We start from the raw sequence: 72,089 nt of genomic DNA, 5'->3' as shown, positions 1-72,089 counted from the left end.
TACATGGAAATCGCCAGCTGACAAAGACAACAAAATCGTCAGAAATCAAATTGACTACATCCTAATAAAGCACAGATATCGAAACTCAATTCAGGCAGTAAAGGCATATCCAGGAGCAGACGTATCTTCTGATCACAGTCTTCTTATTGCCAGGTTTCAACTTCAACTAAAAAAGACGCAAAAAAGCCACAACAACAATAAACTTAACATACAGAAACTTAAGTCAGAAGAAACAAAAGAAAATTTGAAACATGAAATCAACACAAATCTAGATAGAAACCCAGGAAATAATTGCAACGTAGAACAGCAGTGGCAATTCTTCAAAACCTCGATATTAGAGCCAAGTAAGAAAGTACTTACAACAACCAAATGTAAGAAAGAAGAATGGATGACGGAGGAAATTCTAGAGTTGATGAATGAAAGAAGAAAAAACAAAACAAATAAGACCCGCTATAAACAGCTTCAAAACCAAATAAGAAGAAAAATTAGGGAGGCTAAAGAAACCTACTTCTCTGAAAAATGTAAAGAAATAGAAGAACTTCAAAACAGATATGACAACTTCAACCTACATAAAAAAGTCAAAGAACTAGCCGGAATAGGAAATAGAAGAACCTCAAATATATTGCTCGACAAAAACGGAAATATTATAATGGAGACAGAACGAAAACTACGACGATGGATAGAGTACATCGAGGAACTATTTCATGACCAGAGAGAAGCTAGTACATCCGTAGATAGCCAAACCGGAGACGTAGGCCCAGAGATAACCAAATCAGAGGTTAGTCAGGCAATAAACTCTATAAAAACTAATAAATCTGCTGGTCCAGATGAATTACCTAGCGAGCTGATAAAGTTGGTCAACGAGAAAAACTTGGACATAATAGTAGAACTGTTCAACGCTATCTATACTACGGGAATCATCCCTAGAGAGATGTTGACATCAGCATTTGTGTGTTTGCCAAAAAAAGTTAATGCCAAAGAATGCAGTGACTACCGAACCATAAGCTTAATGTCACATACCTTGAAAATTCTGCTGAAAATTATCCACGCCAGAATACACTCTAAACTGGAGCTGGATATTAGCGACACTCAATATGGCTTCCGCAATGGTATGGGCACCAGAGAGGCATTATTCTCCTTCAACGTGCTGACACAGAGATGTTTGGATGTTAACCGTTCTCTTTACATCTGTTTTATAGACTACAATAAAGCGTTTGATAAAGTAAAACATGACCGACTCATGGAAATTCTAAAAACTAAAAACCTAGATGAAAGAGATTTAAGACTAATAACACATCTCTATTACAATCAGCGAGCAATAGTAAGAATAGAAAAAGAAACATCTGAAGAAATGGAAATAAAGAGAGGAGTCAGGCAAGGCTGCATACTATCACCTCTATTATTAAACGCCTATTCTGAAGAAGTAATGCGAGAAACTCTGGAAAATGAAACAGTCGGCATAAGAGTAAATGGAGTCTTAGTTAATAACATCAGATATGCAGATGATACAGTAATAATAGCCGATAGTTTACAAGACCTGCAAATACTCATGAGTAAAATAGTAAGGTGTAGTAGGGAGTACGGACTCTCTCTCTCAATATCAAAAAGACGAAGTTTATGAAAATTAGTAAAAACAACCATAATACTAACGAAATCTTGATAGTAGAGGGCCAGCAGATCGAAAGAGTAAAAAAGTACACTTACCTAGGAACACTTATAACCGAAAATAATGACTACTCTGCAGAAATCAAAGTCAGAATCGAGAAAGCACGTTCTAATTTTATGAAAATGAAAAAGGTCCTATGTAGCAAAGATTTAACATTAGCTCTTAAAGTACGCCTAACAAAATGTTACGTATATAGTGTACTATACTATGGACTGGAATCATGGACGTTAAATGTAGAGACAATGAGACGACTTAACGCCTTTGAAATGTGGACCTATAGAAGAATTATGAGGGTTTCCTGGATAGATAGAGTTACGAACAATGAAGTACTGAGAAGAATAGGTAAAGAGAAGGAAGTTGAACTTACAATTAAAGAAAGAAAACTACAGTATCTCGGACATGTGATGCGGGGCGAGAAGTATGGCATCCTGCGACTCATAATGCAGGGAAAGATAGATGGCAGAAGAAGCATCGGCAGAAGACGAATTTCATGGCTGAAGAACCTCAGAGAATGGTTTGGATGCAGCTCAAAACAACTATTTAGAGCTACTGCCTCAAAAATTAAAATAGCTATGATGATTGCCAACCTCCGTAGCGGAGATGGCACCTGAAGAAGAAGAAAGTTGGTATCGATATGTAATTGCCACGAGAGCGATAAAATAACCAGAAGACCCAAGATATGACATTGTAGCCATTTAGAAAATGAGATGGAGACGATCTGAAACAATCCGCATGGAGAAGTCATTAGTATTGTTGGCTGGGTATGAAACTCGACAAAGGATGTGGCTTTGTAATAAATAAAAGACTGCAATCAGAGATATTAGACTCAAAACCAGTTAATGAAAGAATCTGCATTATAATATTAAGAGGTAAATGGTCCAATTTAAGTATATTCTTAGTGTATGCACTAACCGAATCAGCATCAGAATTCTACAGTTTCTAAATCAACTATACACCGAAGCTCCTGACCATGATATCAAAATAATACTAGGGCATATAAACGCAAAAGTAGGCACAGAAGAGTACGTAATATCGATGGCAGGAAGATATAGTCTACATAACGTTACAAATGACAGTGTATTACGATTGCTCGATTTTGCGACAGGTTGTAACTTAAGTTTAACAGTTTGCTAGAAAAAATGGGAGACGCTCTTCTTCTTCTTGTAGTGACTATTTGTTTCGAATATTGGCGATCATTCTGGCTATAATTATTTTATTAACTGATGCTTTAAATAGATTAGTTGTAGTTGTGGAGAACCATTTCCTCAGGTTTTTTAACCATGATATTCTTCTTCTCCCAATTCCTCGCTTTCCAAATACTTTACCTTGAAGGATTACCTTCAGTAATCTGTATTTAGTGCCGTTTCTCATTATGTGTCCGAGATATTCTAACTTTCTCCTTTTAATGGTATACATCACCTCTCTTTCTTTGCCTACTCTTCGTAATACGGTCTCGTTGGTTATCTTGTCCGTCTATGATATCCTTAGGATTCGCCTGTATAGCCACATCTCGAAGGCTTCAAGTTTTTTCTCCATTGCTTCAGTGAGTGTCCAGGATTCAACTCCGTAATACAATATTGAGAAGATATAACATCGTAGGAGCCTTATTTTTATCTCCAGATTAAGGTTGTGGTTTTTAAAGAGCTTGGCCATGTTATTGAATGCACTCTTAGCCTTCTCTATAATACATTTTATTTCTTGTGAGTGATCCCTTGTTCGTTTACTATTAACACTCTAGCAGCATAATAAGCGTAAGAACTATGAGAGGGCCAGATAGCGTCACGGACCATTTTCTCGTGAAGGCCAAAGTTAGAACAGGAATTTAAACACAAACAATAAATAGACAGACAAAGATCGTAAGGTGGAATGTGGCAAAGCTGGAAGAAGAAGATAAGCAAATACAATACCAACTATATAGAAATAAGAAATAGGTTTCAGGTTTTGGAAATAAATTAAAATGAAGGTGAAAATGTTGTTCAAAAATGGCACTACATACAAAGAACTATTACAAAAGCAGCATGGAAATCTATCGGTAAAAAGAACAAAAAAAAACAAAAAGAAAAAAATGGGTTAGACGAAGAATGTGAAAGAGTCCTAAAAGAAATTGAAGAATTGATTAACAAAAGAAGAATTGATTAGCTGTCGAACTCCTCAGACGGAAAAAGTATATGATTCAACATAAAGAGAGCCGCAGCTAGAAGATGACTAAAGCAGAAAAAGAGACAATATCTACAACAAACTGAAAAGTTAGAAGGAGAATATAGAAACAATCAAAGTGAAACATTCTACAGAGAAGTAAGACAACAACAGAAGAGATACAATTTCTTGGGAGAAAAAAATGGAGAAATGATCACCGCCGAAAATAAAATAATAGAAAGGTGGGCTAAACATTTTAAATAGCTCCTGAATATGCAAAATTTCACTGAAAAAAATACGGTGGAAAAAATAAATGATGAAAATAACGGAAAAGATTATCAAATGGTCGAATTAGACGAACCCTCACGAAGCCTAGAAGAAATTAGAAAACCAATAAAAACATTCAAAAACGGAAAAAAAAACTATCAGAAAGAAAACAGAAAGCACAAAAAAAAGAACACAAAAATTGATATTTTAATAGGCTTAGTTGTCTTAATATTTTAGGTACGTAGAGTACTTATAATAGTTTTTTTTTCTACAAACGTGTTAAAAATGCAATTTTTAGCACTCCGTAGGAGCCTTAAAAATGTCACTTTAAACCACTGGGTGCTTTAAAATGTTTAAGGCACTGCAGTTAAAAGTGAAATGTCAAATTATCTTAAAAATGTCACTTTAAAGCACTGGGATCTTTAAAATGTTTAAGGCACTGCAGTTTAAAGTGAAATGTCAAATTTTGACAGCAAAAGTCAAAATATTTATATTTTATTTATTAACATTAATATTAATAGTACAATTTGCGCAATTAAAGAATTTGCGTTTGTAGAAAAAATATTGTATGATATACGTGTTAAAATTACATTTTTAAGGCACTCATGTGAATTCTTAAAATTGTACTTTTATCAGTATTTATTACACATATCATAAATAACTATACCCCATTCCACGAATATACATCTGTTTTGGATTATCGTGACAACGAATATTTTACTGTGCAAAATATGAAGAACGAAAGTAAATTGCAAATTATATTGTTGTTTATTGGAGTAATTATTAGAGCAAAATACTTTCGTACTCCTTATGTTGCACACTAAAATATTCGTTGTCGCGATAATCCAAAACAGACGTATATTCGTGGAATACACCATATTAAGCTTTTCAACAAGATTTTTAAATTTTTGTGAGTTCATTTTTAAAACAAATCTATTATAGTACATTCTTTCACGGTTTTTGCTGTAAATTTAAAAAAAAAACCGCTTGGATTGACATGGAATTTGGCATACGCATAGCTAACATGTCAAAGAAAAAAAGTGATATGGTGCCGATGTGTGCTTTTGCCCTGGGGGTGATTTTAACTCCATCTCGGGGGTGAAAATATATATGTCCAAGATAAGTCTCGAAATTTATAAACTGACTTAAGCAACTTTTGTTCTATACAGTTTTTCACCAAATCAATATTTTTAGAGTTATTTGCAAGTGACTATGTTCATTTTTCAACAAAATAACCACGTTTTTAGACGGTTTTTCGCAAATAACTCAAAACGTAAGCCTTTTGTCGAAAAAAATATTCTTAGCAAAACTATAGTCTATAAAAAAGGTAAAAAAAAACGGTGTATATCGTCGGTTCCCTGCGAAAAGTCACTAACTGACATTTAACTGTTTTCGAGATATATTAATTTGAAGTAATAATTTAAATTTATAAATAAACCGTTGACAAAATATTTTCCATGTTTATTGTTTCTAGTGAAGCTGCAATAAGTGAATAATGAGTGTTATGTATAATCCGAGAGTAGTTAGTAATACGTCTGATTTTTGGCAAAAAAAGCAGTTAGTGATTTTTTCCAAATACTAAATAGACCTCATATGCTAGTAATGATTTATTAAAAATTAAGACAATATTATTATTATATTTAGTATAGTTATGACAAGATAAAATAAGTTGTTATTCTGATAAGGCTTCTTCATCATCGTCTTCTTCATCAACGGCTGGTTCCTGTGTTAAATCCGGTGCATTCACTGTTGGTAAGGAAGCATACCAGGCATGAAGTTCCTGAGGTATTACTTCTTTCTTGCAAAGTTGTAACAAATCCTTTTTTTTAATGAACTGATCGGAATAGGGTGCTGATATGCTTTCTTAATTTCGGTAACATGGGGTTGATGAACTTTTCCACTTACATTGAGTTTGACCTAAGGTCCAGTGTACCCATATCTAAACTTTATAACTCGTGGACAAGCTTGTTCAAAACGTAATTTGAAGCCATTTAACTGTGTCCCAATTTTCATCTTTTAAACGATTTTTTGTTAAGAGTTTAGCAAGACCTTTCAAATCCAACATATCGAAAAAATTAAGCTGTTTGATTTGATACGGATTGGCGGAGTTTCTCTTTCATTTGGATCTAGCTCTTTTCATGATATTAATCCAATCCATAACAGAAGTTACAGTGGTGTGCTTTTTTCTGACTCGATGGCGCTGTGCATACTGTCCACCTCCATAAAGGAATGTCCAGATTCCAAAAATTTATGCTCAATGACATCCAGGTGGGAATTTTGTGTCACAAAGAGAAAAAGTGCTGCTATGTGCTGGTTCCTATTGTGACCTCCGCATGTGTCAGAAATCAACGAAATTTCTTTAATACTATTAGGAAGACCAGTAGTTCACTGCATTAAGGCGGTGCCAATTTCATTAGTACCCCTTTTGCCATTTACTTCAGACCATACCATACAGTGTGCTTCATTTGGAGGTGTAGCTTCATAAATGCATAAATTGTAAATACACATTTAACGGCTGTAATATAATAAAATACATTTCCTGAGGGTATCTGAAGAACAAGATCTTGCATATCAAATGTTGCTGACATAAATGTAGCATCTTCTTGAGACCTAATTTTGTCATTGGTTTTTGCCTCATAGGCTGCTTCTTTTCGTTGAATATGCTCATTAATGTGCTGTTTCAGCTCTTCTGTTAGCTCTCCTGCTAATTTTGCCTCAGAAACTTTATTACACAAAGGGCACTAGTCTTTATTTAGTACAAAAAATGACAAATTGTACGATTCACAAAACTTTTCGGTATACTGAATGACCTACTGGAACTTTATTTTTTTTTCTTCACATAATATAGTATAAAGTGAGAACATTTTGCGAATAGATAACTTGGAGTCCAAGTAGTGTCTCTTTGTACTTTTCCTACAGTAGTGCGACTCTATTGAAGGAAACATATTAATATGTTCTTTGACAAAGTCAATATTTAATGTGAAATGTCCAAATAATGAAGCATTTTTGGGGAAAACACATGACAACTTTTTTAAAGTGTTTCAAAAACGTTTTATTTCTGTTTTTATAAAAAAAAAGTTAACTTAAAAATGATTAGAGATACCAAAAATCTTAAACAATATAAAAGTCGGCTTTACTTTTCTGAATACTTTGTATTTTTTTGTCTTTCTGTAAGACAAAAATTGGTTAAGATTCGGTGTTTCTAAATTTGCATATACTCGTGATAAGTGACTCGTTCAAGCCCTTTTAACTACAGCTCTTTCAAAAATAAGGACTTTGAACCGATGAAACTTACAGATCATATGATCAGTACATACGCGAGTAAAAAACTTATGAAGTAGTAACAATTAAGTTCATTTGAAATGCTAATTAGGGTGTGATTTTTCCGATTTCTGACCAAAAAAACGGGACCAGCTTTATTGTGAGCGTAACTTGTTTACTTCTGATGCTTATTTTTTTGTAACAAAAATAAGCATTTTTTAAACACTTTAAAAAATGAGTTTCCCCAAAAAGTGCTTCGTTTCTTGGTTATGGCACGTTAAAATATTCGATTTGGAATTTGACGAATATGAACCTATTTTTCATTACTTCGTTTCATTCACTTTTTTACGTGCTATATTTTTGATAAGAATTTCTTTCGACCAAATACTTACTTTTTGAGTTTATTTTCGAAAAACCGTCTGAAAACGTGGTTATTTTGTAGAAAAATTAACATATTCACTCGCAAATAACTCGAAAAGTATTAACTTGGTGAAAAAACTTTATAGAACAAAAGTTGCTTAGAATTAGTCATTTTATCCATTTCCGGACTTATTTCGAACATATATTTTTCACCCCCAAAAGGGGGTGAAACTCACCCCTAGGGCAAAAGCACTCATCGCACAATATCGGCACAATATCACTTTTTTTCTATGACGTGTTAGCTACGTGTATGCCAAATTTCATGTCAATCCAAGCGGTTCTTTAAAATTAACAGATTTTGCAATATTTTACCTTTAAAGAACGTACTATTAGTCTAATAAAATAAAAAAAAATCAAAATGTAATTCCGTACAAGTTATAACAACTTTTTTTATCAAAGTTTAGGTGAATACAAAAGATATTTTCAAGAAAGTATCCAAATCATATATCCTTATGTCACAACCCGTGGGAAGTAGAAATATGGGTAGGTAAAAGCTCAGATAGAAGGATGGTGTGGATGAGGATGGGAGAAAAATAGGCGCAGCAAACTGGCAACGGTTGGCAATGGATAGGACTGACTGGCGTAATAGACTTGGGAAGGTCGAGGCTCTTTCATAGGGCTGTAGCACCATTGATGATGATGATGATGTTGATCCAAATCATATAAGGGGATCATTGTTTAAATAATTAAAAAGGGGTCATTAATGCACAATATTTACTTTTTTCACTGCTGCGGTAATTCACGCTTTTATGAAGGTCTTTACGATTTTTTTCTGCAAAGTTGATGAATAAAGCTTTCACTTAAGACTTACTAAATTAAATTTGACCCCCTATTTATTTAAAACAAAACTTAAAAATTTTTTTTTTAAAAATTATTATTTTCGTTTTAAATCCTCCTCCTCTATCTTTTCTCCTTCGTAAGGATGTAGTTGCGTCTTGTACTAGCTCGTTTGACTATCTCTGTCCAATTCTCTGTCTCTCCTGCGCGTGTTGTTTTAAATAAGCACTTTAAAATATTTTGTTTTTTATAGGAGAAGTTGCGCTATAAAGTTACCAGTATAAAGCAGAAAAAATTAGCCGAAAAATATTTTTTGCACGATTGATCATTTTTGACTGTTTACCGTGACAGATTTTACGTCAGTAGGTGACATTTACTAGCAACTCGACGGTAAGTAATCCAACTCGACGGTAAGTACTCCAACTCGACGGTAAATAATTAGTAATTCACTTACCGTCGAGTTAAAAAATCTCTTAATTTTAATTTATTTTTTGAAAGAATAAAGAAAACTAACGAATTATTTATTAATATTGAAAATTATGGTACAATTTGTTAAATTATTTAATGAAATCCCACTTGTTTGGGCTGTGGTTTAACTTCTAACAGAAACTCCAAAAGTACGCTGGATGTTCGTTTTTGTATTGGATACTATTTATTAATATTGAAACCTATGGTACAATTTGTTAAATTATTTAATGAAATCCCACTTGTTTGGGCTGTGGTTTCACTTCTAACAGAAACTCCAAAAGTACGCTGGATGTTCGTTTTTGTATTGGGTACTTTTACAATCATTAAACCATCGGTTTGTTGGATGTCATTCATAGTAATATTATATAATTCTTCTCTTCTACAGGCACCAGATATTCCCAATATCATTGCGACCTACAAATTATGAAAAAATCTTCATTAGAGTATTTCTTTTACCTAAACTAGCTTATATTACCTTGTGAACTAGAAATTCTTCATCCGGTGCTTCCATCAGAAATTTTTCAAATTGCTCCCGTGTAAAAATGCTCGCTTTCTTAGGCCTATAGCCAACATTTTTTCTCTTCAAATACGCGATCAAAGTTGAAAACTTGGAAATACCAATGCCATCATAAAGAAAAACGGTGAATTTAATCATTGAATATTCTGCCCAGAGGCTTCCAGGAGCTTTCAACTGCATATGTCTTTGAACGAAATATGCCAATAAAGTCTTTTCTTCGATTCTTAAATTCTTGCCTTCGCACAATTTTTAAAACTTTGGTAGGTATTTTGATAACGGATTTTGGATTTTTCGGGAATAATTGCGGAACACCCTTCTTCCCAAGCCCGTTCAATTTCTTCAAATTCACTTTCGCTCATATTTTAATTTATAATAATCAAAATTGTACTTAAAATTATTGACAACTAAATAAAAACTCAATTCTCCATTGTTGTTATGCACCCTAGTTACTACCTAACAACCAAAGTATCTATCTTGATAAAATGAATGAAACTAGTCAATATGACGAAAATGTTTAATTTTATAATTTATAATGGTATCAATCGTGCAAAAAACGTTATAAGCATGTCGAACGTTAAGGGTAACCGATCTCAGACAATAATTGGAGTCGTCGCTCCGCTCCTCCTCCAAACAATTGTCTTCGATCGGTATAAAACCCTTACCGTTCTCCATACTTAATATACTATAACAGTTTGAGATATTGAATTTGTTTATTAAACATTTTGTTACTATATTTGCAATTACAAAAACGCGGTTGTTGCCAAAAGAATATACACCTGTATAAGGTTTAATTTTTTATTTTTATGTATATTTTTGATAAATGTATTGATAAATTCAAATTTCAATTATACTCCGCTCTAAAATGGCATTTTAAAATTGTTCTAATTGCTTTATAACTTGTTTTTTTAATAGCATCGTGGAGGTTAAACATTTTAAAAGACCGTTTCTAGAATCGGGCGCCTGGTAATTTTTCACTAATTAACAAGTTTTTTTGTAGTATTTCTTCTTCTTTTTTCCGAGTTATATTACTACGGGCCCTTTAAGGCTAATTCGCCGATACACCATTTTACAATATATTTTCCTATATTTAATAACCACTATCGTACTTATCCTACTTAATTTATTTACGGATTGACAACTAGTCAGTGGGGACACTAAATTAGGAAAAACCATAGTTTACACTATAATAAATTTTAATTCCTAACTTAATGTTAATTAATTTACAATTGGATTTTAATATTTTTATATATTTTTAATATGCTCTATAAATAATTATAAAACGACAAATAATAAATATTATATAAATTTGTGAAAAATTTCTCAAGAACCCGAATATCGAAACTGCATTTCAAAATGTTTAAGCCCCGCGACGTTATTAAAAAAAAGTTATTAACAAATTAGAACAATTTTCAAATGCCATTTTAGAGGGAAGTTTAATAATTAAAATTTGAATTTATCAACACACTTGTTAAAAATATACATAAAAATAAAAATAGTGAGACCTTACATAGGTGTATATTCCTTTGGCGTTTTTGCAATTGAAAATATAGTAACATTTAATATAGCCGAGGAAATGAAGCTGAAAAAATAGCAAAACCTCGCAATTTTTTCGTCCAGCCTCGATTTGTACAAAATTTGGGATTAGGCTCATTACACTCTCTAGTTCATTTTCTATATTGAGCCGTTGTACGCTTTTGGTTTTTTAAGGGTGAAAACTACCCCTAATTGTAAAAAATTATAAAATAACATTTTAAACTTTAATATTGTCAACATTTGGTTCTTAGTAGTTACATAATGATTGTTTTATGCTTTAAGATATACTACCATAATATTTCAACCCTTAAAACCACCCTTGTTGGAGCTATATATAGAAAATTTACTTATCCTAAAAGAATAATTTCGGCTTACATCGATTTACATAAAAATTTGGGATTAGGATCATCTCACCCAGTACTTCATATTCTATATCATGCTTAAGGGCGTTGATTATTTTTAGGGGTGTAAACTACCCCTTATTTTCAAAAATTATATAAAAACATTTTAAACTTTAATATGGGTAAAATTTGGTTTTGATTGGTTAAATAATGATTGTTTTATACTTTAGGAAATAATATCATAATATTTCAACCCTTAAAAACCACCCTTAATAACATTACAGTTTTTATAAGTAGATATTTTAATAGATCTATACAGAAAAAAAAGTAGAATTAGAGAATTACAAAAACACTTATTTACGCAAAAATACGAATTTACAAATAATATGTTCAAATACAAATACAAATAGTTTTTTAGTCATCTTCCAGTATACGAACCGGTTCTGTGGTATTATACATATATTGAAAATTATCCATAAGCGGACTATCCGAATTTTTCGAAAAAAAAAATTCGTTTTATAAACATAGCTCCTTCATTTTTGGCGATAAAAAGCTTTTTCAAAAATGACTTTGTAGGATTTTTGAAGAGTTATAAGATTGTGTAAACTAAATTGCGTAAGATCCCTTAATTTTTAATTAGGGTGGGTTTAAAGGGCTCGAATAAGGGCGTGTTTGCTCGTAAATAGAGGTTTTAAACAGCTATATCTCGCTAACTGTTCACTGTAATGAAAATCTATGCACAACGGAATTTTAGTTATTAAAAAATCTACAATTTAGTAGTTTATCATTTTTTTCATATCTCCAGTATTTTCGGAGATATTTTGAAGTAAAAGGTGAAAAATGAAAAATTCCAAAAAACTAATTTTTTTTAAACTCCAATTTTTCTAAAATTAGGCATTTCAAATAGGTCAAACGTCTTGGGTGTATTGATAATATAAATATAAAAGGAATTACAGAAAGGTGAAGACCAATTTTTAATTAGGAGGATAGTAAGGGGGTTGTTTTCACTGATTTTTTCATAGAGAAAAGCAGGTACCGACCTTTTTTTGATCATGTCGCTTAATTTTCAGGCTAGAAACTTTTTATTATTATTTTTTGAAAGGGATTACTATATACTTGAAAAAAGGTTAATTAAATTTTCCTCGAAAAATGCAAAGTTTTTCCGTTATTTTACTTTGAATATTTCAAATTATGCGTTTGACGAAAAAATCTAACTTTTAACATGCCGTATCTCGGTTTGTGTTGGTCTTAAAGATATTACAGAAAAAGAATTTGGTTTATGTTACTAAAAGATACAATTTTGATGTCTACAGTTTATTTGATTAAATGCATATTTTTCGAGGTATTCACAAAAAACCCTCTAAAAATGTCGATTTTTTCATCGAAAAACTGTTACATTCAAGCGCGAATAACTCGAAAAATATTACTTTTACGAAGAAAATGAAAAAAACATTTGTTTCTTAGAATTACTATTTACATCGATTTACATGGTTAAAATGTAATAAAAAAATTCCCACTCCGTGATGGGGTGGCAACCACCCGCAAGGTTTTAGCGTACAGCGGCATGATATAGAAAATGATCCTTGGACTATTCCCTACCTTCTGTGAAAATTTCAAGTAAATCCATGCTGGACGAAAAAATTGCGAGCCAAAATGCTTCATTTCCTCGACTAATAAACAAATTCAATATCTCATAAATTATTAAATATTTTTCGACTAATTTTTGTTTGCTTAATACTGGTATTAATATAGCGCAACTTCGCCTGTAAAATAAAATATTTTATCTAGTCTATGCCATATTATGTGTAAGTTTTTAGTTTGTGAAAACTGTCATTATAGATAGCAGTGCGTGAAGTGTTTAAAGTGTGCGTGAAGTAACAATGTATTTTAAATGAGACTTACTTTTTCGCACTGTTTTTGACACATTTTCATATTTTATAATCAAATATCCTTAACTTTCGCGTTGTCATGGTGATGACATAATGAGCAATAAATTACGACAAAAGTTTTGACAGTTTTGTGGTTTGAAAGAAGTTAGAATTTTTAAATGTCAAAGTTCTAAAAATTGTAGAATAGAAATAAATTCCAGCGACGAAGAGTTACAGTTTTTTAATTTGTTCATTATAGATAAAATATTGTATGAAACTGTGCGGGATGTACTTTTTGTATACTTCACGAACTGTTTCATAAATAACTATTATAGTACATACTTATTTAAAAGGGAAATAAGTAATAATTTTTTGAAAATTTGTTTTTTAAGTTTTATATATAATTATTTAAATAAATAGGGGGTCAAATTTAATTTAGTAAGTCTTACGTGAAAGATTTATCCTCCAACTTCAACGGATATTTTATCGCATAACTTTTTTGTCTTTAACTTTTAAGTATTTTTGACACTGGAGTATTAAACTCAAAAAATTCAAAAAAAACTATTTGGAAAAAACAAACAGGTACGTTTATTCATCTTCGAGAGATGAATCGATTTTATCAATTGCGAATTTCTATGGTTTGTTTTTAAACCAAGAGGAGTGATTTAAATTTACCGCGCTGTAATGCTTGTTTGTAATAATTGGTCCAACCGTAGGCAAGTTTACTCCACTGTTATCAAATTTTGACACTAATAACATTTATCAAATTTTGACAATAATGGCATTTTATAAATTAATTGAGTTATATCTGCGATTTTTTATGTTTTCTTTGTTATTCCTTTAATTTTTAGATTTTTAGTGGGCTTTTATGTAAAAAGCAGTTGTTTTTAGAACTCTTTAGCGACGTATTAATAAAATACCGGGTGTCCACTTATATTTTCCCCCATTTTAACTGCCTATAACTTTTAAACGGCTCAAGATAAAAATATGCGGTTTTCACTGAAATGTTTTATTTTGTAAAAGTTTTGTCTGAATGGATTATCGCTTTCAAATACGAAATAAAATATGGCGGATTTTTGAAAAAAACGTTGTTGACTTGTTTTTAATGGAACACCCAGTATATTCTTTTGTAAATTGAAAGAAAGGTCATTCACCTATCTATCGATATAAAGTTTTTCAAAATCGGTTGTCAAATCACTGAGTAATTAATTTTTAAAATGAGAGGTGCAACGTGGATATCACATACCTAAATAACATAACTAACTAAATTATGTGATTTCCACATTGGATCTCTCATTTTAAAAATGAATTGCAACGTCGTTTGACAACCGATTTTAAAATATTTTATATGGCTGGATAGATAAATGACCGTTTTTTCAAGTTTTTAGGTAAGTGACCATTTTTTATATCGTTTTTAAATAAAAAATGGCGGATTTTTGAAAAAAAAAACGTTGTTGACTTTTTTTATTAAAACACCCAGTATATTTTTTTGTATCTTGAAAAAACGGTGATTTACCTATCCAGCGATATAAAAATTTTTAAAATCGGTTGGCAAATGACTGAGCAATTAATTTTTAAAATGAGAGATGCAATGTGGAAATCACATAACATAATATCATTTTGCTCAGTTATGTTATTTAGGTATGTGATATCCACGTTGCACCCCTCATTTTAAAAACTAATTACTCAGTGATTTGACAACGGATTTTGAAAAACTTTATATCGCTGGATAGGTGAATGACCTTTATTTCAATTTACAAAAAAATCTACTGGGTGCTCCATTAAAAAAAAGTCAACAACGTTTTTTTCAAAAATCCGCCATTTTTTTTTCGTATTTGAAAGCGATATAGTCGGTTCGCTAAACTCAGACGCAACTGGCTAGATATTTTAGTCGATAATTTTTTTGTTTTTTGCCAATTTTGTAAAAATTGGCAAAATTACCAACTATTTAGTGATTATTAACTATTTAGTAATTATTTTTTGCCAATTTTACTAAAATTGGCAAAATTACCGACTAAAATATCTAGAAAGTTGCGTCTGAGTTTAGCGAACAGACTATATAAAAAATTCAATCCATTCAGAAAAACTTTTACTAAAATAAAACATTTCAGCGAAAACCGCATATTTCTATCTTGAGCCGTTTAAAAGTTATAGGCAGTTAAAATGGGGGAAAATATAAGTGGACACCCGGTATAATATTTATGGATTACCGTTGGGGGCCGACATGATCAACCAAAAAAAATATGTATTTAGTTATTTTTCTAGTGACTTTCTTGGGTGTGAATCTGTTTTTTTAGTTTACTCCTCTTGGTTAAAAAATAAACTATAGTACCGGTCATAGGGGTTAACAAGTGTCCGTTTTGGGTAGTTCAACGAATATTTTATCACATAACTTTTTTGTCTTTAATTTTTAAGCATTTTTGATTACTAGATTACTAGATTACACTTCTTCTTCTTCATGTACCATGTCCTTTCAGAACGTTGGTTACCATCATAGCTATCTTAATTTTATTCACTGCCACCCTAAATAGCATGCTTGTATCAACACCATACCAATCTCGCAAGTTCTTCAACCATGAGGTTCTTCTTCGTCCTGGACTGCGTTTGCCTGCTATTTTTCCTTGCATGATATTTTGTAGCAACCTATATTTGGGACCTCTCATTACATGTCCGAAGTACTCCAGCTTTCTCTGCTTGATGCTTTTTATTATCTCAGTAGTCTTGCTGAGACGTTCTAGTATTGTGGAGTTTCGAATCTTCTCCACCCAGGAAACTTTTAAAATTCTTCTATAGCACCACATTTTGAAAGCCTCAAGGCGATTTAGATCGATTTTATTCACAGTCCAGGACTCGACACCATAAAGTAAGACCGAGAACACGTAGCAGCGAAGTAGGCGGATCCTAAATGCCAATTTTAGGTCTCTGTTCTGAAAATTCTTTCGGAGTAAACGTTGAAAAGCAGTGGTGACAAGAGGCATCCCTGCCGTACTCCTCGTTTAATATTAAGAGACTGTGATTCCACACCATCTACTAAAACTGATGTTGTTTGATTCCAATATAAATTTGCAATTATTCGAACATCTCTGCCGTCCAAGCCTATGTCTTTTAGAGTTTTGATCAATATAGAGTGCTTAACACGATCAAATGCCTTTTGGAAGTCAATAAAACAACAGTATATGTCTACAGATATATCTCGAAATCTTTGAGCAAGTACGTTCACTCCAAACAATGCCTCTCTAGTTCCAGACCCGTTATGGAAACCAAACTGTGTGTCATCCAGGTATTCCTCGCATTTATTGTAGATACCACCATGCATTACCTTCAGAAAAATTTTCAATAAATGGTTTAACAAACTAATGGTTCTATAATCAGTACAGGTTTTCGCTGTTGTCTTCTTGGGTAGAGCTATAAACAGTGAATTAGACCAGCCATTAGGAAGTTGTCCGTTGGTATAAACGGTATTAAAAAACGAAGTTATAGATTACACTAGATTAGTAAATTATGAGGTATTCTAGTTTTAAAAGTTACTCTTGCTTTGAGTCGATAAAATACACCGTTTTATTTTGAAATTTTTTTTTTTATTTTTTTTCAAATTTTTTTTCAAATTTTTTTCAAATTCAAAAAACGAAATATTTTCAAATCAATTTATCTAGAAAACGGTGCGTCCTACTGACTTAAAATAATAGTACCTTTAGAAATTCGCAATTAATGGAATCGATTTATCTCTGGAAGGTAATTGGGCGTACCAGTTTTTGTTTTAATAAATAGAAGCGTTCTGGAGCTATTTTTAAAAAACTAACTACAAGGCGCCATCTTTAAAGAGTTCTAGCGCCCTTAGGAAACATTTTCGGACTAGATGAATTGGGTTAAATTATCTTCAAATTATCTGAGGAATCTTCTCTCTTCGTTTGTCGGAAGAGTTTCTGGACACCCTGTATAATACTGATAAACCTAACTTACATATCCTGAGTTAAACATGTCCTACAAGACATGCAATTATTTTCCAGTATGAATGTTTTTGCCCTTACATCAACAGATGTTGATTTCTATATTATGAAATATTTTTATTTACTCTCTACTGTAGATGAGTAGATATTAAGTAAAAATGACACCAATAATGTTTGTGTAGGTATTGCCGGTCAGTGTTAATTCACCTCCATTCAACTAAGTTTTCTGCCCACTGTCTCTTCAATGTTCGAATTGGTAATGGGAGACTAGTAAGTGTAATAAATTTTCGTGTAGTGTTTGGTTTAAAATGTACCACGGTAATCGAAATGAATAGATATTTAAATTTACTTGGTGGCTCTTATTGTTACCTGTGAACATTTAACACGCATATATTATAAGTGTTCCCTTTAATTTTCAACTTTTGGAGCCATTGTTTGAGGCAGCTATTGGATTCTAGTTAAATGATATTATTGGTGTGTCATCGGCAAACAGAGTTAACATGATAAATATATAGACGTTTTAAGAAGAACAAGCACAGAGTGACAGCTTATCAATAGGTACTGTAAAACGAAAAACAGTGTCATATTACGGCCACTTCCTAAACTAACTAAACCGTTCACATTATAAATCAAAGCTCAATTTAAAGGTAAAATAATGGATAAAAATGGATCTGGTGTAAAACAACAGTATTTATGGTTACGTAATATCCGAGAATGGTGTAGGATATCCAATCCTCAGCTATCAGAACTGTTTCGTCCGCATATCGACGGCGGAAAGGCAGGACCTCATAACTGAAAAATTTGTATGAAATGAGTTACTTCGGTTTTCGCTTTAGAATAAGTGCATCAGCGCCTATTAAACAGCGGTTACAGCTGGGAAAGCCATCTGGAAGACTTCCGGAAATTTTCGCAGCTCTAACCGCTGCTTAATAGGTGCCGATGCACTAAGTTGTATACACTATTTTTTCTATGATCATTCACAACAAAAAATATAGTCATCATCATCATTCTCTTGGCTTATCCCTATGCGGGGTCGGCTTCTCTAATTGCATTTCTCCACCCAATTCTATCTTGGATCATAGGCGTAACCAGGGGGGGTTTTGGGGGTTGTAACCCCCCCCCCTTGGGATGTACTTTGAGCTCTATACGCTTAACACCATAGCCCTCAGAGACCTTCCAGTAGTTGTAACCCCGCCCTTTCAGGTAGTTGTAACCCCCCCTTAGGATCATCCGGGTTACGCCTATGTCTTGGGTCGTATCAATGTTAATCCCCTTTACCAACATGTCTTGCCTTATCGTCTCCACCCAGGTCTTCTTTGGTCTTCCTCTCCTACTTCTTCCAGGAATCTGCACTTCAGCTAATCTTCGTATTGGGTGATTAACGTCTCGACGTTGAACATGACCAAATCATCTTAACCTATGCTCTCTCATTTTGGCATCAATTGGTGCAATAAAAATATGATAAAATATATAACATATAAAAAAATGGTTAACAAAATATATATTCAAATTTATTAATTTTATAACACAAATAAATTCAGTAGTTTGTCAGTTTGACGGTTTGTCAGTTTGACGTACCACCTTTATCGCGAATGCCATATCGCGATTCTATTGTTTAAAAATCTGTATCTTAATGAAAATCTGTATCATAATGAAGTTCATTATGATACAGGTAGTGATATCATAATTGATATATTATAGTATGAGAATAGAAAAAAGTGTTTTTTCTACGACCGTTTAATAACATGCTCATTATTCGCTATTTTTTCATAGATAATAGCACCCATTACTGTACCCGTGAGTAATAATTCATTACTCACGGGCTGAAGTTACTCACGGGTCATTACTCACGGGCTGAAGTTAGATTCAAGTGGCGCATGCCACTTTTAATATTAATCGTATATAAACTGCAAATAAAATTACCTAAACTTGTTTATTTAATACAATAATTATTGTAATTTATACCAATAATTAACTTCGAAAAATTTTTAAAGGAATTTTAACTGTAACAATGTCAGTATATTTTGTACGTTTATATCTTGTTTACTAAAAATTTTGACGTTTATCATTCAATTTAGTGACAGTGACATTAGCGCATTTTGTTTATGTTAATTGGAGTTTATAACTAATATTGTGTTTGTTTTTCAAGTTATATTGCGTTAAATATGTTATAACATATTATGTATAGTTATATTATTATATTATATATAGTTAAATGTAAATATACATTATAACTATATATATGAAATACGTCCACCGACAACAGCCATTTCCTATTTATTAGATTCACTGACAGTAGGTACAAATTTAAGCTTATAATTTTTCGGAAACGAATAGAACTTATATTGACTATTTCTAGTTGTATTTTTACAATAAATAAGAATTTGGTAATAGTAGGCAACCAATTATTCAGCCACGTACTAGGGGTAAATAGCATTTAGGTATTTTTATAAATTATTATATTTTAAATCTCGAGTAGTTGATAATTAAATTTTTTACTAATTAAAATAAAAAAGGTCGTAGAAAAAGTATAGTATTCTACTCGCATGTAATGGCTATTACTCACTCTGATGAATTACGACACTCGCTTACGGCTCGTGTCGCAAACTTCATCATCGTGAATAATAGCCATCATTACATGCTCGTTGAATAATATACTATTATCTACTCTGTCATATTATGTATAAGTTTTTAGTTTGTGAAAACTGTCATTATAGATAGCACTTCGTGAAGGGTTTAAAGTGTGCGTGAAGTAACAATGTATTTTAAATGGGATTTACTTTTCCGCACACTTTCAATGGGTTTTTTGGCACACTTTCATATAATCAAATATCCTTAACTTTCGCGTTGTCATGGTGCTGACAACGATGACTTACAACAAAATTTTTGACAGTTTTGTGGTTTGAAAGTAGTTAGGATTTTTAAATGTCAAAGTTCTAAAAATTGTAGAATAGAAATGAATTCCAGTGACGAAGGGTTACAGTTTTTTTATTTGTTTATCGTAGATAAAATATTGTATTAAAATGTGCGTGAAGTACTTTTTGCGAACTTACGCGATGTATAGCACTCGCACGGTTGTCGCTCATGTTCTAAAATTTGCGTGCGTTCGCAAAAAGCATACTTCACGAACTGTTTCATAAATAACTATTTTCTATAGGGCTTTTCATCGATTGTCATTTGTTTCGAGCTTCTGTCATATGTTGTATAATCTGTGTATAATATTAATATACATGGATTATACGAGATATGACAGAAGCTCGAAACAAATGACTGTGAATGAAAAGCCCTATTCTCATACTATATTATATCAATTATGATGTCACTACCTGTATCATAATGAACTTCATTATGATACAGATTTTCATTAAGATACAGATTTTTAACCAATAGAATCGGGATAATATGGCATTCGCGATAATGGTGGTACACGCGCAGTGACCAATGGCGAGTCAAATACATACGCTTTGACAGTTCTCAATATGTAAACAAACCGTCAAACTGAGAAACTACTGAATTTATTTGTGTTATAAAATTAATAAAATTGAATATATTTTTTGTTAACCATTTTTTTTATATTTATTATATTTTATCATATTTTTTATTGCACCAATTGATGCCAAAATGAGAGAGCATAGGTTAAGATGGTTTGGTAATGTTCAACGTCGAGACGTTATTCACCCAATACGAAGAATAGCTGAAGTGCAGATTCCTGGAAGGAGTAGGAGAGGAAGACCCAAGAAGACCTGGGGGGAGACGATAAGGCAGGACATGTTGGTAAAGGGGATTAATTAACACTGATATGACCCAAGATAGAAATGGGCGGAGAAATGCAATTAGGGAAGCCGACCCCGCATAGGGATAAGGCAAAGAGAATGATGATTATAAATATATTTTTTGTTGTGAATGATCGTAGAAAAAATAGTGTATACAACTTGCATTTAATTATCATTATGAAGCTCGTACTCTATACGAAACTCGCCGCATACGGCTCGTTTCGTAACCCTCATATTCGCTTCATAATGACTATCATTAAATGCTCGTTGCATAATATACTATTACACTTGCCTATAAATAAGAGTGAGCCTATTTTTCACGATATATGCCAATTAGAGAAATCTCCTCAGGGAGCGTTTAAGTATTACGTAACACGATTTTTGACCCCTCCCCCCCTGCGTAACGACTCTAATGGGCGTTTAACTATTGCGTAACGCAATTTTTTAAGATTTTTGACCCACCCCCAACCTGCGTTACGTAATACTTGAACGGCCCCTCAACAGCCTAATATTCACTAATATATTTATTCCTCTTATTTTTTAATTTGACAATCGTGAGCGGTGAGCCACAGGGTTTTAATATTTAAAATACGGTTTTGGTACCAATATTATAGATATAGATAACGAATATAAACTCATCAGTTGGGGAATTTCTAATAATAAAAAAGATCTGATAATACATATTATTATATTATAAGGATGTATTATATTTAACTATAACAACTTATCTGTTTCACACCATCCCTCATTTGTATACCTCATAGAATTTGGAGTGTAAAAAAGTGTTGGGCAACAAAAAACTAAATATTTAGAACTAATTGTAAACAAGAAGGTTCATCAACCTCTTGGGTCTTTGACGGCGTTTATAAAGGCCTACCAGATGCCGGCATAGAAAGGGCGCTCACCCCTAGAAATTCTCTAGGTTCTTCCAACAATAGACTAGCTACAATCAAGAAGCTGTATTTTAAATTGAAAATTATACGATGGTGGTAAAAGCGTTGAACTAATAAATAAATAACTTTTTTCTTCTTGACAATTTTTTTACTTTCTTAAGTTATAATTTATTATTTTTGTTGGAAATAAGCTACAATATTACTTCAAAATTAAGTTTATTTGACGTTTCGATGTCCACTTCGGAAGTGGTTCCCATAACACAAAACATTAACACCTGTCAGAAAAAAATCATTGCATGTGATTTGTAATGGAATGTTGTTCTGAAGCTATTTCCTTGTGGCATTTTTATAATGAACTATTTTAAATGGGAAATAAGCCACAATTTTACCAAAAAAAAAGAATTTATTAACGTTTCGACGCCCAAGTCGGGTGTCGTTGTCAAAATACAAAATAATATTAAATAAACAAACATGTTGTTGCTTAGTAAAAAATTCTTCTAATAACTTATTTAATCTGACTCATTTATATCGGCAATTCAGGCATGTATTATACATTTTTAAGTAGAAGACTTTAAAATGATATTGCCAATATTGATGAGTTGCGTTCCTGGGACGACTTTACTAAAAGATAGTTCATTCGATTACATGAAATCAACTCCAACTCAAGAATATCCGCCACAAAAAAAAAATCATAGCATGTGATCTGTCTTTAAAAAGACAACAAATGCAATCATGGCAGTAAAATTCTCGCGCTAGAGATTCCATAGTAAATCACGAGGGAAAACCAGGAAAAAACCTCGTGATACTATCCCGACATCGTAAGTATTTGGGCTTACATTTAGTTTACTCTCAAAACTAATACCAAATTCTGACTTTAATGTATGTATGCTATTTTAAATTATAAATAATATTAATGTACATAGATATTATATAAATAAAACTAAAATATAAAATATGTACTAACTCGATATGTCAATGACTTACTAATCGTGCTATTTTCTTTCTATTGAGTTCCTCTTTTAGTATGGGTTACCAGATCCTACTGCATTCTACCGAGGAATTTGCGACACAACTGTTTTCATTTAGCATAATTAAAGCCGCTTCTTTGATTTTTCTCTTTTTACTATCTGTTTCTTTCAGGACTATACTTGAATCTCTCCACTGAACTCTATGTTCATTATCCCATGCGTGTTGACATATTTGAGTTTGACATAATTAGTTCAGTGGAAAAAATACCCCAGTGTTTACCAGCTCATGAAAAAGAACAATATAGGGTACTATGTAAACTTGAATTAGAAAAGTCTAGTCAAATTGAACAGAACATCAGCAAAGAGGAAATGAAATCTTTAAAAACTTTAAAAAATGATGACTACAACAATCCTACCAGCGGATAAAGGAAATGCAACTAATAATGGACAAAATACAATATGAGGACAAAATTACAGATCTAATTACAAATGGACCTTATAACAAATTAACGAAGGATCCAACGAAGACACTGGAAAACAAAATCTATAGAACTCTATTCAAATTTAAAAATGATCTAACGTACTATCAAAGAAAACTAATGACACCTCATTACAGTAAGACACCACATTTTTATGGAGTACCGAAAATTCATAAAGCGAATATTCCACTTAGACCCATTTGTAGTACCATCAATTCTCCTTGCAGTGAACTTTCAAAATTTTTATTAAATATTATAAAACCATTTGCAAATAATAATGACACATTTATAAAAAATACACAACATTTTTAAACAAATTATCAAATATTGAATTTAATCCAAATAATGTTTTAGTAAGTTTTGACATAAACCGTTTATTTACAAATGTGCCATTAGATAAAACTTTAAACATAATCAAAACGAAATTAGACAATGATAATACATTGACAACTAGGACAAGACTAAATGTATCAGCTATAATGGAGTTATTGACATTATGTACTAATAATATATATTTTCAACTAAATAATGAATTCTATAAACAAAATTTTGGTCTAGCAATGGGCTCTTCTTTATCTCCATTATTGACTAATATATTTATGGAGGATTTCGAAACTAATATCATTTCTAAACAAAATTTAAAACCCACAGTATGGTGGAGATATGTAGATGATGTGTTTTCAATATGGCCTCATAGATCAGAATTGTTGGATACATTCCTAAATATTATAAACGATCAAGAAGAGACAATAAAATTTACAATGGAAAAGGAATGTAATAACACTCTACCTTTCCTCGATGTTTTAGTCTCAAAGAACGATACTGGATATGAGACTCAAGTGTATACGAAACCAACACACACTAACATATATCTCAATTACAAATCAAATCACAACATCAACGTTAAAAAGGGAATCATTAAATCCTTATATGATAGAGCCAAAATTACTTGTTCTAACTAAAATTCATTTTTAGAAGAAAAACATTTGCTAACATCTGTTTTATTTAAAAATGATTATCCTTTATCGTTTATAAATAAGGAATTGTCAAGATTGGATCGAATGGAACAGAACAACGTAAAACGGGATCCTATAACATCCACAAGAAATAATACGAGGAAAATATCAATACCATATATATATAAAAAAGGACTATCCGAGAAACTTAAAACAATAGGAAATAAATTCAACATTTCAACAACATTCAAAACAACAAACACATTGAGATCTATTATATCTAAAACTAAACCTAACAATGAACAAGAAAGAAGAAAGAATTGTGTTTATAAAATACCTTGTGAATGCGAACAATTTTATTTAGGTGAAACATCAAGACGATTAGACGTTAGAATAAGTGAACATCAGTCTTATATTAAAAATAGAGAATTTGATAGATCTCAAATATGTCAACACGCATGGGATAATGAACATAGAGTTCAGTGGAGAGATTCAAGTATAGTCCTGAAATAAACACATAGTAAAAAGAGAAAAATCAAAGAAGCGGCTCTAATTATGCTAAATGAAAACAATTTTGTCGCAACTTCCTTGGTAGAATGCAGTAGGATGTGGTTACCCATACTAAAAGAGGAAGTCAATAGAAAGAAAATACCACGATTAGTAAGTCATTGACATATCGAGTTAGTACATATTTTATATTTTAGTTTTATTTATATAATATCTATGTACATTAATATTATTTATAATTTAAAATAGCATACATACATTAAAGTCAGAATTTGGTATTAGTTTTGAGAGTAAACTAAATGTAAGCCCAAATACTTACGACGTCGGGATAGTATCACGAGGTTTTTTCCTGGTTTTCTCGCGTGATTTACTATACTATATTTACTATGGAATCTCTAGCGCGAGAATTTTACTGACATCGTTGCATTTGTTGACTTTTTAAAGACAGATCACATGCTATGATTTTTTTGTGGCGTATATTCTTGAGTTGGAGTTGATTTCATGTAATCGAATGAACTATCTTTTAGTAAAGTCGTCCCAGGAACGCAACTCATCAATATTGGCAATATCATTTTAAAGTATTCTACTTAAAAATGTATAATACATGCCTGAATTGCCGATATAAATGAGTCAGATTAAATAAGTTATTAGAAGAATTTTTTACCAAGCAACAACATTTTTGTTTATTTAGTAGGTATTATTTTGTATTTTGACAACGACACCCGACTTGGGCGTCGAAACGTTAATAAATTCATTTTTTTTGGTGAAATTGTGGCTTATTTCCCATTTAAAATAGTTCATTGTAATGGAATATACAGGGTGTAACAAAAAGGTTCCTATGTCATAAATTAAATCACATATTCTGGGACCAAAAATAGTATGATTGAAATTGAACCTAACTTTAATAAAATAAAAAAAGTTACAGTCCTTTGAAGTTCCAAATTAAAATCAATATTTTCTCTTAAATAAGAAAAACACCGAGACCTGATGCAATACTACTTTCACATAAAATTTATCCTTATCTCCCACACCTGTTCTAATTCTAGTTGTTACTACCTTATACATATATCGTCGTATCCCTGCGAAAAGTCACTAACTGACATTTTGTGTGAAATTTACTTAACTACATCTAGTGGTCTACTGTGGGCAGTTTGTTCATCTGTAGAAGTCACTAACTGCAAAACTGAACGGAAGATAGTAATTTAAAATTGGTATTAATCATTATAATATGACATGTAACAAAAATATAAAACTGGTAAAAGTCACTAACCGAGTTAACGACTTTTTCCAATAAGATCAATGTGTTACAATAAAATATAATATGTTATAGGGAATATTGTATGTTAAAAAATCACTAATGGCAGTTAGTGACTTTTGCCACAATAGTGTTCTCTATAAAACGATAAAACCAAAGTCGCTGATAATGACTTTTGTCAAAGAACATATTAATATGTTTCCTTCAATGGAGTCGCACTACTGTAGGAAAAGTACAAAGAGACACTACTTGGACTCCAAGTTATCTCTATACTGTACTCACTCTATACTACATCATGTAAAGAAAAAAATAAAGTTCCAGTGGGTCATTCAGTATACCGAAAAGTTTTTTGTGAATAGTACAATTTGTCATTTTTGTACCAAAGAAAGACCAGTGTCCTTTGTGTAATAAAGTTTCTGAGGCAAAATTAGCAGGAGAACTAACACTAGAGCTGGAACAGCGCTTTAATGAGCATATTCAACGAAAATAAGTAGCCTATGAGGCAAAAACCAATGACAAAATTAGGTCACAAGAAGATACTACATTTATGTCAGCAACATTTACATACCCTCAGGAAATGTATATTTATTATATTACAGCCGTAAACTGTGTATTTACAATTTATGCATTTACAATTTATGCAGTTATAAAGTTTAGATATGGGTACACTGGACCTTACCTCAAACTCAATGTAAGTGGAAAATGTCGTCAACCCTATGTTACCGAAATTAAGAAAGCATATCAGCACCCTATTCCGATCAGTTCATTAAAAAAAAAAGGATTTGTTACAACTTTGCATGAAAGAAGTAATACCTCAGGAACTTCATGCCTGGTATGTTTCCTTACCAACAGTGACTGTACCGGGTTTAACACAGGAACCAGCCGTTGATGAAGAAGACGATGATGAAGAAGCTTTCTCAGAATAACAACTCATTTTAACTTGTTATAACTATAATAAATATAATAATAATATTGTCTTTATTTTTAATAAATCATTACTAGCATATGAGCTCTGTGTAGTATTTGGAAAAAATCACTAACTGCTTTTTTTGCCAAAAATCAGACGTATTACTAACTACTCTCGGATTATACATAACACTCATTATTCACTTATTGCAGCGTCACTAGAAACAATAAATATGGAAAATATTTTGTCAACGGTTAATTTATAAATTTAAATTATTACTTCAAATTAATAGGTCTGGATCCCGCGTATGAAAAAAAAGTTGATTAATAGCAAGCTGAAAATTTTTTAATAGCTTAAGGGTGTCTAGTCGGATAAACTTTGATATATGGGAACACTGGAACAGGGGAAGTTTTAATTGTGGAACAGGTTAAAAATTTGGAACGGTCACACCACGAAAACGGCACATGTATTTTGTCCGACAAGACAGACATAAACTCTTTGAACAGAGATTAAACTTTCTTGCAAAAATCAGACTGCTACTTATCACCATCACCAAATGGGCGTTTTAATGAGTGGACCATGTAGAATATGTCAAATGACAGGAATTATGACAGGTGATAAATAGCAGTCTGATTTTTGCATGAGAGGGAGGGGGGGGGGCAAACATCGCGTTACGTAATACTTGAACGCTCCCAAACTGATTATCGGATATTTCGGTTTCTTCGCGTATCCGTCTATCAGTTACTCTCTCCCATATTTTCATGGTGTAACTAAGTACCAAGACTTTTAGCACAGTACATTGTGCTTTGTTGTACATCTCCCTTGTTTTTATAAACAGCTACGGCTACGAATACACTGCTTCCCGATTCGTCTGACAGGTGTACCTCTTCCATAATTGTATTAAATAAACCTGTTGGTCAACTAGTTCTTGTCTCTCCCAAAATCTGTCCACACCTTCCCAGGAATGTCATCTAGTCCAACTTCCCAACTTATTTTAGTGGCCATTTCTGTCACTGTCTCCGTTAGCTCAACTAATTCCCTATCAAATTCTCCATTTAAATAAACTGTCAAAGAACTTTTTCCATAGCTTTTTGAAATCCTTTTGGTAAACCAGTATTTTATTATTTTCATCTCGAAGATTTGATTGGATTGATTGATTTTTAATTCTTAAGTTTGGATTGACTCGTCTAACGGAGTTGAGAATAGTGATGATTATGTAATAGTAGGGGAGCGAAGTATGCTAAATGTGCAGTCACTCGAGCGCTTTGGGGACCTATTGGGTTGTGAAGAGTAGGTCCTAAAACCAAAAAAAGTTAAGTAAAGTTGTCCATTTTAGTGGGCGCTTGCCATTTTTTAATTTAATTTTTCATTTCCAACAATAGTTTTTTCCGATTATAGCGCCATCTATCCATAATTTGAAAAAATGTTTCGAATAAAAGTTGCTTATTTTTAAGTAAAGAATCCAAATCTGGAATAAAAATTTGGGGCTCCTATTTAAGATTTTAACCCGACACTTGCCACGTGGCTTTGCAAGGCGCCAACTGCCACGTGGGGTGCTCACAGCACCCCTTAAAAATGTTCTGTGATCTACTTGTTTAAAAAACAAAATAATGTGTTGAGTTAACACAAGAATATAAATAAACATGTTTTATTAACTTATTAGCCACTAATATGTTATAAATTTAAAAAATAAAATAAAAAAGGTGTTATAAGCAAATTAGCAAGTACCAAGCCATAATAAATGAAGTCAAGTAAAATATCTAAAAAAATTAAGATTTAATGATTATAGAGTCTATATTAATAATTTAAATCAGTTATTTCAATAAAAAATGTAAATTTGACCTGTTTATCAAAAATATAAAAAAAATTTAAACTTAAAGTGCCAGATGATGACACCCCAATTCGACTTTAGAGCTGTAAGTTCAGAATGACACTAAATAACCACTTCAAACACTAACACATTTATGTTATATAATATTATAGAAAGCTATTATGATGCACAGCTCGGTTACCAAACTTGAAATACCAAATATTTGATAAAAATGTGTTATGGGGTGCTGGTAGCACCCCACGAGGCAGGTGCCGGGTTAAAGTAACCCCCCACTCCACCTCCGTGGGGGTCATGTTTGGTACCATTCGATAGATTTTTCAAAAATATTGATTAATTGTATTTTGCAGTTTTTCGATCTAATGTTTATTTTGCGAAATATCGCGGGATTTGTATTTAAAATTTTAAATTTACCCCCATCCCTCTCTGTGGGGGGGGGGTCATATTTGGTATAATTCGATAGATTTTTGAAAACTATTGAACACGTATTTTTTAGTTTTTCGATCTAACGTGCATTTCGCGAATTATTCGCTTTTTTTTTGTGAAAATTTTTGACTCACCCATTTCCTTACGCCCCGCTCAAATCGTCAGAGTATTGAAATATACACTGTTTTGCATGTCCTTAACTTACCTTATCTTAATCTGACAATTTCGAGTATTTTTAAGGATAGATTTTTTTCGAGCCCCCTTAACGAACTCCCCTGTATTAAGAGCTAATATATGGTAGAGGTACATCTGCAGGGCACCAGGTTTCTCCCCATATAATAATCTGACGCGCTCGAGTAACTGCAAAAATCCCCCTTGGGCTCCCCTACGATAATGTACAGTACAGTGAGTTTGCATGCAACAAAACAGTTCTTTAACGGCTAAATAAACAAAGGGAGTTGATTTGTAAAATAAAAAAAAAGAAGAACCTCATACCTTGGCTATATTCTAAAAAGTCATAAAGAAAGCTTCTGAAGTTAATTATCGAAGGGTAAATAGAAGTCAAGAGAGGACTGGAAAAGCGAAGCACTTGTGATTGAAAAACATAAGAGATTGGTTTGGGACTCACATTCACTGTTTTGAGCTGCATAAGATACTCATTACTTTGCTGAGATCGTTGCCAATCTTCAATGGAAGATGGTAGGCAATTAGGCTAAGAGAAAGGTATACAAAGGTATATATTACCTATGCATATGCCGTGAGAATAAGTGACAATCTCAGTACATTAATGATTATGTTTTACTTCAGAAAGGACCCCGCAACACTCCTTATGGAAAAGTGGTCCCGGTCAAATTTAACGAAAGTTCGGTCAATGGTTCTTAGTGCGTAGATTAAAAAAGTCCATGGGACCCAGATCTGAAAAACTATTATTCTGAAGCTATTGGATTCAGGTGCTCGGTTTATACAATTTTAATACTATTAACTATTATTATTCTATTATTCTGAAGTTATTGGATTCAGGTGCTCGGTTTACGTTAAGTGCACTAATTCACGGCAGTGGAGCACCCAGAATTTTTCTCTGGGGGAGGGGCTTGGGATTTTTTTTATTGTTTGTGAAAGACAAGTTACACTTTCCTACCATTCTTTATATATTATTTATATGCCCTGGCAGGGGTTTTAATCCCCTAACCCCCTCCCCCCTCCTGGGTGCGCCACTGATTCACGGTCAAGTAAACGAAAATATTTATTATTGAAAGAAGAGAGACTCATACGCATCCTTTATTTGTTGCATATAAATTATGAATTCGTGGTCAAAATAGATGCATCCTATTTTAGTCTTCAGAAATCCTCCGACAAGTCCTCAGAAAACTGAAGAAGTGCGATAGAAAATGTGCTGCTTGAACTACATAAGAATTATCATGTTTTCATGAAGGCTTCACACTTATCCAATACCATCATAGCTGTAATTCAGCCTTATCTTTAGGAGACTTTTGAACAATGGCGGATGTACGGGGAAATAGGGGAATTCCACCCGTAACACTGTCCACAATTAAAGAAAAATATGTTGGGCACCGAAATTTTTTTTATTGTTTGTGAAAGACAAGTTACACTTTCTTACTATTCTTCATATATTTTTTATAATATGCCCTGGGAGGGCTTTTAACCCCCAAAACCCCCTCCACCTGGGTGCGCCACTGATTCACGGTCAAGTAAACGAAAATATTTTTTATTAAAAGAAGAGATACTCATACGCATTATTTGCGTGTTGCACATGAATTATGAATTCTTGGTCAAAAATAGATGCATCCTATTTTAGTCTTCAGAAATCCTCCGACAAGTCCTCAGAAATCTGAAGAAATGCGATAGAAAATGTGCTGCTTGAACTACATAAGAAGTATCATGTTTTCATGAAGGCTTCACACTTATCCAATACCAGCATAGCTGCAATTCCGCCTTATCTTTAGCAGACTACTGAACAATGGCGGATGTACGGGGGAAATAGGGGAATTCCCCGCATAACACTGTCCACAATTAAAGAAAAATATGTTGAAACGTAAAAATACATTAACTGACATGAAACTAGAGACAAACAAAAACGGGCAACTGCTAACTTTCCTGTTTTCGACTTTGAATACTTAAAAGACCTTACGATTGGAATATATCAGAATAAACTGGCACCATCTTACATACAAGATCAAATAATAATTAGAGATAATGACAAATAGTTTCAAATTTATGAGAATATGGATGAACCGGGATTCATAAGAGTCCAAATATTTTCTAAATTTCGTCAAGCTACAAAACACCAAATATTCATTTCCTACACGGTTGATGAAGAGAATGATGATGAGTCTGCAGAACAGCTGATTAGCGGGTCAAATGTACCTGTCAATCTGGAGCGAGAACTGTGGGTACTTGTGCTCATATAACCAGTGAGTTATGTTTTTAGGTTTTCAACAAGATCAACCCATTGTTAAGTATCCTGATAGGTCGTTAGTTAACACGACATCATATGATGTAACTAACTGAAATCAGCAAAATCTTAACATACATAATACCCTAGTCGAAGATGACTTAAACCAGATTTTTCCATAAACAATTGTAATTAATATTTCGCGTTTACTGACTACCATCTACTTTGCATATTTTGGTATTGAGATCAAGTCCATGTTCTCTACTTACATATGGTATGGGGGGCAAAGAATGCAAATTCTTTGCAAATTGCATTTGCAAATTTGCATTTGCAAAATGCAATTCTTTGCAAAGAATGTGCAAAGACAACAAAGGTATTTGAAAAAACTACTGCTTCGTCGACATATCTAATGTTATTTAGAAGCACTTATTTAGTTATTCCTGTTTTCTGAAGGAGCTTCATTAGCAGTGGCAGATCTAGAAATTTTTCTTGAGGGGGAACTTCCAAAGAAACACTAACCAAACGACATGAAAGAGATAAATCTAAACTACATAAAAGACATCGATAATATGCAATAAGTTACCTTAATATTCCTAACTATCGCGTTTATTAGGTTGAATTTGTCTCTTTGTAGTTTAGGGGAAGGGAGGGCAAGATGGAAGGCTTAACTTTATGATGTGTAAAAAAATAAAACAACGTAATACAAAACTTTCATTTTAATCATTCTTGAAAGGAATCTTATACAGTTACAAAAGTCAGCCATTAAATATTATTAATAATAAGTAGATTTTTTTTTATGACTCATTAAAAAATAATGTCAAAAATTCCATCTTGCCCATGTGCCCAACCATTACATACAGGACATTGTACCCAGTCCTCTGTGGGTGGTTCCACATAACGTTCACCACATACACAGAACACATCATTTTGTGAAGACTATTCTAAATGTTGTACAATATTTTTAACTTTTTCTGTTTTTGTCCCTTTTCCTTTACCTTTTCTTTTATTCTCGCAGGTTCCTATTTCCTTGCTGTTATTTTTGCCTAACTATTATCTTCCAACTTGCCCTTATTGGCAAGTTGCAATTTTCCATCTTGCCCATATGCCCCTTTCCAATAAAAATATCAATATTTAAAAAATGCTTTATTATTTCTCTTATTTAAATATCAATTCAGATAACCTGTACCTAGTAGATACTTTGTATAAATGCATAATAATAATATTATACACCTTGTTTAAATAATCGGATCACAAAAATTCAATAATTGCGTAATATTTAACTGCAAAAATAAGAAGGAAGCGTGTACACTCATTAGCTGACCTGAACTGATTGAGCCGTCGTTTGTAAATGGAAGAGGTTCGCCTGCATCTGTGTGAGTGTGGATCCGGGCGCTTTATTGCGCAGTTCGGGTTTTATAGGTAATTTCCATCTTGCCCTATCCTTCCATCTTACCCTCCTTTCCCCTAAATTTCATGTCAGCTAATGTATTGTTTGTTTCAACATTTTTTTCTTTAATTCTGGACCATTTTTCGAGGGGAATTCCCCTATCCTCCCCTATGGTGGATAGGGTCTATAACCAAGTTTTCTAAAGATAAGGTGGAATTGCAGCTATGCTGGTATTCTGGTATTAGGTAATTGTGAAGGCTTCATGAAAACATGACAATTCTTATGTCGCTCTAGCGGCACATTTTCTATCTATGCATCTATTTTTGACCACGAATTTATGTGCAACACGCAAGTATGCGTGAAGAAAATGAGTCTCTCCTCTTTCAATAATAAATATTTTTGTTTACTTGACCGTGAATTAGTGCACTTAACGAAAAGCGAGCACCTGAATCTAATAACTTCAGAAGGCGGTAGCTTCAGTTTTTCAGACTTAGATCCCATGGTCCCAAAATAAAGGTCATTTAAGCACACTCCGAATAGGTTCCAGGAACATGAGAAGTACTTATGAAGCAGGTGCCCTAAAACATATAGTGTCAGTGTCAATGATGAAGCAGTACAAAGTGGATATCCTGGTAATGCAAGAAACGAAACAAAAGGGAACTGGTGTAACAATGATAGACAACTACAGCTTTTTCAGTAGTGGTGGTAAAGACCGGATGTTGGAAACTGGTTTTATAGTTAGTTACCGGCTGCAAAGTGCGATAGTGGAGTTCGAGCCCATATCTGAACGGATTTGTAGGTTGATACTAAGAGGTAAGACTAGAAAACTAAGTCTTATAAATGTGCATACTCCCTCAAAGAATAAAGACCAAAATGTAAAACAGGATTTCTATGGTAATATTGAACTTATATATAATCAAATTCCAAAATATGATATTAAAATTGTAATAGGTGATTTGAATGTCAAAGTGGGGAATAAAGAGATGTACCGAAAAACTACTGGAGGTAAAAGTAAACATGACCAAAGTAACGAGAATGGGGAGATGCTGGTAGGCTAAGAGAACAACTTGAGAATTATGAGTAGTTACTTCGACCACAAGAAAATCCACAAAGAAACATGGATCATGGATCGCTCCAGACGGTAGAACACGCAACCAAATCGACCACGTCCTAGTGGAGAGTAAGCACGCGAAATTAATAACAGATATTAGAACTTACCGAGGAGCAGACACACATCCGATCACATACTAATGATTACGAAATTAAGAGAAACTATCCCAAAGGTCAGAGAACAGAGAATAATAAATAAAAAATATGACGTTGCCAAACTACAGAACAAAGAAACCGCCGAAAACTTCCATTCAGACGTGACAATAAAATTACTTCAGAGCGAAGAGCAAGGTGACATTGAAACGGAGTGGGGAATAATAGAAGAAACTATGAAGGAAGCAGCACAAAATCGGTTAGGTCAAGTTAAGAAGAGGAGCGACAAAGAATAGTTTGAAACCGATTGCAAGAAAAGTCTTAACACACGGAATGAGGTAAGACTAAAATATATGGATAAACCAAGTGAAGAAAACAGGAATGAATATGAAGCGGCGAGAATAAACGCGAAATAAGTGTGTAGGAGTAAGAAAAGGGAGCATATGGATAAAAAGCTTCAAGAGATTGAAGAGCATTATATTAATAAAAATGTAAGAAACTTCTACCAGGAGGCGAAAAGGAGCAGTGACCAATGTGCAAGAAAACCGAACTACTATAAGAGCAAGGAAGGCACCTAATAGGAGATAAGCAGGGGAAGCTAAGTAGATGGCAGGAGCATTTTAGAGAGCTACTTAATGAAGAACCTGATGGAAGTGATGAGGAACAAGTGGAAATGGTAGAGGAAATCAGAGGCCCGGCGGAAACAATGGAGACTCCAACCGTGGAAGAAGTAAGAGAAATCTTACATGGTATGAAAAACAACAAAAGTGCAGGCAGCAATGGTATTACTGCAGAATTATTCAAGCATGGGGGAGAAACACTTATAACGCGAATATGTAGCCTGTTGAGGAAAATATGGGAGCGAGAGGAAATGCCGGAAGTATGGAGAGAGGCCATAGTATGTCCCACTCATAAAAAGGGAGATAGAGCAGTGTGTGAAAACTATAGGGGTATCACTCTTCTAGACACAACATATAAGGTACTCGCCAGAGTCGTAAGAAGCAGACTGGAAAGGCACTTAAACGAGCAGGTTGGTGAAAAAGGGCAGATCCACCATAGATCAAATATTCGTGTTGAAAATGATTCAGAGCAGTACATACGAGCAACAGTTAAAGTTAAACCTCCTCTTTATAAGTAGATTTCAAACAAGCTTACGATTCTGGAATAAGAAGGCGTTTGTACCAGGCCCTAAGAGTACTTGGAATTCCGGAAAAGGTTATCAGACTTGTAAAAATGACCTTAGTGAAGACCGACAATAGAGTAAGGATAGAAGGAAGCCTATCAGGAAAATTTGAAGTTAAAGGGGGATTAAAGTGTGGAGATCCGCTGTCCACAGGCAATGGAGAGAGTGGAATACGAACGAGAGGTATGATCTTTGACAACAGAAACCAGGTTCTAGCATTTGCGGACGATGTAGTGCTAATGGCAAGAATGGAAAGGGAACTGCTGCGGATTTTCAAACACTTTGAAGTAAAGGCTAAGCAGTATGGACTGAGAATTAATGAGCAAAAAACAAAGTATATGGAAATAGGACAGACCTCAGATGAAGACATACAACTGAAAACTACCACAAACAACGAGAATAAAGAGTATTGCTTCAAAAAGGTGACGGATTTTGAGTATCTAGGAGTAACGCTAACAAGTAAAGGGGAAGAAAGCCAAGAAATTGAAAAAAGAACTTCGAGAGGAAGAAAGGCAGTCGGAGCCCTACACAAACTACTAAGAGCCAATAACATCTCCAGAGAGGCAAAATTAAGACTCAACCGAACAGTGATCCAGTCCACAGTTCTTTACGGGAGCAAAACATGGGTCATGAACAAAAATCAAGAAAATATGCTGAACATCTGGGAGCGGAGTGTTCTAAGGAAGATATTCGGGGGAGTAAAAAACGATGAAGACGTTTGGAGGAGACGAACAAATGCAGATATCAGAGAGCTGTACCGGAAACCAGAAATAAGTCAGATGGTCAGAAGTCAGAACAGAGAGACTAAGTTGGTTAGGTCATGTTGCGAGAATGGCTGACGGAAGGTGGACAAAGAACTCGCTGCTGAGAGGGGAAGGAAAGAGGAGAAGAGGACGACCCAGGAAAAAGTGGCTAGAAGCATGTAAGGAAGACCTGCAAACAATCGGGATATCAAATTGGAGAACTGCGGCGATGGACAGGAGAAAATGGAGAAAAACCGTGGAGAAATTCCAGACCATGGGCCCTTAAGGCCTGTTGAGCTATATTATATATATAACGAAAAGCGAGCACCTGAATCTCATAACTTCAGAAGGATGTAGCTTCAGAATAATAGTTTTTCAGACTTATTAGGTCCCATGGACATTTTTCATCTACGCAGTGAGAATAATCATTAACTTTCGTTAAATTTGACCGTGACCACTTTTCCATAAGGAATGTTGCGGGGTCCTTTGTAGAATAAATAAAAGCGGAATAGTGAAGGTATTTTCAACCAAAGGGTAATTTTTACAATTCAACTTCTAAAGTTAGACAAAATTAAAAAATATAGTTGACAAAACAGAACTTCGGTATTTTGTATAAAATCAGGAATAAACAATCTGAACAAATGATTATCTTAAAATGGATATTACATTGACACAAGTGCTTTCTTTTATTGTTAAGAATTGATACAAATGGGGATAACAGTACCAACCGCAGTTACCCATAAAAATACCATTACAATCTTACACAAGCAATTTCACGGATATACCTGAATAAGTGCTCATACCAATTTCTTCTAAAATATTTGTTAAAAAGGATTTACTAAACTTGGTATTACGAGATACGTTAAATAATTTAAGTAATAAAATACTTGTGCATTAAAATCTTTTAAGACTATAATACTATAAGACTTTAACGGAGGATTGTTGTGGAAGAACTGGACAAGAATCATCGTGTAACTAACAGAACATTACGGCTAGGCCTGGATCCCGCGTACCAAAAAAAAAGTTTATTAGAAATTATGTAGTTGATTAGCTGAAAAACTTGATTAGCTGAAATGGACTTGAGCTGAAAATTTGTTAATAGCTTAACGGTCTAGTCGGACAATCTTTGATGTACGGGAACACTGGAACAGGGGTAGTTTTAATTATGGAACGTGATTTTAATTGTGGAATGTGTCATCCTGACAAGTTTATGATTGTGAAAACTAGCAGGTTGTTTAAGTTTATTCCATAGCAAACTTTATGTATGAAAAATGTTTGTTCGACAAATATGTTGGGCATTTTATTAACTCCGACACATAGAACTTGTCAAATGACAGACATTCTATTGGTGGTAAGTACCAGTCTGATATTTGTATAATAATTTAATGAAAAGGTAACAAATCAATTGGAAGTCCCGTCCGACAAAATACATGGGAGGTTTTCGTAGTCTGACGGTTGAAACCTGTAACCTGTTCTACAATTAAAACTTCCCCTGTTCCAGTGTTCCCATACATCAAAGTTTGTCCGACTATTAGACACCGTTAAGGCTAAGCGAAAGGCCACATAGGCGATAATTTACGGCGCCGTAAGAGCAGTAAACCCATTGGTTGACTAACTCCTCCACACTTGTAGATGAAATAGGAGTTAGCCAACCAATGCTTCGTCAGGTTTACTGCTCTTACGGCGCCGTAAATTATCGTCCATGTGGCCTTTCGCTAAGCAATTAACAAATTTTCAGCTTGCTATTATTCAACTTTTTTTTGGTATGCGGGATCCAGGCCTAAACAACTAAATGTATAAAAACAACAACTTATATCAGATAAGCAAATAATGATGATTATAGCATAAGCAGGATTCAGATATCAAAATCTAAATAAACGAAAAACCAAAAGTGAAAATTCTTCCCCAAATAACAGGTAAAATTGTAACAAATAGGGAGAAACACTAAAATATAAATAATGTAGCTGGGATTAACAAAAAAGTCGAGTAGTAAAAAGCCGAGGGCTTAGTAAATAAGCAAAGCTTGTCATTTTACGGAATTTGGGGAAAGGTCTTGCAGATTTAAGTTGTAAAGGAAGATGGTTGTATAGTTTTTTTGCAGAATGTAATATAGATTTCTTTACTTACTCAGTGGACGGGATCGGTCAATAGATGTCAAAGTAGAAATTCAGGTCGAATAGTCTGATCTTTGAAGTAGCTTCTGTAATGTGTTGTTCTTCTGAGGCCAAACAGATATCTTATTGCACTTTCTTGTAATTTGAAAATAACATCGATTTGGCCAGCTGTACCAAACAGATCTTATTGCATAGCAAGCTGAGGATAGTTTCTTACTCAAAGTTAATGTCTAAAAAATACTAAAAAATTTTACAAACTCAGTGGTGGGTGCTGATCTGGCTGTTATTAAAAGGTAAGGGTTGAAGAACTCCTTTATAAGATAATGCTACTGTTTTATCTACGTTAAAAGAGAGTGAATTAGAGTCGGACTAGGTTTTTATTGTAAGAAGATCACAAGTTATAGTAGCATGGAGTTATAGTTAATTAACAAGTTATAAGTTATAGTAGCATGAAGAGTTGCAATATTTAAGTTGCTCCAAGTGATACTCGTATCACCAGCAAAAAGAAAAAAATTTCCATCGGTTTTTAAACTAGTGATGTCATTAATAAAACTAAGGAAAAGTAGAGGACCCAAAACTGGATCTTGAGGTACCTTAAACACAACATTTTTGAGACTAGAGTCTGTATCATTTGCTCTAACCAGTTGTTTCCTATTACCGCAGTAAGATTGGAACTAATTCAAAGAAATACTTCAAATTCCGTAGAAATTTAGTTTTTTTATCAAAATGTGATTTACACAATCAAAAGCTTTGACATGGTAACAAAAAATACAAAAACTTATTGTATGGAAGTCAAATTATACCTACGTACATATTAGAGCGTACGATTTCAATAAGAGATTCAACCACGATTTTATTTCTTAATAGTCCAGAAAGCCACTGCGCATCCTCTAGGAAAAATATTCCGATTCGGATTTTTTGCACAATCTTACTCAAAAAGGAGCACTTTTAACAAATTTGCATGTTGCCAGGACCAAAAGTGGGTCAAAAATGTTTTAAACGTTTTTTTTTTGTTTTTTTCCTAAAATTATTTTTTTTGCATGGAACAAAGTTTTTTTTAGGTTTTTTGATCATTCCAAACAGAAAAGGTCTTTAGTGACATTCCTCTAAAGTTGATAGTTTTTGGCATATAAGCGATTAAAAATTGAAAAACTGAAAATTTGAATGTTGCCAAGGTAGGTAGATATTCTTTAAAGATCGATTGATGAAATCCCGAAGATTTTTTAGCAATACAATATTCAAAACTTCTTTATGACAGTATGGGGCAAATGAAAGGAATAAATTCGTTATTTCGTAAACAGGCGACTTTAAGAAAAAATCCCGAAACAGGTCGATTTTATTTTTAAGTTATGATATTGTGGCATATATGGTATACTAATGACGTCATCCATCTGGGCGTGATGACGTAATAGATGATTTTTTTAAATGAGATTAGGGGTCGTGTGCTAGCTCATTTGAAAGGTTCTTCAATTCTCTATTCAGTAATATAAACATTTATATAATTATTTATACAGGGTGTCCTTCTACTTCTTGTTTTGTCAAATAATTTAATTTAATAAAAAATTTTTGGACACACTGTATAAATAATTATGTAAATGTTTACATTACTAAATAGAGAATTGAATAACCTTTCAAATGAGCTACCACACGACCCCTATTCTCATTTAAAAAAATCATCGATTACGTCATCATGCCCAGACGGATGACGTCACTAGTATACCATATAATATATGCCACAATATCATAACTTAAAAATAAAAATCGACCTGTTTCGGGTTTTTTCCTTACAGTCGCCGGTTTACGAAATAACGAATTTATTCCTTTCATTTGCACCATACTGTATGTATACACATGCAACGGTGAAAAATAGTGTCGCGCACGTGTGATTAGAAATTAAAAAACAAAGGAGTTTTGAATAATGTATTGCAAAAAACTCTTCGGGATTTCATCAATCGATGTTTAAAGAATATCTACCTACCCTGGCAACATTAACATTCAAATTTTAAGATTTTCACATAGTTTTTGAAGGTTAAAAATGGCCGATTTCGCAATTTTTCAATTTTTAACCGCTTATATGTCAAAAACTATCAACTTTAGAGAAAAATCACTAAGACCTTTTCTGTTTGGAATGATCCAAAAAACCTAAAAAAACTTTGTCCTATGCAAAAAAATAATTTTAGGAAAAAAAAACGTTTAAAAAATTTTTGACCCACTTTTGGTCCTGGCAACATGCAAATTTGTTAAAGGGGGTCCTTTTTGAGTAAGACTGTGCAAAAAATCCGAATCGGAATATTTTTCCTGGCGGACGCGCAGTGGCTTTCTGGACTATAAGAATTTTTTGGGTACTGAAAATATAATATGGACTATGAAAAAAAAAAAGAGTAAATTTAGAGATGAACTATGGTGCGTTTTCCTGAAAATCGAATTTTCCTTATTTTTCGCAACTTCCGCAAATTCCAAGATAAAATTTTTCGTTTTTACGACCTGCCGTTATGCCTTTTTCTCAGGTTCCTGATCGCGAAATCTAACAAACTCTTAAGTGACATCAAGGAGAAAATCACGGCCACTGACCTTATTAACATTACATGTTTAGGTTATTAAACGCCTTAGACATTAACACCCTTAGGGCACCAGTAGCCCTTATGCCAAAATAAAAAAAAAGACTCAATACACCTCTATCGATTTGTAAAATGGCATAAGGGAGAAAATTATTGTTGCCCAAATGCAAGACCAAGACGAGACTTAGACAGTCTTGGTCTTGGTCTTGCGCCAGTACACCTGGTCTTGGTCTTGGTCTTGGTCTTGGTATTGCGCTCCCGGTCTTGGTCTTGGTCTTGGTCTTGCAGCAAGAGTCTTGCAAGTCTCGCAGTTGCCTATTAGCCTATTACATATCTTTGAACAACGTGACAGAGATGTACATTTTAAGCTAGAATTTGATAGCCATAGTAAAGATCAGCCAAATTAATAAATATCTAGACCAGCGGTTCTCAATTTGGGGTGCATGTACCACTGGTGGTACATATCAATATTTGCGGTGGTACACAAAACGCAAACACAGCTAAAATCAGCATCACAATTATTATTATACTTAATTAGATTACCTAGCTAGAATACCTATTTCAGTTAGTTGGTAACCAAAATAATAAAAAGTATTTTGTGGTTCATGACTCAAAAAGATTGAGAATTACTGATCTAGACAACTACTGATACCGGGTGGAGTTTGAACTCATGATCTAAGTAATCCGTGCCTATGTTCTAACTAACTAAAGTTTATTAGAAACTTATATATTTTATTATATTAACACAGGGTAGAAAAGCCATATCCATGATAAACGGCATTCTGTGGGACCAGACAATATCTAAAGCGAACAAACAGCTCATATACAATAGCATACTTAAAAGTATAATCACATATGGCAGTGAAGTTTGGCCACTGAAACAAAGAACGGAGAAAATGCTACTAGTAACAGAAATGGACTTCTGGAGAAGACCAGCAGGCAAAGCAAGAAGAGATCGGATACCAAATGAGAGAATACGAGAAATGATGGGAGTCACACCTACAATAATTGATGACATAAAAACAAAACAACTAGTATGACAGATGACAGGATCCCTAAGCAGATTTTTGCATGGACACCACAAGGGAGAAGAAAAAGAGGAAGGCCGAGAAGAAGCTGGAGGGAGGTAATTGAAAAAGAACTAGAGGAAAGAGAAATCCCTCCAGGTCTATGGTTAAACAGAGAAGAATGGCGGTTAGGAGTCGAAAGGCGTCGAAGAACGCTGTAAACTGATAGTAATAGTAGTAGTAGTGTATTTTATTATCCAATATAAGCGAATGTAATGTCCAATATAAGCGAAAATATGAGGTTATAGTTGTAATTTCAGTATTTTATAAATGCTAGAATATTCCACAGAGTGATGCTAGCTCTGTGAAAAAACACATTTTTATTGGTACACCCGGTCTACAGTGACAATAATAATTGACGTGTCTAGCAACAATATTACAGCCATATTTATAAAAATAAGACAACATATTTATTAAAAAATCACTTAAATCGAACAACAGGCTTAGGAAATTAAGACATTAACAATGACCTGTTTTTAAGGTGGTGAGTAAATTTTTTGGAGAAGTGTATATCGTTAATTTCCGTATTTTATTTACACTGTTCCTTTGTCTCGTAATCACACTTTTAAATAATAGTCGCGCTGTTTCGGCAAATTTTCTGTAACCCAGTGATCTCATAACATAGGTCATAGCACATTTAGCAAAAACAATACATAATAGTCTTACTATTCTATATACCGATAAGATTACATTTATTAGGTATATTTTTTATCAGCAAGGTGACATATTTTTAAAAAGTTTGGATACGGTATTTGATATTACTATCGGCGTCGCAAAGAAAAAATGTTATGTTATAATTAGAAGGCGACTATTTTCATAATAGGTCTGGATCCCGCGTATGAAAAAAAAGTTGATTAATAGCAAGCTGAAAATTTGTTAAGAGCTTAAGGGTGTCTAGTCGGACAAACTTTGATATATGGGAACACTGGAACAGGGGAAGTTTTATTTGTAGAACAGGTTAAAAATTTGGAACGGTCAGACCACGAAAACGTCACATGTATTTTGTCCGACAGAACTTCCAATTGATTTGTTACCCTTTCATTAAACTCTCATGCAAAAATGAGACTACTATTTATCACCTGTCATAATTCCTGTCATTTGACATGCTCTACGTGTTCCACTCATTATCATGCCCGTTTGGTGATAAATAGCAGCCTGATTTTTGCATGAGAGTTTATTGAAAGGGTAACAAATCAATTGAAAGTTCTGTCGGAAAAAATATATGTGACGTTTTCGTGGTCTGACCGTTCCAAATTTTTAAACTGTTCCACAATTAAAACTTCCTCTGTTCCAGTGTTCCCATATATCAAAGTTTGTCTGAATAAACACCCTTAAGCTCTTAACAAATTTTCAGCTTGCTATTAATCAACTTTTTTTTCATACGCGGGATCCAGACCTATAACCCGGACAACTAATTTCAGGGAAGTCGTCTGATGGGAAGGAAAGTACAAAATATTTTATTTTTACATTGTAATAATGACCTGAGTACTTGTCAAATGTGTCAAGTGTTCTTTAAATGGATATTTTGACTCGCTATGTATGTTTATGGAATTGTTCGTTGTGAACATAAGTCCAATTTTCAAAATTTTTGTTACAAATTTTTTTTGTTTCTCATAAAGTTTGTAAGAATATAGCCGAACTAATATACAAACTGCCTAAAACGACCCTCAGTTCTAACTGTAAGACGCAAGAGTCTTACAGTTCTTACAGAAGTCTTGTTCTTGCTTAAGTCTTGCACGGTAAGTCTTGTTCTTGGTCTTGCTAAAATTAGGCGGTCTTGGTCTTTGTCTTGGTCTTGCGAAAACGCAATAACAAGACCAAGACTGCAAGACCAAGACCGATTTTGGGCAACACTAGAGAAAATCGTCGCAGCATATTATGCGATTTTCTTTAAAAAAGAAAATTCAATTTTTCTAGAAAATTACCCACAGTTTTCATATATTTTGCTCTCCTTGATTTCGTCTTTCAGTACCTACTATCAAAGGCACGACAGATAAATCCTTGGTTGAATTTCGTCGGAAATCTGACTGCCTATATTGTATTGTAGCCCATCAAGTTAAGCGGCGATGTACCTAACTGATGGTGGTAGTAAGCGCTCTGTTTACCATTATCATGGAATACTGAATGCATCGCGCGTCCCGTGTGAAAAGCTCCATTTGAGTATATTATGTAATATCTACGTCTCGGATAGGCGTATCTCGGACACAGTATCCTCGTCTGAACGGCGTCTTACTGGACACGTGCCAGTCAAGGGAAATCTTCATATTGTTGGGCTGTGTCATGGCGACCTATTTCTATATATTATAATAAGCGAGTCTTGTACAGCTGTCGCCGCTTCTCGCATCCTAATTTCCAGCGTTTTCTGTCGAAGCAATCTTCAGTTTTTAGGTCTCTGGCAGTCATTGCATCTTCGACATCTTCTCTCCAGGATCGTCTTGGTCTACCTCGTTTTCTTCTAGTGGGTGGAGTCCATTTTTATATTTTTTTCGGCCATCTATTTTCGGGCATTCTCTGAAGGTGTCCACACCAGTTAAGTCTTTGGGCTTCGATTGTGTCTATTATATCTAGATCACTTTCCATTTGTCTCCTAATATCTTCGTTTCTCGCCCCATCAAGTCTAGTGAGTCGGCAACATCGTCTCCAATAGTTCATTTCCGTGGCCTTAATTTTTGACTTGTTTCTTTGGTTGATTTCCCAGAGTTCAGCGCCGTACAGCCTAATACTTTCTATTATTGTTTTATACATTCTTCTTTTATTTTCTTTTGTTATTTTACTACTCCACAATAGTCCGTGTAGCTGTCTGGTGGCTGATCTTGCTTGGCCAATCCTGGAATGTATTTCATCGTTACTCCCTGCTTTTGAAGTTATTTGGACTCCTAAGTATTTGAAGACTTCTGTTGGGTTTATAGTTCCCATTTCAATTACCACCTTGTCTGGTACAAAGGGGATCTAATATAAATATTGCAACAAAAGAATTAACCAAACAAATTAAAAAAGTAATGGATATAGCAATACCAAAAATAAAAGAAAATAGTAAAGTAAAAATCTCAGCCTGGAAGGAAAACCTCACAAGAATGAGAAGCAGAGTTAGATATGCGCGAAAGCGATATCAACGATGTGGTATCTATCTTGAGAGGCAAATCCTTCTAGGTGAATATAGAAGACTAAAACAAGAATATAAACAAGAAATAAAAATAACAAAAGCTAAAAGTTGGGAAACCTTCGTATCAAGACACTTAGAATTAGATATGTGGGGAATACCATATAAAATAGTTTCTAAAAAAATTAGATGTCCGACAATGCTTTCTACTTTAAAAAAAGAAGATGGAACATTTACAGAAAGTTGGGAAGAATCGGCCGAAACATTACTTAATGTATTATTACCTCCAGATAAATTAGAAGGAGAAACAGTAGAACAAAGAAATATAAGAGAAGAAATGATACAAGAATACCAAATAGAAGAAGAAAGAGAAATAGAGGAATTCACAGAAGAAGAAGTATATGAAAGTATGAGAGAAATGAAAAGAAAGAAGGCACCTGGACCGGATAATATTCATGTTGAAATACTTCAAGCATTGTCGGAACAAATAATTCCAGTACTAACATCATTATATAATGAATGTCTTAGACAAAGAAGGTTTCCCAATAATTTTAAACAAGCAGAAGTTATAATAATACATAAAGGGGAAGATAAAGATCCTGCCTTACCGAAATCATATAGACCGGTATGTTTATTGAATACAATGGGAAAATTACAAGAAAAATTACTATGTAAAAAATTAAATCAAATAAGAACAGAAATTGGATTACATCCTGGTCAGTATGGTTTTAGGAAAGGTAGATCAACAGAAGATGCAATAAATAAAGTATTTGAAATAGTAAACGAAAGCATAAAAAAGTATGTTTTAATGATCTTTATAGACGTGTCTGGGGCTTTTGACAATCTTTGGTGGCCGTCATTCTTTGAAAGACTTCGAAGAATGAGATGTCCAAAGAATCTGTACGGAAGTCTCAGAAACTACTGTCAAGACCGATATGCAAGCCTAAGCTGTCCAACAGGAGAAAAGACAAAACATATCACAAAAGGATGTCCACAAGGATCAGTTTGTGGACCTATGTTCTGGGATGTAATGCTAGAGGAACTGTTGGAACAATTGACTATAGATCCTGAAGTGCTTGGAAGCATAGCATATACAGATGATTTGTTGTTGATCATAGATGCAAACTCAAGAAGAGAATTAGAAAATAAATCAAATGAAGTATTAATAAGAGTAAATGATTGGATGAATAAAGTAAAATTAACAATATCAGATTCAAAAACAACATATAGTTTAATAAAAGGAAATTTAGAAAGAGATCCAATTATAAAAATTAGAGGGAAAACAATAAAAAGAAAAATGGAAACAAGATATTTAGGTATTATAATAGACGAACAAAAATTATTTACAAAACACATGAATTGTGTCTGTGAAAAGGCAACAAAAATCATGCATAGCATTGCTAGTCTAGCACAGAAGGAATATAGAATTTCGTTCCGACAGATGAGAATATATTTAAGTACAATACTTGCATCAATTGTAGGGTACGGTTCAAGTGTATGGGCACATAGATTAATAAATAAAAAAAACGCAGAAAAATTAAATAGAGCTCAGAGAGGATTTCTTGTAAGAATGACGGGAGCATTTGGAACAACTGCAACACAGGCACTCACAGTTTTAACTGGAGTAATGCCAATGCATTTAGAAACACAAAAAAGAGCATGTAATTATTGGCTAAAAAAAGAAAAATATGAAAAAATAATACAAATAATAGGATTAGATATAAGAAATAAAAGAGAATTAAAAGAAATAATAAATAGAAAAAGACAAAATGAATGGGAAAATTCAACAAAATCTAGACGTTTATACAATTTTATACCAATATTAGAAAACATTCCAAATTATTTTAATCCAAAACAAGGTTTAATACACTTTTTAACAGGACATGGACCGTACCCAACATATTTGGAAAGATTTAACTTAAAAGATGATGCATATTGTGAATGTGGAGAACTAGGTACACCAGAACATATAGTGTTACATTGTGAAAATACTATAGAAAATGAAGAAGACAGAGAAATGAGAAGAAAATTAGAAAGAATTGAAATAAGAGATATATTACAAAATGAAGAATATTTTGAAATATTAAACAATCTCACACAAATAATATCTAAAAAACAACAAGAAATCTATAATAATAGAAGAAGACAACCAATAATCCAACCCTGATGAAGTTGAGTAAGATAAAGTTAAAATAAATAAAATAAAATATAAATTCAAAAATAGATATTTACAATTATAATAATAATAATTCAATATAAAATAAATAAATAAAAATAATAATTCAATACATAATTCATAAAAAAAACTACCAACTCTCTTCTGAAAATAGAGGGACTGTCTTTATAACTTAGAAGGGAGTTGATAGTACCAAAAATATTTTAAATTGTTTATTTAAATTTGTTTGTTATACGTAATTAAGAGATTATGGCAAATTGTTATTGTAAAAATAGATTTAATAGTTGAGTAAAAAATGTAAAAATATAAAAAAAAATATCTGTAATCCCATCAGGAAAAAACGACCTGGATTAGTCACTAGAGGCCAGGTCATATGTATAAATAATAAATAAAAAATAAATAAAAATAAATAAAATAAATAAGTTCCCATTTCAATTTGTAGACGTTCTGGTGTTTCTCCTACAACTAAGTGCTCGGTTTTTTGTATATTAATTGTAAGGCCCCACTTAGTGTACTACTCTTCCAGTTTTCTGAGCATAATATAGTCTATATCACTCTCGTCTTCAGCTAGAATGGCTTGGTCGTCAGCGAAGTGTATTGTGTACAATCTATCGTCATCGATTGGGATGCCCATATTGCAGCACATTCTTCTCCACAGTGAGAGTGCCTCATTTAAATATATTTTAAAGAGTGTAGGTGCTATGCAGCAGCCTTGCTTTAGGCCCTTACTAATAGGAATTTCTCTCGTTAATTTGTTTCCAGTTTTAATGTTTACCGTCATATTTGTGTAAAGCTGTTGCACTGCTTGTATATTTTTTTTGCTTATTTCTTGTTTTTCCATTGATATCCAGAACATTGAAAGCTAACCTATTTCTTTAAACATATTAAATGACTGTTGTCAATCGTTGTATTCCATCTTTACCATACAAAATCTGAACGCTAACTAACTAAGAACAGAAACTAATAATATTGTCTGTTTGTCTATTCACATCTGCAAACCTTACCTTAAAATATAAGCAACAACGGTCAGAGAAGACCACACACACGATATATAGGTCACTTCACAAAACACAGGGCTTTTGCAAAACCTTGTGTTGATGTTTGACGATCAAAATATTAGTCACCCTTCAGGGGCGTAGCGTAAGTAGTTAGTTTGTTACACAGTTTTATTATGTCGAAATAATTAATTTCTTAAGTAATAATTTAAATTTTTATGTTATGGTCTCGGGGACCCCAGATTAGCTCAGGCCTCAGGGGTCCCTGCTCTGTTCCAATTGCATTTTAGTCAAAAAGACTAATTTCCCCAGTGAAAAATTAAAAGTTTATGTTAAGGTCTAGGGTGACTTTTAAAATTGTGTCATTTGAACATTTTTCGTTGGAATTGGCTTTTAAAATACATATTTTTATTTTCCTCGTTAAAATCTATGCCCGGCCAACCAAAAGGGGGCACCTGCGGGGCCCCCTTGGTAGGTGGCCTCAATGGTAGTTACGGCCCTGATTGCTGTTTTATTTTTAACATCTTAAATGATGAACGAATTAGTGTATTTTTGCAGATTACTGAAAACTGTTTAAAAAATAAAATTATACGTACAGTGTACATTGCCGACTATACCCCATTCCACGAATATACGACTGTTTTGGATTATCGCGACAACGAATATTTTACTGTGCAAAATATGAAGAACGAAAGTAAATTGCAAATTATATTGTTGTTTATTGGAGTAATTATTAGCGCCATTTACTTTCGTACTACTTATGTTACACACTAAAATATTCGTTGTCGCAATAATTCAAAACAGTCGTATATTCGTGGAATACACCATATATGTTAAGTTATAGAATATTTTATTTTTAAAAGACTAAGTTTTTCAACCTAATAAAAATATTTGTAAATTAAATATTTTTAAAAGATTTTTAATTGAAAAACTTTATTGGCCCATTTCCTGGTGACAACCTCCAAGGCTTCTACAATATGCAAGCCAAATGGATGCTGCAGTGAAGACTAAAGGGAAGGAATTCTACACTATGCAATTCACAACCCCCGTCTGCAGCGTGGTAAAGTTCCAACGGAAAATGGACCTAGTTACTCTATAGGAGTAATACTAATATAAAAATAAAATGTATACCATTTTTATTCATTCAGTTGCGGTGCGAAACCAAAACTGTCTTAATTCTTACTCAGATCAGAGAGTGCAGCCAGCACTCTTATCGACGATTTCACCTCTTGTTAGAGGTTCATCAGAGACTGCATAGGCTGCATTTCTCTGGCCCAGGCAAAAATCTTCGACATATCCATCTCCCACCGCAACTGACGAGATGGTAGTAGGTGCCTAGCGGCATCTGCTAAATAAAAGACTAAGTTTTTCAACCTAATAAAAATATTTGTAAATTAAATATTTTTAAAAGATTTTGAATTGAAAAACTTTATTGGCCCATTTCCTGGTGACAACCTCCAAGGCTTCTACAATATGCAAGCCAAATGGATGCTGCAGTGAAGACTAAATGGAAGGAATTCTATTCCTATAGAGTAACTAGGTCCATTTTCCGTTGGAACTTTACCACGCTGCAGACGGGGGTTGTGAATTGCATAGTGTAGAATTCCTTCCCTTTAGTCTTCACTGCAGCATCCATTTGGCTTGCATATTGTAGAAGCCTTGGAGGTTGTCACCAGGAAATGGGCCAATAAAGTTTTTCAATTAAAAATCTTTTAAAAATATTTAATTTACAAATATTTTTATTAGGTTGAAAAACTTAGTCTTTTATTTAGCAGATGCCGCTAGGCACCTACTACCATCTCGTCAGTTGCGGTGGGAGATGGATATGTCGAAGATTTTTGCCTGGGCCAGAGAAATGCAGCCTATGCAGTCTCTGATGAACCTCTAACAAGAGGTGAAATCGTCGATAAGAGTGCTGGCTGCACTCTCTGATCTGAGTAAGAATTAAGACAGTTTTGGTTTCGCACCGCAACTGAATGAATAAAAATGGTATACATTTTATTTTTAGTTTGATACTAATTTTCTGTGTAAAAAATGGGTAGTAAAATTTTATGTTAAGAATGCGTAACTCATTTTGAACTGAATTTTTGAGTATAGACTATAGACCATGTTAATTTTAAATAAAATCGTCGATAAACAGTCGATATCAAGAACGCCATTTATGCAAAAAAGACAATATTGAATTACTTACCTATACTTGCAATTCCAGGTATGTTGCAAGACGAGGGAGAAATATTAGATACATACAATATACAATAATATAACAAGCTACCAGTCGACTTTACTATAGTAACTGCACTTGACACTTGATACTAGAAATATTAGACCGAACATTCTAAGAATTTCAAGTTACATGATTTATACACGGAAAATGTGATAGAATTTGATGACATAAAAAGTGTGAGCAACATATACATAGGTAAATACAAATTTTACTAATCAAACACTCCTGAAAGGGTGACAGAAAAAAGTGAATGAAGACATGAAAAAACAATTTAAAAGGATCAAATGGGAGATACAATAGGTCGAAAAGAAACCAAATTTATAAAATTCTGAAAATCAGTACAGTCTAAGTTATCTAGCCTTAAAACTATTAATAGAAACATGTTTAGTATATTTCACGAAACTGCGACTATTTTGGATTAGCCATGACAGCTTTGACTTAAACGCTTCGCTGTGAAAGTTAATAACAAATACTCCTAGTATTTGAATCACTGTCGAAGACAAGCAAAAATACGGTTTTAAACTGATAATACGGCTTTGATACGGTTCTTACATTCATTTAGAGGTACATACAGTAAGGACGTTAAATCCCGAAGCAGGTCGATTTTTATTTTTAAATTGTAATTTTTTGGCATATATATCATACTAGTGACGTCATCCATCTGGGCGTGATGACGTAATCGATAATTTTTTTAAATGAGAATAGGGGTCGTGTGACAGTTCATTCGAAAGGTTATTCAATTATCTATTTACTAATAAAACATAATTATTTATGCAGGGTGCTCATAAAAATTTTTTTTAATTAAATTAATTGAGACAAAAAGAAGAATGTATGTAATTTATTTAATGCAAAATACATTTTATTGCTGTAGAAAAAAATGTTTATTTGACAAATAAGCATTGCTTTTCGCTTAAATTAAATGTTCAAATTGCTAAGAGGCAGGCGGGTGGGTAAAATCAATATTTATTTACCCGTGTTGAGCTGCCCCCCCCCCACTTGCAAAAATCAAAAAACAAATAGCCCTAATTTATGAGCTATTTATGAGCTCTCATATTCCGCAAACTAAAATTTTTGAGCTCGTTCCACTGAGCAGGAATTTGATACTTTAGTGGGGGGGGCTGAGTCAGCCCCCCCCCCACTACTTAAAAATAGGAATATTGAATCGGTTTTTGCGGCAGAATTACGAGCTATTTATGAGCTCTTGAAATTATATAGTTTCGATTTTTGAGCTCATCCCCTTCACCCCCAAACAACCCTTTAATTGATTTAACTTAAGAGAAAAATGCTTAGAAAACTTCAAATATATCGTATTGCGGATATAATTCCTATAGCTTATAGCCCTCCCCCCACTACTTAAAAATGGGAATATTGAATCGGTTTTTGCGGCAGAATTACGAGCTATTTATGAGCTCTTGAAATTATATAGTTTCGATTTTTGAGCTCATCCTCTTCACCCCCAAACAACCCTTTAATTGATTTAACTTAAGAGAAAAATGCTTAGAAAACTTCAAATATATCGTATTGCGGATATAATTCCTATAGCTTATATACTCTAAGAATAAACTATTAAATCACGTGCATTTCGATTATTGAGCTACAACCCCTTCGCAAGAAAACCACCCTACCTTCCCGGCTTAAGAGAAAGTTGTACTTAAAATGCATTAAACTAATTATTTGGCGACTACATATCGTTGAATAATTTATAAGCTTCCAAATTACGCGCATTTAGATCAGTAAATTGCAATTTATTTTGTATAGTACAGTCACTGAAGGTAAAAATCAACGATTACCTTCAATTTCGGTGAACCTTCATCGATTTTCACGAAAATTGATCAGTGGTTAGAGGATACGTCAAGAAACAAAGGTGACATGGTACCACCTTGCGCCTTTACCCTGAGGGTGGATACCGCCTCTTCTCGGAGGTGAAAATTATTTTATTAAAAATAACTGCACAAATCAATAAAAGAACAAATTAAAAGCAAAATTTATTATATAAAGTTAATAAAATAAGTAAATACTTTTTAAGTTATTAAAGATCAAAGATTTTAATTATTCGTGAAAAAAATGCATGTTATGAAGCGGTTTTTCGTAAATCACTGAAAAACTGTAAGCTTTTACAAAAAAGTTAATAGTAGTTTAATTCGTATCATAGGCGTAACCAGGATGATCCTAAGGGGGGTTACAACTACCTGAAAGGGGGGGTTACAACTACTGGAAGGTCTTTGAGGGCTATGGTGTTAAGCGTATAGAGCTCAAATCACATCCCAATGGGGGGTTACAACCCCCAAAACCCCCCCTGGTTACGCCTATGATTCGTATAGCTTATATTCTAAGAATAAACTTTTAAATCACGCGCCTTTCGATTATAGAGCTACAACCCCTTCGTAAGAAAACCATCCCATATTCCCGGCTTAAGAGAGTTGTACATAAAATAATTTAAATTAATTATTTGGCGACTACATATCGTTTAATAATTTATGAGCTTTCAAAATATAAGCATCTCAATTATTGAATTGCCATTTTCTTTCTATAGTGCAGTCACTGAAAGTAAAAATCAACTATGACCTTCGATTTCGGTAAATCTCCATTCATTTTCACGAATTAACAATAACAACTTGGGGTTTTAACCTGGGGTATGTGTCACCCCTTCTCGGGGGTGAAAATTACTTTACTAAAAATATCCCCACAAATCGAGAGAGGGACAAATTGTAAGCAAAATTTGTTATATAATGTGATTAAAATAAATCAATACTTTTTGAGTTATTAAAGATCAAATATTTTAATTTTTGTGAAAGAAAAAGCATGCTTTAAAGCGAGTGAGAGAGAGAGACATACTTTATTGATACAATGTACCAAAAGGCCATCGACCAAAGTCTTTCAGCCAGGCCTTTAAAGCGATTTTTCATAAATAACTCAAGAACTGTAAGTTTTTACAAAAAAGTGTTCATCACTAAAATTCAAGCTAATAAAAAATATAATAAATTGCTTACTTGAAAAACCCTTTAATGTTAATTTAAAGTAAGTTATTGGTAATTAAATGTATATTGTTTCTGCGACTATTAAAATCTAAGGATTCAAGCTTAAATAACGGGAAAGAGATGCATTTTATAACACTTAGGTACTAAATACTTGTCAAAGTACTTAGAAATACCTATCAAAAATGAGCTCCAATAAAAGTTGATAGCATCAAAATCCGCTCACCAATTTTCGTGAAAATGAATGGAGATTTACCGAAATCGAAGGTCATAGTTTATTTTTACCTTCAGTGACTGCACTATAGAAAGAAAATGGCAATTCAATAATTGAGATGCGTATATTTTGCAAGCTCATAAATTATTAAACGATATCTAGTCGCCAAATAATTTATTTAAATTATTTTAAGTACACCTCTCTTAAGTCGGGAATAAGGGATGGTTTTCTTGCGAAGGGGTTGTATCTCTATAATCGAAAGGCGCGTGATTTAAGAGTTTATTCTTAGAATATAAGCTATACGAATTAAACTACTATTAACTTTTTTGTAAAAACTTACAGTTTTTCAGTGATTTACGAAAAACCGCTTCATAACATGCATTTTTTTCACGAATAATTAAAATCTTTGATCTTTAATAACTTAAAAAGTATTGACTTATTTTATTAACTTTATATAATAAATTTTGCTTTTAATTTGTTCTTTTATTGATTTGTGCAGTTATTTTTAATAAAATAATTTTCACCCCCGAGAAGGGGCGGTATCCACTCTCAGGGTAAAGGCGCAAGGTGGTACCATGTCACCTTTGTTTCTTGACGTATCCTCTAACCACTGATCAATTTTCGTGAAAATCGATGAAGGTTCACCGAAATTGAAGGTAATCGTTGATTTTTACCTTCAGTGACTGCACTATACAAAATAAATTGCAATTTACTGATATAAATGCGCGTAATTTGGATGCTTATAAATTATTCAATGATATGTAGTCGCCAAATAATTAGTTTAATGCATTTTAAGTACAACTTTCTCTTAAGCCGGGAAGATATGGTGGTTTTCTTGCGAAGGGGTTGTAGCTCAATAATCGAAATGCACGTGATTTAATAGTTTATTCTTAGAGTATATAAGCTATAGGAATTATATCCGCAATACCATATGTTTTAAGTTTTCTCAGCATTTTTCTCTTAAGTTAAATCAATTAAAGGGTTGTTTGGGGGTGAAGGGAATGAGCTCAAAAATCGAAACTATATAATTTCAAGAGCTCATAAATAGCTCGTAATTCTGCCGCAAAAACCGATTCAATATTCCTATTTTTAAGTAGGGGGGGGCTGACTCAGCCCCCCACTAAAGTATTAAATTCCTGCTCAGTGGAACGAGCTCAAAAATTTTAGTTTGTGGAATATGAGAGCTCATAAATAGCTCATAAATCAGGGCTATTTGTTTTTTAATTTTTGCAAGTGGGGGGGGGGGGCAGCTCAACACGGGTTATTTATTTATCAAATAAACATTTTTTCCTGTTTTCGGACAACAGTAAAAGGTATTTCGCATTTAATAAATTATATGCATTCTTCTTTTTGTCTCAATTCACTTAAAAAAAATTTTGGTCACCCTGTATACAAATAATTATGTTAATGTTTATACATATTAGTGAATAGAGCATTGAATAACCTTTCGAATGAGCTATCACACGACCCCTATTCTCATTTAAAAAAAATCATCGATTACGTCATCACGTCCAGATGGATGACGTTAGTAGTATGGTGTACAGGGTGTCCCAGACTAATTTATCCAGGCTATATCTCTTAAACGAATAGAGATTTTCGAATGGGACAAAAACTGATCTATTCCACTTGTAATACACTTTAATATGGCGCAGAAAAAATCATCCCACAAATATTCATCCCTTAGTTACAACCCCTAATTTTAATTTTTTTAATAGCACCCTGGACATTTTTTATAGTTTTGTATTTCTATTCTATCGTCTTCTAGCGTTTATTCAACAGATTTTTTTAAAAATAAAATGGTTTAGGGGATGTTATTGTTATTTTCTAACTCTACATTATTATGTAGAGCTTTGACCATAAAATTGTAAAATTTTCAGTGACAATAAAGCATATTTCTTTTCTATTCTATTTTTTTAATTTTTTTAATAGCACCCTGGACATTTTTTATAGTTTTGTATTTCTATTCTATCGTCTTCTAGCGTTTATTCAACAGATTTTTTTAAAAATAAAATGGTTTAGGGGATGTTATTGTTATTTTCTAACTCTATATTATTATGTAGAGCTTTGACCATAAAATTGTAAAATTTTCAGTGACAATAAAGCATATTTCTTTTCTATTCTATTTTTTAACTATCTTTATTAATTTAACAAAAACAAAAAATAAGCTAATATTTTCTTAATTACTTACGAAACCATTTTATTTTTAAAAAAATCTGTTGAATAGACAATAGAAGACCACATACAAAACTATAAAAAAATGTCCAGGGTGCTGTTAAAACAATTAAAGTTAGGGGTTGTAACTAAGGGATGAATATTTGGGGGATGATTTTTTCTACACCTTATTAAAGTGTAATACAAATGGAATAGATTAGTTTTTGTTCCGTTCGAAAATCTCTATTCGTTTAAGAAATATAGCCTGGATAAATTAGTCTGGGACACATAATTAACAAAAATAAACTGATATTTTCTTGACTATTTACGAACCGATTTTATTTTTAAAAAATCTGTTAAATAGACGATAGAAAACCACACCCAAAACTATAAAAAATATACAGGGTGCTATTAAAAAATTAAGTTAGGGGTTGTAACTAAGGGATGAATGTTTAGGGGATCATTTTTTTCTACACCTTATTAAAGTGTAATACAAATGGAATAGAGTAGTTTTTGTCCCATTCGAAAATATCTATTCGTTTAGGTTTAAGAGATATAGCCTGGATAAATTAGTCTGGGACACCCTGTATATACCAAAAAATTATAACTTAAAAATAATAATCTATCTGTTTTGGGATTTATCTCCAGAGTCGCTCATTCTTGAGAAAATGAATTTATTCCAACTCAAATGTCCTCACTGCATATATATTTATTAGTAGTGTAAAAATAAAAGAAAGTTACACATTCTATTGTTTCTACAGTATAGGGGTAAGTATTTAATGATAAAGTCATAACAATAACACTCAAAATTTTTCTTAGTGAAACGGTGAAAACATTACTTCGTCACTACATCACTAAGTTCTACAGTATCTTTGGTATCGTTCCACTCGATATCAGATGATATCAGAAGTTGCTGGTGAGTTGTAACGAAACCAATTGAAGACCTTCAACATTTACTTCATGGTCACCAACTCACTCAAGACTTAAATCAAGGAAAAGCTTTGTGACTAGATCAGTGCATCTACAAGATTCACGATAGAAATAACTCATCCTTCCAACTGACAGGAGTCGATTCCTCAACATCTAGAGTTTCGAGAAGAACTTTCACCTGGCAGTATCCGTACCTATTCTGCAGAGAACTTTTAATAACCCATGAACCGGAGTCCTCAAGTTAAAAACCAACTTGGAGAAATAAGACTATTACCTGATGGGGAATGTGAAACTCTGCCAGATCCTGTACTCCTGCGCAGTAACTAATTGGCTTATATTAACAAAATAAAATTTTCTATGTGTAAAATGTGCTATTTTAACCTATTAATGACCCAGTGACGGATCTAGACATTTACATTGGGAGGGGAAATTTGCCTTAAGGAGCAACTTCGAATGAAACACCAACCAAAAGACATAAAAAAGGTAAACCCAAACTAATCCTGGGTCTAGTAATGTCATTCGGAATATTATTTATTTCCGTGTTTGAAGTGACGCTATTTTTGTGATTTTTATAAAAAAAAAATGGATTCAAAGCAATTTCGTGTGTTGATTTAACACTGCTATTTGATGGGAAAAATACCGTCCAAACTGAGCAATGGCTCAAAAGACTTTGCTCCATCTATTACAACCGTTAACCGATGATTTGCTGAATTCAAACGCGACCGTACCGACACAATAATGCTGAGCGTTCCGGAACACCAAATGAAGTAGTTATTTCCGAAAACATCGAAAAAATACTAAAAATTATTATGGAAAACCGCAAATTGAAGGTGCAAGTGATAGCTGACACTCCAAAGTCATCAAAAGATAGCATTTGGACTGTTATACAAAAACATTTTTGTAGGTATGAGAAAACTGTTTTGCAAAGGGGTGCCGCGTTTTCTCACACCAGAACAAAAACAACAACGAGTTGATGAATCTCGGCGCTGTTTGGATTGGACATGTTTAATCAGAATAAGTCGGAGTTTTTCTTACATCGGTATATCACAATGGATGAAACATGGATCCATCACTTCACTCCGGAATTAAATCGGCAGTCATCTGAGTGTACAGCACCCGGAGAAAGCCGTCCAAAGACGCAACAACCCTCTGGGAAAGTTATGGCTTATGGCCTCTGTATTTTGGGACTCGCAAAGAATTACTTTCATTAACTATTTGAAATATGGAGAATCAATCAACAGCGACTACTTTATTGGTTTATTGGAGCATTTGAAGACATAAATCGCAAACAAAAGGCCTCATTTGTTGAAGAAAAAATGTTGTTTTACCAAAACAGTGCCCCGTGTCACAAGTCGATAAAAACTATGGCAAAAATACACGAATTGGGCTTTGAATTGCTTCCACACCCACCGTGTAGTCCAGATCTGGCCCCCAGTGATTACCAACTTTTTCCGAGCTTAAAAAGATGCAGATGCTCCGTGGCAAAAGCTAATCGCCCCGATAAGGAAGAAATCGTCGAAACTGAAGCCTATTTTGAACCTAAATTTATTAACCTATAAATTTACTTATATTGATTGTTTCCCACCTTTACACGTATCCGAGGATACGTGTTTTTATTCAGGCTGAGTCGACCTGGGGCCTATAGACATTTTAAAAATGTCTAGTTGTTCTCGCCGGCGTTGGGAATCGAACCCCAGCCTACCTGCGTGGAAGTCAGACATACTACCTCCTGAGCTATCCGGGCTCCACAATTAAAGAATAATGTTTGCAAAAAACTGGTGTTTTAGTAGTTGGGCCAGAGACTTATTGACGGACGTGTAGTACATAAAAGACATAAAATAATAACTTATGAGCACTAATTTCCCTTAATTTTCCTAATAAACAGGTTTATTGGGTTAAATTTGTTGGTCTGTGGTTTAAGTTTTATTTCAGCTAACATATTTTTATGTTTCAACACCATTTTTCTTTTCAATTTTGGACCTCGCTAGCGGAGGAAATTTCCTTATTTCCCTCCTCGTAGATCCGCAACAATAATGATCACTAATCCAATATTTCTTTTTTAATTCTCTCCACATGGGAAATCGTTTTTGTCCAGTCTTCTATTTTTTCGGTGACATATTGCAAAATTTATTTAAAATTTTAAAACAGTTACATTTCCTATTAACTAGGTATTCGTTTTTAATTTCAAAGCCAACTAAATACAAAAAAAATTATTACATTTCATTATTATTTTAGTTAAAAAAATGCCATTTGCGTTATTTTACATTTACATAAAATGATCGAAGGTATTTCCTTTCACAAAGTGGTTTTTAAAATTGTACAAGTTTCTGAGTGTTTAATAACCCTGTGCTGTAATGATGTTTGAGTTAGTCTCGGTCATCGCCCTTTTTACTAGTTGCTTAGACTTTTGGGCTTGTCTATTCGACTTAGATTTTCTAACTAACCAACAAGACACGTGTATATTACGAAATCCGAAAAGTTAAGTTTTATATTCAGTGAATTTTTAAATTTTAATAGAAGGTATAAATAAAAACATATATTATTTGATATAATTTTTATATAATAATAGTATACAGTATATGGTGCAAATGAAAAGAACAAATTATTCGTTATTTCGTAAGCCAGCGACTTCAAGAAAAAATCCCGAAATAGATCGATTTTAATTTTTAAATTACGTTTTTTTACATATATAGGGTGTTTCATTAATAATTGTCCATATAGTAACTGGAGAAACCTTAGCACAAAATACGAAGATTTAACCTAAAACACTTAAATAAAATGTGGTTCCTTACTGAGTTACAGGGTGTTTTATCTAAAAATTTAAAAACTATTTTTGCTCAGCATTTTTAAAGTTTTCGACGTATCCTTTTCATAGGTACTTGGCAGGAAGTATAGGTGCTGTTCAAACTACTAAATTATGTTAAACAAACGTTTCTGGCTATTACCAGAGGCGTACGACGGGGGACAGTGAATGGTTAACCCTTTCCAAATTCTACGCCACTGGCGGAATTGCTAGTTTAGTTCAATTTTTGGATTCTCCACTACTTTCTATGAAAATAATATACTCTAAATTCGTAAGGATAAAGTCATTGGTTTGCAAGATCTTTGCAGTTAGAAATTAAACGATACGGTTATTTTGATTAATGTATTGTGTCGCTTCATTTTTAATTTTAAATATCTCGAAAACTAATCATTTTATCGTTACGAATGAAGAGTATATTATTTACATAAAAAGTTTTGGAGAATCAAAAAATTATACTAAAATGGCAATTTCGTCAGTGGCGTAGAATTTGGGAAGGGTCAACCAGCCACTATCCCCTGCCGTACACCTCTGGTAGTAGCTAGAAACGTTTGTTTATCTTAATTTAGTAGGGTGTACATTACCTACACTTTCTACCAAGTATGATAAGGATACGCCAAATAGTTTTAAAGTACTGGGTACAAATAATTTTTAAATTTTAATCATGAATCATCATAATTGAATCAAAATAACTGTGCCGTTTCATATTTAACTTCAAATATCTCGAAAACTAATGACTTTATCGTTACCAATGAAGAGTGTATTATTTACATAGAAAGTATTGGAGAATTCAAAAATGGCGCTAAAATAGTAATTCCTCCAGTGGCGTAGAATTTGAGAAGGGTTGACCATTCACTTTTCCCTGTCGTACGCCTCTAGTAGTAGCTAGAAACGTTTGTTTATCATAATTTAGTAGGGTGTATAGTAGTCGCACTTTCTGCCAATTATGAAAAGGATACGTCGAATACTTTTAAAATGCTGAGCAAAAATAAATTTTAAATTTTTAGATAAAACACTCTGTAACTCAGTAATAAACCACATTTTATTTAAGTGTTTTAGGTTAAATCTTCGTATTTTGTGCTAATGTTTCTCCAGTTACTATATGGACAATTAATAATGAAACACCCTTTATATCACACTCTTGACGTCATCCATCTGGGTGAGATGACGTAACCGATGATGTTTTTTAATGAGAATAGAGGTCGTGTGCTAGCTCATTTGAAAGGTTATTTAATTCTCTATTCCGTAATATAGCTATATATTAACATAATTATTTAAACAGGGTGGCGAAAATTTCTTTTTTTTTTAATTAAATTAATTGACAGAAAAAGAAGAATGTATGTAATTTGTTTCAATTTAAAATACATTTTACTGCTGTCATATATCAGAAAAAAAATGTTTATTTCACAAATAAATTTTGCTTTTCGCTTATAGCAAATCGTCAAACTTCCAAGAGGCAGGGCAGGAGCTGGCGTGAACGTTGAATTTAAGCTAAAAGCAATGTTTTTTTTTGTAAAACAAACATTTTTTTATAATAGTTTAATAATCATATAAATATTGTATATTATATTATTTTTATAATAAGCAGCATGATATAAGCTGTCAAAGGCACGTTTGAAATCAACAAAAACCATGTATAGGGGTGAATTCAATTGAACCAATTGAACCAATTGTTCCATTATTACCCTCACAGTAGTAAGTTCTTATGTTTCTTACACTTACATTTTTTATTATTCCCTTTTCTATCAATGTTATACATAAAAATGATGAAATATATCTTGAAGAAACTTGAGTAAGCATGAGAATAATTAATATCGAATATCGATGGTAAATCATTAAACTACATATATGCCATAATATGCGCTGATATATCGTGCTGATTTTGCTGACTACATGATTATAGTATGTTTCAAAGAAGCCCAATCCTAGTTAATTAAGTTTAAAAATTAACATAAAAAATGTCCAGTATATAAACAACTATGCAAAGAACTAATACGTAGTTTCTTATAAATATTTTGATTATAAGAAAAGACTAAGAATAAGAAAAGGTTCTTAAACAATCTTCCAAATAGACTTATGGAACAGAAAATTTAACACTTACTAAAAATCTGTGAAAAGAGTCAAACTGGATTAGTGAGGCATGGAGCAGTCGATGTTGAAATTAATGATAAGAGATAGAGTTCGAAATGTTATCATAAGCATTAAAGTCAAAACAGGGATTACGGTTGTTATGGAAAGAATACGAAGTGGAACTGGGCTGGAAAGGAAACGTAGCGAAAATCATGACACTAGACTAAACGCATAATGTACTGGTGTTCTAGATTTCAGGTATAAAAAAGTGGGACAAGACCTACGACATGCTGGATAGATGACATAAAGAAGATAATAAGAAACTGGGGCGGGGAACAACCAAGGGATAGGTACCTACCTATGTTTAGCATAGATTCTATTTAGCATAGATCTTCTCGCAGTAGATTGATGCAGATGTTTCTTGTGAATATATAAAAAATAGATGTGTTGTTCTGCTTTTCGCCAATTTTTTCTCAATCACCTGTTTAAAGCAGAATATGTAGGGGATAAGGAAGGAGCCTCCACGAGATCAATAGTGCCACATCAACTACAGAATAGCAAATACTATTGACGGCGTCCCCCGGAAATGTCTACTAGTAGACGACTACTTCTTCTAACACAGGACCAAACCAAATCAGATGGCAAACATTAAGCCACAACGATTCTTCTCAGAACCAACCCTGGCAGTAAACAGCATAAATATTGAAGGCATCGCTACAGCCATAGAAGACATCATGGTCGAATTCTGCAAGAATACGAAATATGAGGTATTGTGCATTCAGGATCCATAGAGACATAACTGCAGCAAGACCGAAAATCTCAGGTAAAATGAAACTATTTGCAGAGATACCACACAATAAGCAAGGGAGCGCGGTATTTGTGAGAACTCAAACCATAGTCTCATCTGCAGGAACAACGAACGTAAAAGGTATAGAGATTATAACGACTGAGATTGGAAAATGCACAACAACCTCGGTATATAAATCCCCAAAAACCAACCCCTTATATTTTCACCCCCACCTTACTTCCAATCACAACCCAGTCAACTTACACTAGGAAACTTTAACAGTCATAGTTTACTCTGGGGCTACGCATATTCGGATGAAAACGGAGACGTAGTAGAAGCGTGGGCTGAAACAAGCGGTTTCACATTAATCCGAATTTGAAGAATTAATAAAAAATGTATCTAAGAAACTTATCCCCAGGGGATGTAGACAGCAAGATGTTCCCGGGATATCCAGTGAGTCCAAAGAACTAATGATAACATGCGTAACCCTCTACATATGCAGCTGACCCTTTGAGCCAAGGCATGGTTAACTGCGGAGCAGCCCTACTCAAACAACCGAGTCAAGCCAGATAGGAAAAGTGGATCGAAACCCTGGAAAAAATGGATATGGAACATAACCGCAAAATAGCATGGAACCTTGTTAAAAAACTGGGCGGTGATCCTAAGGAACATAAACTACCTTGCAAGGTTACAGCAAACCACGTTGTTACTCAACTCCTTGTGAATGAAAGAACTAAAAACCGATATAAAGACCTAAACATTATAGAATAAGATTGAATCTGGAGACAAACCACCTAAAAGAACTCCATTTACACTAAAAGAACTTCACGACGGTATGCACAGTTTAAAAAAGTGAACACTGAACAAAAATAAAGCATGTAGAATCTATGCCATGGAGCAAAAAACGGATATTGCAAAACACGTGCTGTCAAGCCTGCGAAATAATAAAATCATGAGCAAAATCAAATAATAGCCTTCTTAAAACCAGGAAAGGACCCAGAAAATGCCAGTAGCTACAGACATATTTCCCTGTTGTGTCACTTTTTCAACCACTACGCAAGACTTATCCTGACCAGGACAGAAAAAGATGTCGACAAGCACCTTATCCCACAACAAGCAGGATTTGGACCGGGCAAATCTTGAACTAGTCAAGTCCTGGCACTAATAGAACTCGTAAAAGAAGCTTCGAAGAAATACTTATAATAGGGGCTGCTTTCGTAGATCTGACATTGGCCTATGACTGTGACACAATAAGGCATAAGACATTTTTCCATAAATTGTACGACACTCTCAGTGACCACCATTTAAGTAGAGTCGTACATGTTTTACTACAAAACAGAAGTATTTGTATCATGCTGAAGGGCAAAGTAAGTAAGTGGAGCCTACCACCTTAAAAACAATGACTGCGTACTGCCTGCAGAATTCGCTGAGTCTAATCCTTCTAAAACATAAGTCGCTGCCTTCCGCAAAGGAAGCTAAACGAAAACTCCAGATTGCATGGAATAGATATACATTAGACCACACAGACCAACATCAATAGTAACAGACAAGGAAGTAAAAGGGGTGCATGTCGTGGCGTATTTGTCGTGTGCATCTCGTGTTTTTCAACTGCTGAATATGCGTGCCTCGTTTGGAACAGATCTGCCCATTCTAAACAAGTTGATACTGCGCCAAATGAGACATACAGGATTGTAACGGGATACATGAAATCGCTGCCACTCTTAAATCTACATAAAGCAGCGGGTTTTGGATTCCTCAACACGCAGAAATGTAGCAGAACATAAAAAAAGTAAACAAATCGAGAACGAGTGGCGTACTCTATACAGAGCTCGAATACCATGGAAGCGACTAAAATCCAGGAAAAGCTTCCTTGGAACAGCGTAGGATGAACCGCCCGAATATTTTCCTCGTCTGCAGGTTCAATGGCCGGCCAACATCTAGACTTTAAAACGTGGAAAACTGTGGATAGGTTAGGTTAGATTAGGTTATTATTATATTATTATTATATTATATATTATTATAGATTTAGCCATACGGCCCACACTCCCTCTAAGAAAAAATTCACTCATCCCAGATACCTAGGGTATCAAAAGGATTGAGCTCTGGTGGGACTCTTTTCGTGTTATCGAGCCCTAAGTGACTTGGTACACCGGAGTATCTCCCAAAAATTTTCGCACGCATCTGGAGGTCGAGAGTAGCACAGCTTTCTGCAGAGTCTGGTAAAGATGTTCATTTAGACCCAGCTTTTTGATGTTTTCTATGAGGTTCTTTGGAATGACTCCAGTAGTAGAAAGAATAATAGGTATTGTCTGGGTAGTTTCCATTCTCCATTCTCTCCTTATTTGTATTTCGAGATCTCCATACTTGGCGATATTTTCGTTGTGCTTAACACGCAGATTATTGTTGTTAGGTATCGCCACCTCTATTAATGTTGTTTGCCTAGTAAGTTTATTAACTAGTATGAGATCCGGTCTATTGTGTGCCACTGTTTGGTCTGTGAGCACAGTGCGATCCCAGTATAGCTTGCAGTTGTCGTTTTCAAGCATTCTATCAGGGACGTATTGATAATATGGGAGATGGTCGGTTTGGAGTAGTCAAAGTTTGCTAGCTAGTTCTTGGTGGAGAATCTTTCCTACTGAGTCGTGGCGTTCTTTATAATAAGTTCCGACAAACGCCTGGCAGCCCCTGGTAAGATGTTGGATATATTATTGGGCTTGACATCCATATCGGCATTTGTCGTTTTGGACCTGAGGATCTTTTACAATGTACTTCAGGTAATTTCTAGTTGGAATAACCTGATCCTGAATGGCAAGTAGGAAACCTTCTGTCTCGGAAAACATCCTTCCTGATACCAACCAATAGTTCGACGCTCTACTGTCGACATATTCTTGGTTGACCTCATTGAGATGCCGTCCATGCAGTGGTTTACCCATCCAGGTGTGCATTTTTTCGTCCTTAGATAGGTGGTTTATGCGCATTTCTTGTTCCTTCAGTTTAAGCGGTGTTGAGTCATCTACTGCGAAGATTGCACGATATAAAGTAGATGATTCAGCCTGTGCCTGAAAGTAAGTTCTTAAGTTAGCCACTTGTTTATCCAATTGCTCACCTATGTCCATGAGTCCCCCTCCCAGAGGCGTGCGGTCCATGGAAGCGGGGGAAGCGCCGCTTCCCTATTTATTCGTCATTTCTAACTAGGCATATATCAAAAAACGAAATCTCTTTACTGCTTTCATTGACTACAAGAAAGCGTTTGATGCAGTGCTGCATACATGGCTTATCGATATATTGAAAATATATAAAGTCGATGATAATATAACCTTTTTAAAGCATATAATGACTGAATGGAAGACAAAAATTCACCTTCACATACCTGGTGAAAACAATATCGAAACTGAAGATCAGAGGCGGATTTGAAGATTTGCCGCCCCTGGGCTATCTACAAATTGCCGCCCCCCCCCACCCCCCGGGAACCATGTAGGATTACCTCGGTACCGTGATGGGCCGACGCGACGTTGCGTCGGCGGCGGCGAGGCGGCCACGCTAAGCTTGTAATAAGCTCAAATAACATAGGTTGAACTGTCAACATTGAAGTTACGCTTCTTATAGTTGCAGTTATTGTTTTTACCATAAAGTATGATAACTTATGTTCCAACATTTTTATCAACTGGCAAATTATTAAAAAGATCATGAATTAATCGAAAAATTCCTGTTGGATTTAATCAATAGATTTAAGAAGATGTATTTAGGAATTTCAATACAATTACTTGCCTAGGATTTTAATAATACTGTAGGCGTACTTAGATTTAGAATTAAGGTCATCTAAAATTTATTATTTTGTAATTTGCACGTATTAAATTAAAAATTAAAATACTAAAAAGGAAACGGGAGAAAATGAAATTCTGGACGATAATTAATTGAGTTGTAATTCTTATAGTGTATTAAATAAAACTCACATTCATTACAAGGTCATACATCAAAAAGTCAGCCTAACAAATAAAAGAGACGTGTTTTCCTAATTTTCCTACCAAATACGTCATTCAGAAAGTTGCCTATTTGCTAAGCATTAAATCGTATCAAAAAAACAAATATTCATTTCAAATAGTATACAAAAGAGATACATATATTCCTACCAGATACGACCTAACCGATTACTGTAACAATTTCCCCTAAACATCACATTATAAAAGTAACTCCTTATTTTGCACAACGTTGCATGGACGAAGTTCACATGAAACAATTTACTTCAAAACTTTTTCCTTCTTGACTGATTAGCTGCAAACAAATCGATGATGTCATCATAATTTATTTTTTTTGTCATATCGGATTCGATTGACAAAACTGCCGACCAATTCAAACGATCATGTGACATTGTTGACCTCAAGTAGTTCTTTATCCTACGTAGTACGGAAAAAGATCTTTCAGCCGAGCAGTTAGATGCTGGCATTGTAGAAAATATCCTTAGGGCAATGTCAACGTATGGATACAAATCTTGCAGATCGTTATCATAAAGGAGCTCGCAAAAAGTGGGGAGTGTCTTTGGGCGATCTTCTTTGTCGATGGTTTTAATGAATCCAAAGAAATGTAGACATTCATTGCCGAATTCTTCCGCATCTGGCAAATCATTAGGATATTCTTTGCTCAACCTCGCTGCATTATCTTTTATGTCATTACTGTTCATAGTTGCTCCACTGATTAAAAAATCAAATCTTGCGCTAAGCAAACTGTACACTTCCTTTCTTCTGGTCAATTCGGATATGAGCCTGTCAACGATGACGAGATAAGTGTTGGTTTTAAATGCAATTCCACCACTGAGCTCAGTTTCATTATCTCTGGTTTCGCCCGCTAAAAGCTTTCGTTTCTTTTTTTCTTCTGGTCTGGTCTTCGTACTCAGCAATACCAGCCTTCTCAAGGGCTTCATTTTCATAGATTTCAAACTCATCTCGAATACTGTTAACATATTCTATTAATGACTCATAGAGTTTTGCGACAGTTGATAGGTCGACGTATGTTGACTGTAGCTTTTTACTTGTCAGGTTGAACCTAGATAACAAGTCTCCCCACAAAATAGAGAGAATCGCTGTTTCTAGCCGTTGTATTTGCTGAAGGTATCCAGAAGCTTCACATCTTGTTTTAGGTTTCTCATTCTCATCATTTGATATGACGGTGAGTGCCTCAATTACTTCATTCCAGTCTCTGTTAAGGCTTTGACAAGCATCATCACGTGCGGACCAACGAGTGTCTGATAATTTCTTTAAACTAACATTCTCTTTTTTCACCAATAATTCTTTCAATATTTCCCATCGCTTGGTAGAGCTTGTGAAAAAAACGTAAAGGTTTTGAAGAAGTAAGAAGAAATTAGTACTTTCTGTACAACAGCTGGCAGCGTTGTCTCCAACTAAATTAAGAGAGTGTGCAGAGCATGGAGTATACATGGCAGAAGGGCTAACCTCACGAATCCTGGCTTGTAAGCCAGTATACATACCGGACATATTCGATGCATTATCGAATGACTGACCCCTACAGTTTTCAATATCAATTTCATTTTCGGCCAGAACTTTAATAACTGCATCAAACAGAGCTTCTGATCTGTGGCCAACTGATGGAAGAAAACAAAGAAATCTTTCAACGGACTTTCCGTTAGGTAACACATACCGAAGGACTATTGCGAGTTGGTCTGTATGCGTAATATCTGGGCTAGAATCTACAATAATAGAAAAATATTTCGCTACTTTAACTTCTTCTACTATTTCTTTCACGACTTTATGGGCCATTAGTTTTACAAACTCTTCATAAGTAGTCGAGGATAAATATGAAGTATAACCCTGTCTGGAATTTCCATATTTAGCGATGTGCTCAGCTATGAATGGGTCAAGTTCGGCAATCAATTCTAGACACAAGATGAAATTGCCACTGTTTGACAATGACCCGAATTTCTCATCGTGCCCTCTTAAAGGAAGACCTGCAGCTGCTAGGGATTTAACTACTGCAACCACTCTCTTCAGTACATTGCGCCAGTAGTTTTGCTCGTCTTCAATTTGACTGGTGAGCAGTGATTGTATTCCCTTTGATGACATCCTGGTTTTCATTGCCAATACACATGTTTTGTGGTCAGAGGAATTTTCATGCGATTTCAAAATGTCATTGCCATGCTTCCAGTCATCACAACCTTCTTTCGCAAGTTTTGTTGTGCCACCAAATAATTGGCAGGGAACACAATACAATTTGCCACTGCTCTCGGAATACATCAAGTAGGATCTTTTCATCTCTTTGCCGTTTATCAGCTTTGTTTTCAGAAGGGACTTAGATAAATATCGATTTTGCCCTCCAATTAATCTTTTTGACCGTGATAAATCCATTTCATCTATGTTTTGGTTGATTCCTCTCGTAACCACATATTCACGAGTACGGTCATTTATCTCCCACAAAGCTGGGTCATCCACAATTTTAACATCCAAAGGATACGGTATCACCTTATCTTCATTTGAAGACCGTGATGAGGATGGACGCTCTGGTTCCTTAATCGATGCTTCAGCGTCATTAAGAGCATCATCACCTTCTTTTACGTGAGTCTGACCATAATTAGGCCTACCACTACCGCACGGAGTGACATTGTCGTCGGTAGGAGTACATTTTAAGTTTTCATCTTGAGAGTTGCTTTTCTTAAAAAAATTTGATATCTTTGCGGTTTTTTCTACTACTTCTCTTTGTTTTTCCAGTTTTTTCTGAGCTTCTTTTCGGTAGCCAGAACCACTCAATCGTTTCCGCCCATCACTCATCGTTAATATTTTCTGAAAATAAAATATTTCTGTAGTATAAAGTATTTCTGTAGTAGAAAAAGTATAAATAGTTTAGGATATTATGTCTACAAAAATAATTGATTAATTACATAACACAAAACTAAGAACTTCAATTTTAACTGTTAAAAACAAATGTAAAGAAAAAATGGAAACTATTCTGAAGGACTACTTTAAGCACTATGTAGTAACGTATGTTTTACAAGGTCTATTAATTATCCAAGAGCGGGACTCTACTGTAGGCCTACTGCCTGGGTTTTATAAAGGTTTTATACGAGCACGGTTGTTACTGGATCACGTACAGTTCGCCCAAAGTATCTGTGCACTTGACTGTAGGAGAGTGGGCTCTTTTCTAAAAACATTAGTTATTGGTTCCTTCTGCTGTCATCACAACACGACCTTAAAGTTTTAGGCAGCCGATGAAAAACATGTCTACTGAGGACGATAGAGAGAAAAAACTGTTTATTTCCATTATTATTTGGCTTACACAGTTCTGTGTTGTTGTATGGAAATATTTTGAATGTTTTTTGAATGGCTCCTCATGTGCACAGATACTTTGGGCGAACTGTAATATATGAGCAAAAAAATCTTTTCATATAAATAAATTACTGTATAAATAAAAGACTTTACAAAAAAATATTTATACAAGTGGCCTGAAAATATGTGGTTAGGGTTAGAAGTTAAGCAGTTAGGACGACTTGATAAATTTCCCTTATAAGCTAATCAGAATAACGGGATAGCGCTTTTTGGTGTTTAAATCAAAAATTAAATAAAATGATTGTATACTAAACTCTTTGACTTACCTGTCTTATCTTCAATTAAAAGTATTTCAGAAAACAATACACTCATAAACTGTCACACATAACCTATAAAGTCAGAGTAAACCACCAACACAAACTGAACAACTGAACTGACTGATATCGGAAGCGCGGAGCGGCGGCGCGTGGCGTACGGTGGTTGCCAACCACTGAAGGGGGGGGGGCAGTGATAGTAAGGGAGGGGAGCGGCGACCTAGCCTGACGGCGCCGACGGGCGGCGGCGGGCTCGGCTACTTCAAACGATACCTCCAAACCTCAAAGCCTCAGAGCCCGTCGGCTGACTAGTTGCGCGCGGCGCGCGAATACTGTTGCGTCAAGGAACATACTATATTTCATTAACGTTACGTTAGAACTACAAAATAAATAGAATATATTAAGTGAATGATTTTTTTTTAATTCTAATTTACAAATTGTTATTTTACAAATTATTACAAGTATTTTTTCACATATTTTTAACTTTTTGAATAATTTTTTTTTTATTTTTATCTAATTTTGCCGCCCCCTGAAATCTGCCGCCCTCGGCTATAGCCCATTCAGCCCTTATGTAAATCCAGCCCTGCTGAAGATATACCAATTAACCGGGGGCTTTTCCAGGGGAATTCCTTGAGTCCACTTTGGTTCTGCCTAGCAATGAACCCACTATCTCAGCTACTGAATTCCACTGACTCAGGCTTTAGCATGAAAAATAATAATACTGTTGTAGCGAAGCTTAATCATTTGTTGTATATGGATGAAATAAAATTAATGGCTTCAACACGAAAACACCTAGATCAGATGCTAAAAACTGTAGAAACCTTCTCTAATGATATAAATATGCACTTCGGTCTAGACAAGTGCCGTATCTTAAATATAGTCAGAGGACAGGTTCAGCCCGGTGGTTTTGATATGCAAAATGGCCAGAAAATCGAGGCCATGGGTGAAAATGACATGTATAAATATCTCGGTGTAAAGCAAGCGCGGAAAATTGACCATAAACAAATAATGAAAACCGAACTAACTTCTGAATTTGTACGAAGGGTAAGACAGCTTAATCGGTCATATCTCAATAGTAAAAATTTGTTTAAGGCATTAAATATATACGCTTTTTCCGCGCTCAGCTACTCATTTGGTATTATTAAGTGGTCAAAAACCGATATAGAAAGTTTTCAGCGGAAAGCAAAGAACACTTCTCACAAAGGCACAAAACCATCATCCTCGCAGTGCAGTAGAGAGAACAACATTACCGCGGTATCTAGGAGGAGGGGGCAGTGGCGTGCGGTGACTTTTTCGAAAGGGGAAGCGATTCAATAAGGATATAAAAATATTTTCTTAAGGGTCGAGCAACTTTCCACCTGATAACACTCTGATGCGCAGGGGCTCTCTATCAGCAAAGTACTTAATTATGTGAGACGTCCTGCGTACAAGGACTCACACACTAAATCCGTGACGCGTGAATGCGCGAGGCACTCTATTCCCGCTATTTCTAGTGACTAGTGACCTATCATTGATCTGTATTGCTAGCTCGGGCCTTGAGTCCCCGCGCCGGGCTTGGTTTTCTAAAGAAGAATCATATTTTAAAAAGATATACTCCGAGGCATTTTCCACAACATACACTTTCACTAAAATTACACTTATTTATACTCGAGGTCTATTCTCCTATCAACTTCTGATAATTGTTGAATGCAGTCTTTTTCAATGGATAATAGGGCTAACTTTCAAAGTCTGTCTTTGCTTGTTGAATTTCTTTTAAACTCTTAATTTGAAACTTTTAATGCATCTTAATACTGCAAAACTTCGTTCAACTGATGCACTTGTGGTTGGGATAGTTAGTAGTACTAATTCACACAACTTGACCACTTCACACAGCGACTTGTTTAAACCAGTAGTTATAAAGAAATCCCAGATTTCTGGGTATTTCTTTATCATTCATGTCAGTTGTTTCATAAATGATACTTAACTGAGAATGCAAAGCTGGGATATCAAAAAATTTTCATTATTTAATCGTAATGACATAAATTCCTCTGTGGGAAATTTTGATGAATTATAATTAGAAATATTAAGATTATATATAATTCTACAAATTTTAAATCGTTAAAATTTTGAAAGCTAGAATTCATTTGTTGTAGAATATTATCAAAAGGTCTCTTTGTTTCCTCTGTTTTCTCTGTCTCCGAAATTAACAATCTTCATTACTTTTCTTTCATGTTCAAACCCC

The sequence above is a fragment of the Diabrotica virgifera genome, chromosome 2, assembly GCF_917563875.1.
Source record: "Diabrotica virgifera virgifera chromosome 2, PGI_DIABVI_V3a".
Classification (NCBI taxonomy): Eukaryota; Metazoa; Arthropoda; class Insecta; order Coleoptera; family Chrysomelidae; genus Diabrotica; species Diabrotica virgifera.
The sequence above is the reverse complement of the archived record's forward strand: the minus strand, read 5'-3'. Positions refer to the sequence as shown.